Here is a 72,089-nt window from a genome sequence, read left to right on the forward strand (position 1 = left end):
TTGAACAATAATAGAACCTAAAAGCAAAATAATAAAAAGTTATTGGCCAAAATGTACTTTGAAAGCAGCGAATCATCCGTTCCTTTCAAAGCAGCTCAACCAAATAAACCATTAACTTTAATAAAAATGTTTAGTAATAATAGTTAGTACTATGTGATAGCTAACATTAAATATGTAAAAACTAATCGATCCAGAATGATTAATTATTATATAAGAAAGTTGTATAATTTAGCTATTACCGTATACGTACAGGGGTGCAAAGGCTTAAGTTTTTAAATGTTGATTACAATTAATTTACACAAGATTATGGTTATTTTATTTTTTAAATAATTCTTTATGTATAATTAAATGCACCACAACCAAATTTATTTACAAATAATACGTTTATTAACACTGAGAAGATTTAAAACTTTTAAGGCGGTACTGACCAAAAATTTTATTTTCAAACTTTGGAACAGGGTTGCTCATGAACTTCCAGGGCCGTAACCAGGGGGGGTGCCACACGGGCCGTGCCCTACCTGGAATTTGAAGTGCCCTACCTAGAATTTTTAGATGAAATTGAAATCTGAGGAAAGTGCCCTACCCAGATATTTTGGTGATCATTAAAGTTTTTCAGTTGTACGCATTTTTATTTTTATTTTTTCGTTAAAAAATTAGCAATTATTAATATAAACAAATAAAATTATAAAAAAAAATATAAACTAAAATTTTCAATATTTGACGAACCATCGCAACCATAGTCTATATATCTCTCTTCGTCATTACACCTGATATAAAAAGATATTTCTATCGTGTGAGTTAACCTACCCCACTCGAAAAGTTAAGATTATGAACTTGCAGTAAATCAAATACAAACAATAGCTGCACACCAAGACTTGGTTTCGCGCTCAGTGTCACCAAACGTTTTGTTTGGCCTTAGTCTCGTCTCGGTCTCACAATAATTTCCCCAAAAACACGAGAGTTCGTCTCGGGCTCATAGTTTTTTCCTAACTACGAGAGTTCGTCTCGGGCTCATAGTTTTTTCCTAACTACGAGAGATCGTCTCGGGATCATAGTTTTTTCTTAACTACGAGAGCTCGTCTCGGGATCATAGTTTTTTCTTAACTACGAGAGCTCGTCTCGGGATCATAGTTTTTTCCTAACTACGAGAGTTCGTCTCGGGCTCATAGTTTTTTCCTAACTACGAGAGATCGTCTCGGGATCATAGTTTTTTCTTAACTACGAGAGCTCGTCTCGGGATCATAGTTTTTTCTTAACAACGAGAGCTCGTCTCGGGATCATAGTTTTTTCCTAACTACGAGAGCTCGTCTCGGGATCATAGTTTTTTCTTAACTACGAGAGCTCGTCTCGGGATCATAGTTTTTTCTTAACTACGAGAGCTCGTCTCGGGCTCATAGTTTTTTCCTAACTACGAGAGATCGTCTCGGGATCGTAGTTTTTTCTTAACTACGAGAGCTCGTCTCGGGATCATAGTTTTTTCCTAACAACGAGAGCTCATTAATTTTTTTAAACACGAGAGCTCGTCTCGAACTCATTAATTTTTTTAAGCACGAGAGCTCGTCTCGGTTTCATATTATTTTTCTTCCAAACACAAGAGCTCGTCTCGGTTTCATATTATTTTTCTTCCAAACACAAGAGCTCGTCTCGAACTCATTCCTCTCCATAAACATTGGTGCTTTGTATCGGGCTCATACGTATTTCCTTATTTTACCCAAAAATTGTTACACTTTTACCCCAAAAATGTTCCAATTTACCGAAACTTTAAGAAATTTTCCTAAATGTGGTCCAAATTACCCATTTCGTGATTTTCAAATTTAAAAAAAATTTCGTGGCTAGGACCCTGTGAAACCGAGAAAATCCCATGCTTTTTTAAATGGAGATTTTTTAGTTTTAAGTGATCAAAAACATTTTCGGTTGCCATGGCAAATCGAATGGGTAGTGCAGTGTCTCCTTTTGGGAAATTTCATATCTCATATAGGTCTGCATTACGGCCGACTTTGAAGAAAATCGGAAATAAACACCTCGGGTACTCTCCTTTGTTAGTGTAAGACAAGCCCGTTCAGCTTTGGTTACAGTCTCTGATTGACTGCCCATCGCACATTGGATGACAGATTAAAACATTACAATTTTCATCAATAGGCCTTTTCATAAATTATTTCTACGTGCTTTCACTGTTTTTTCTACGTCACCCACCACCAATTTCGCTCAAACTTAACAAAAGGTTGGCTGTACGTTTTGCATTTTCCGGTAAAAATTTCCCCAAACATTTTACGCGGAGCTCGGGCACGGCCAACTTAGATCCACTGCTACTCGCACTAGAAGGCCCCCCAGCTTTATTTTCCTCCCATGTTAACGACCGTATGAGGAAAAGCCGATTTACGCGGGAAAATTCCGCTTGGCGCGCTAGGAACCGGGACAACCCTTCTAATGTTATCCTACGGGGAAAATTTTTCGAAACAGTCCCACTTTTAGGAACCTTTTTCCTTATCTTTGCAATATTGTTCAACGCTGAGATTTTAATATGATTTGAAGTAAGGTTTTAGATTTATTTTAAGACTATGTTTGTAATTTTCCGATCTTTGGTTCGCGTACAATCTTCTTTTAAAATCGACCAAAATTTTAAGGCGAGGAATTGACTCCGTATCGAAAATAAGCCTCGGCGTCATCTTGCGCGGCGCGAGATTAAAAAATGTAAAGCTAAGAACACAAAATAAAATATCTCAGATTATCTGATAATACAACTTGGGTTCTATTTTTTACTTAAGTTAATATTTTATTACTTAAATTTTAACGTTTTATTATTATTAAACGGTTCAAAACATTATTTCAAATGGTTAAAGTTTGCTGTCTCTGATACAACCTAAGCTAATACAGTGTTTTGTATTAATTTGTGATTGTAACAATCAACAACACACTGAGAAATTGGATAAAACCATTATGAATCGCTTAGTTCCTCCTCTTCTGGACCATTTGATACACAATATTTCTCAAAATTTTGAAAAAGTTAAACACCTACAATACAAACCAGTTAGTCGAAAAGTTTTGAAACTTTAAATTTTATCTAAAACAATTTTATATTTAACGTGAAATTTGTTACAATAAATTAGATTCAATTTGTAAAACTATGAAATTTAATATAAGACAAGTTTTTAAAATTTAATACAGTTTGAATTTATGTTTAGATTTCAATCAGGCGCGCAAGATGACGCCGAGGCTTATTTTCGATACGGAGTCAATTCCTCGCCTTAAAATTTTGGTCGATTTTAAAAGAAGATTGTACGCGAACCAAAGATCGGAAAATTACAAACATAGTCTTAAAATAAAGCTAAAACCTTACTTCAAATCATATTAAAATCTCAGCGTTGAACAATATTGCAAAGATAAGGGAAAAGGTTCCTAAAAGTGGGACTGTTTCGAAAAATTTTCCCCGTAGGATAACATTAGAAGGGTTGTCCCGGTTCCTAGCGCGCCAAGCGGAATTTTCCCGCGTAAATCGGCTTTTCCTCATACGGTCGTTAACATGGGAGGAAAATAAAGCTGGGGGGCCTTCTAGTGCGAGTAGCAGTGGATCTAAGTTGGCCGTGGCTCGGGCTAGGCTCAGTGACTTCGGAATTCAAACTGATTTTAATTTATTTTTGATACTAATTGAGTGAATTATTATTGCAATATTTATATCAACTCTGTGAAAGTATTGTTCATATATTTATTAGCTAATATTTTATGATAAACAACAATCTTTACCCGATTCACTACTGTGGCTGTCAATGAAATGTTAAGCCTTAGTTCACAAGACTATAAACATAACTGTTAAACATCACCGAAACCGTGCAAATTTTTTTGTTATTTTAAATATTTAAATCCCCTCCTATTATGACTAGTGAAGTAAACGAAATACTTTTCTTCTTTAAACATTTGATATAACAAATTTATTAAAATGACTGGGATTAATTTTAATCCGCCGTGTTTTGTAAATACTTACACTCGGCAGCAGACGACATACCAAGCTCAAGAATCGAGCGAGGGTAAAAACAAGGAGTAATATATATAACGTTGATCTAAAACAGTTTTCCTTCCCCGTAACGAACATTTTATGGAAAGGTCTATTTAAAAATATACATTGCGGAGCGCCTCGCTCGTTCATACTACGCCACTAAAAACAGGGCCCTACTAGTGCCCTACTCAAATTTTAAGGCTGGTTACGGCGCTGTGAACTTCCCAGCCGATAAGTAAAGCCGTCATGTTAAAATTTTTTCAATAAAGCAAAGCCTTCGGTAGCATTTTACCTACTGTCGAGTAAACCATGCAATGTATTGCGATTATGAAGTGTTTTATATTTTAAGTTGACAGTAATAACAAACCCGTTAAGCTATCCCTAGCCTCCCTAATACTGAATCTTGGGCATGAAAATCGCTTAAAATTTAAAAGTGGAAAAAAAAGCTTACGTTTTTGATAGCCTTAATAGTGCTTTCAAAGTCTATGGAGAAGCATGTTGGCTCCTTATAAAGATTCCACTGTCGTGGAATCTTAATACTTACATTACATAAGTGTTTGTTACTGGTAGGTATCTGTGGAGTGACGTAGAATTGACGTCATACGCCAATAGATAAAACAAGTCTTTAAAATAAATAATAAAGCGCTGGTCGTACGCTTCGGCACGCGCTCACTGTTAATAGAAATGGTATATTTAATTTAATACGCGGAGTTTAGGAAACAGATACACTTATTGTGAAAAGTAGTTATACACTTACGATGGGTTTTCATTCTGGAGATTCACCAAAGATTGCTGAGAGTTCGTGCGTTAGCCGGGGAAAAATTTGAAACTTAAATATTTTTCTTAATTCTTGTTTAAAGGCCGAGAACAGAGATTGAATTTTCTCGTGTGCGAATTTAGACCCCCACAAAATTGAGTGACAGCGTCGACAGCTTGACCGACGGCTCGGACTGTTTTTGAATAGAATATATAAGAGATAACTGAGTGCGTATACCGCTTTATGAGTCCCTTTGGGGGTTAAACAGACCCCCCCGACAGCCCCCATTTGCGAACATTTTCGGCAGGTCCATAGGTCAACTACGGATAGCTGGGGGGCACCCCATTTGCGAACATTTTAGGTCAATAGGTCAGCTGATTTATCTGACACGATGTTATGTAAACAGCTATAAAACCGAGTAACTTACCTAAGGGTCAATAGGTCACTCATCAACTTGTCAAAACCTATCCGTCATGTCCGCCCTACGGCACCTGTCTTTTCGTGGTGTTATGGGTCGAGCCTTGATGTTGCCGCCGGCAAACACTTTCCATTATTTTCAAACACTTTCGCTGTCTTACGGCCCTAAGTGGTAAAGGGTAGCTTTCCCGTAAAATAGCCACAGCCGGTGTCCTCGCTAAAAGTGATGTGAAAAAAGAGCCGAGTGTATACAAATTATAAGGTTTTATTTATATATTTGGGGTGGGAAAGCAGCCCCCCATTGGTATACCGATAGCCCCCCATTTGCGTACATTTTCGGTAGGTCAATAGGTCAAATGATTTATCGATAGTTGGAGGATCTCCCCTTTAGCGTCCCTATTCGGTAGGGGTGGTGGAATCATCTGACATGAAGTTATGCAAACAGCCAGTAGCTATAAACCCGAGTAATTGGCCTAATTACCTATAGGTCAATAGGTCCCTCATTATTTCTCAACCACTTGTCAAAAACCTATCCGTCTTAGGGAATTTCCCCCTACGGCATCTGTCAAACACTTTTCTCCACGTGCGAGAGGTGTTATGTAATAAATCCAAATAGTTCAATAGGTCGAGCCTTTTGTGTTTTCGCCGACAAACACTTTCCCCGTGTAACATTATTTTCAAACACTTTCACGATGCGCAAAGCTATCCGTCTTACGGAATATCGGCCCTAAGGGGTAAAGGGTAGCTAGTGAATGGCCCTTACCTCCGCGCGTAAAATAGACACAGCGGGTGTCCCCTCTCGCTAGCTAAAAGTGTCGTTTTGGAAAAAAAAAGAGCCGAGTGTATGATAAAAACGGTTTATTTTTCTACGACATTCTATGGTTTGTAGAGACCATGGCGAATAAATTGAAAAAGTGACCCCCAACGTTTTACATCAGGTGGGGATTCTTCGCGCTAAAATGGTTATAACAAACGATTGTTCCCACCAAAAATGTTTTTTTTGCGCGTAGAATTTTATGGATGTGTGGGGGCCCCCATAAACTAGGCGGAATAGAACCTCTTAACTATTTCAGTTTAAACTAGGAGGGATTCTCATAGGTTTTTCTTTTACAACCAAATGCCCCTACGTACGGGGGTGCCAAAGTGTTTACGGAGGTCCTTTTGGTATAAAAACCCCGGGACTTGGTCCCTAAGTCATCACAACTCTGTTCTTTTTTTGTATCCAACCACGTCCACTAGAAATCCATCTCCGCTGTTCTCGGATGAGGACGTAGCCATGTAAGTTTTTATCAATTTTTATATTTTTAGCTTGGTGATCTATTCCAAAATTAAATGGTAACCCTGTATGCGTAACAATTTCACTATGCAAGATACTCGAGAATGGTAAAATAGTCTATATTTAAATTTAAAGTGCGAAAACTATATTTGTATAGTCGAAATGTATTTTAACGTATTAAAAGCAGAATTCATCTTTCTGACAAGAGTCTTCTCCATCATACATACACCATCTAATCTGGAATCTATGTTTAACAATTGGATGAATTCGTGTTTACGAAAGGTTCTTTTTAAACGTAACTTAGTACATTAATTGAGTATTTTGAAATATTTTAATATCGGCATTTTTTTTGATGTATTAAAAGTAGAATTAAGATGTTTTTATAGTATTTTCTATGTATTTGCATATCTGAACTTGCGGTTCAATTTTGGGTACATGGACCACTTACACGCTAATGATATTAAAATGAAGTTTAAAAATATTTCCATTTGAACGAGTCCCTCTTTTTATATCCGCAAAGTGCTGAACGATTCTATCTTATGGATTAAATAGTTCTAACAATCAAATCTATTAGTACAATTACAACATTTGAGAAAGACCTTTTCCCATTGTGAAAGTGGAATCCAAAATAAGAATCACTTCAATTTAAAACGCACTTTAAATTTAAGTATAGACTATTTTACCATTCTCGAGTAACTCTTTTTTTTCTTTAAAAGCTGAAGAAATATTAGAAACGACATCAGTTATTTTTTTAAAGCTAGCTTAGAAATCACATTATTTTTATATATAATTATTTAGTTGTAATGTTAATTCTTAATTACTGGTAGCCTTCACTAGAAACTATTATAAGAATTATATATGAATTTATAACCAAGCGTGTATTTACCACTAGTGAATGCAATATCGGTCGAAGAATTGAAGAAAGACGGAATCACGTCATTATTAAGAACTGGTGACTACTTCTGTATATATCGTGACGGTTCAGTTTTTCATTTTCCAACTGTCGGAGGGCTAGCATGGTACTGTGACGGATACTCAATCTGTTTGAAGTACCGTAAAGCTGTTTATTTCCAATCTAAAAGAATTCTAAGTATAAGAATTCCACCAGGTGTATTAAAAGCGTTACCCCGCATATATTTGTGTTTAAATTGTGATATGTTAGGGACTAAGAGAGCAGCCAATTTGTCATATTGCGAAGTAACTGGTGGATGTTGTGTATTTCCAAAAATTAAAAAATAATAATAATAGTATGTGTGTTTTCTATTATTTTTCCACCTATATTTGCGTATTGAAAGCTATTTTAACGTATTGAACGTAGAGTCAGGGGTTTTTATAGTATTTTACTACCTATATTTACATTTTGGAAAGCTATTTAAACGTATTGAACGTAAAGAGTATTTTGCAATATTTATGGTAATAAAAGGTAATTATTGTAGAAAATAAAAGATATTTTAATTAAAACATTTCGGTGATCTATTCCAAAATTAAATGGTAACACCGTATGCGTAACAATTTCAATATGCAAGATACTCGAGAATGGTAAAATAGTCTATATTTAAATTAAAAATGCGAAAACTATATTTGTAGTGTTCAATTTAAAAGAAAATTACTTCAGTTTTTAAATAAGATTTTTTTTGTATCTACCCTATATCATTTACATATCATTTTTTTATTCTAATTTAACCATCACTTTAAAAACTTTGCAAGTTTGAATAGCTGTGTAGAGTACTATTAACAGAGATAAATATTTCTGGGTTCAGTTAATGTGATGATTCGAGTGAAAAATTTGCATATGTTAAAGTTATTGGATTGAAGGAAACTTCAGTGTTTTCAGGGTGATAATTAAGGGAAGTTGCCTTACAATATAGTTGAAAATTATCTTTTTAAGTCTGTGTTCACCCATTGAATATGTTAGGAAGTGAAAAAATTTCATTTAGCAAGCTTTTCTTAAATTTTGGTATCCACCCTGTATCATTTAAAAGCTCAAGCATTGTTTTTATCAAGTTAATTTTAAACATATCTTAAAACAAGCTTCCCTAAGTCTGACTAGCTTTGTAAGGTAATAATAAAATAGCTAAATATTTTTTGGGTTTTATAATTGTGCTTCTTAGTGAAAATTTGGCATATTTTACAGTATTAGGTTGGCTAATTATTTTTTTCACCTGCTACCATTCTCAACGGGTGAACATAGAATAACAAAGATAATTTTCCACTATATTTAAAGCCAACTTTCCTTACATTTCACTATGAAAATGCAGCGACCAATTTTAGTAATATATTAATGTTAGTTAATTCAGAAGCCCAATTTAATTTTTACTCTGTAATAATGTTTTCTTTCCCACGTTAGTCAGAATTTGACCTTGTCGTTTCCAAGAAAGCTTACGGGCTGGGGTAATTTTGGGCCACCTGATGGGGATGCTGGTCGTCACCATCAGGGGGACCCGTGAGAAGTTATTCTTAGCCCTGACTGTTCTCATTGAAGTGACCGCGCCGCGCTTCAGACGGTCACTATGTGAGGGGGGTTGAAAAAGGTGACATTGTGGCCAGAGGTAGCCTAAATTCCCCCTTCGTTATTTTATCTCTCTCCGTACATCCATCTTCGGGATTAGCGAGTCCCGCTACTATACGAACAATTCACCGTGAACTCCCTAAAACCCTTTCTCTTTTTCCCACAGTTTATTTTACAACAAGTCCGAATTGAGGGTTGCCAATTATCTTATTCGGAGTATTTCTCCTTTTTGTGTTATATTTTGAGGTGTCCCGCTCGTGGGAAAAGAAAAATTAAATAAACGGGAATACGCTTTTCTGGCGATTGGTTGGGTCCGGCCAGGACTTATGGTCCGGCTCCTCTGATTGGAGCGAATGTGCGCGCCTCGTGAGCCACGTGACTTTGGCCACGAACAAAACCAGGGTGTTCGCGCCCTTTTGGTCAGAACTCGCTAACCCCGAAGCTTACGCGGGAGGGAGGATCAAACTCACCATTGTAGGCTTGGTCGCTGGGTCTCCTTTAGGCTAGGAGGGCGACGCAAGGTTTTGAGTATAAAACCCCCTAGATTTTGAGGGTCCGTCCGTTTGCAAGGACTGCGGGATCAAATTTTGTCAAGTAGTTAAATGGTAGTGATGTTTAAGTGTGAGAAATTTAGTTTATTCGCATAATTTGGTTGTTGCACGTTTCCCTTTCCTGGTTTATATTTATTATGATTGTTTTTTTTGTTGGTGTCAAGTTCAGTTGATCCGTGGCTTGCGGTATTTGAGTAGGAATCTTTTGTTTGTGTTATGTGGTCATTTGTGAACCATTCGTGTATTAATATTTATGTAATATTCGGGTTTATCTGTTTGCCCTGTGCATGTATAGTACTGGGGATCCGACATACTTAGCTCATTGTACATCTAATCGCGACAAACGTTACGCAAAGCGAGTGGCTCTTAGAGAAGAAATCGAAAAACGACAGTTAGTAAACGGTGGTAACATGAGTCCCCCGGCGGTTAATTTGGGCCTCGGTGGAGGCGCGAGTGGTAGCGATCCCACAAACAATAATGCGGGGGTTGCGTCCCAACCTACCACCCCTACGCGAACGTCAGTCGTTCAAAATTTACGACAGAGCTTCCAATCAACTCCGGTCCCAGTGTCCGTGCCCCAGGATGTGTTGTCTAATATTTTAAGCCGTCTCGATGATTTAACGGCAAAGGTTAATGGACAGGGTCCACCCGTCCCCTGTCAGCCGGTACCGCCCCCGGGGGTTGCGAGTGGTATTGTTCCCCTGCCCCAGCTATTTCACGCCCCACCTCCCGCTAAACACGAGTCTCACCGGTCAGGAAAAAGTACGTTACGTATTAAGGAACATGAAAAGCACTATCAAAGTGCTCATAATGACAAACAGATACAATAACCTACGCGATCTTTTAGACGACGCGTCCCGAATCGAGGTAGAGAGTAAGAAAATCGCGGATACTAGGCGTGATAACTACCAGCCGCGTACCTTCCCTCCCCGATATTCTTCTTACAACTCTCATATGCCGCCGGCTTACAATCAGTTTAACAATTCTACTAGAGACGGTCGGCCAATCTGTTTTAAGTGTGGTCAGGCGGGACATATTGAACGGGTTTGTCAAAATCAACGATCTCCTGACAACCGTAGCATTCGGTGTTACCATTGTAATCGCGACGGCCATCGCCAGAGAGAGTGCCCCGACCGAGGCCGAAGCGTAGGAGCGGGTAGGGTTAATCGCCGTGGGGGTGCTTCGGGAGTAAATCAAAATGCAGGTGGTTCGGCCGGTAACGCAGCGTCGGCTCAGGGAAACCTGCCAGCGGGGGGATCCAGCGGAGGATCTGCCCCCGCAAACTATCGTCAATAAACGCTGTTTCGTCTAGCCCTGGTCGAGACTTAGGAATTTTTGGGAAGCCGTGTTCCCGGGGGCTAGACTTTCTTGAGATTTATATAGGGAACACACCAGTTACTGCATTAATCGATCCGGGGTCATCCCATACTTTAATAAATTCTAAATATAAAACTAATTTGGAATTCGATGATTTCAAAACAATAGATAAGTTAGTAATCTTAGTACAGCCGGACTCCTCACTTTTGGCTGCGGAAGGTTCGGTAAAAGTTCCATTTGGCCTGCCCGGTAGGACAGTTTTGTTTGAGGCTCTCTACGTCGAAAATATCATTTTTCCTTGTATTTTAGGACGCGATTTATTGGCGGAGACCGGTTTAATTGTTGATTTTGGCCGAAGCGTTGGTCGCTGGCCCCATGAAGTTAAGGATTTTAGTTTTGTAACGAAAACCGGCTCTGGGAAACGATGTTTTAGTTTAGGTTGGAATGATGTTGACGTGGAGGGTATCAAGCAGGTCTACGTTAATTATGACTAGTCTCGAAAAGCCGAGCAGGGACAGATTAGAATCTCTTGGTTTTAGTTTTGGGGATGTTTTTTCTTTGAAACCAGGTAGAACCAATTGTATAGAGCACTACATAGATATGGGGGATAGTATCCCGTCGTCGTGTTCCCTACATCGTTATTCGCCAGCGAAACGCGCGGCCATGGATACAATAATAAACGAAATGTTAGACTTAGATCTAATCGAGCCTTGTTATAGCCCCTGGTCTTCTCCCGCAATTTTAGTTAAAAAGAGCGATGGCTCCGATAGATTGTGCATCGATTATCAAATGGTAAACAAAAAGACGAGACAAGATGCCCACCCTTTGGCCCGTATCGATGACATTCTCGACTCGCTCCATAGGCCAAAATATATAACAACTCCCGACATGCGATCCGGCTATTGGCAGGTACCCCTCCACGAGTGTTCTAGAGATGTCGCGGCGTTCGCCACGCATCGGGGTTTGTTTAGGCCAAAGTTGTTGATGTTTGGATTGACCAGCACCCCAGCAACTTTCCAAAGGATGGTCAATTACTTACTAGGAGACCTGCAGGACGAGGGGTTGCGCGCGTATCTTGATGATATCATTGTGGCCTCAGCGGATTTTGATACTCATTTAGCCACTTTGGAAAAAGTTTTCCGCAAACTTCGTGAGCCTGGTCTGACTATCAAGGCCTCAAAGACTCAGTTCTGTAAGGCCTCGACAAAGATTTTAGGACATATTGTGTCGGAGAACGGAGTAGAGGTTGACCCGGATAAGACCAGCGCGATGAGAGAATTTCCAATCCCACATAATGTAAGAAGCCTCCGTAGATTTATAGGTACCGCGAGTTATTACAGACGATTGGTCCCAAATTTCGCCAAAATAGCTGCCCCATTAACTTCTCTTCTTTATAAAGATACCCCATTTCATTGGTCATCTATTCAAACCGAAGCGTTTAATTCTCTTAAAGAAAAACTATGTTTAGCCCCCATTTTAGCTACCCCCAACTATAATTACCCCTTTCTTTTATAAACCGACGCTAGTAACGTAGGTGTAGGATGTGTTTTACAACAGCATATTGAGGGAAAGAAATTTGTAATACAGTACGCGAGTAGAGCCTTAAGTAGAGCGGAGCAAAATTATACCACCACCGAAAAAGAGTGCTTAGCAGTGGTGTGGGCGTGTGAGAAATTCCGTCCATATATTGAGGGGTCTGAGGTTAATATCTACACGGATCATAGCGCACTCTTGTGGCTGCGCCGCGCCCCTGACCCCACTGGAAAATTCGCGAGATGGAACGCTAAGTTACAAATCTTCAACCCAATTTTCCATCATCTTCCGGAAAAGGAGAACGTCGTGGCGGATGCTCTCTCTCGGTCTCCCACACTCGACAACGCTGTAGAAGAGGGCCACTTCAATGCCCTCTCCAATTTTGCACTATCCCCCGCCGAATCCGTTGGTACCCCTTGTGCTACCGATGGCCTGCCGGGGATAGACATGGCCGAAATCAGAGACGCCCAGTCGCGGGATGTAAATATAGGCAGATTAATTAGGCACCTGGTGGACAATGTACATTTGGATGCTTGAATAAGGTGGACCAATGGGTGGAGAGAACTAAGGTCAAATGTGATATTCGGGATGGGGTGGTTTATCGCGATATTGGAGGGTCCCAATTTAAAATCTTAGTGCCCCCCTTGTTAACAACAAAAGTCATTGAGATAAATCACGATGTTCGTTCTATGGGACACTTCGGACATAAAAAGACCTTAGTCCGTGTGCGTAAGAACTATACTTGGGAGGGGATGACGTTAGACGTCTTAAAGTATTGTCGTTCTTGCGAAATCTGTCAAAAGTACAAAAGTTCCAACCAGGCTCCCGGTGGGTTAATGAAAAGCGCTTCAATAGGGGGCCCCTGGGAAGTTTTGGGGATGGATTTGAAAGGTCCTTACCCCCGCAGCAAAAAGGGTTTTACGTACGTCCTAGCGGTTACTGATTACCTAACCAAGTGGGTCGAATTGTTTCCCCTACGAAGAGCGATCGCAAAGACTATTTCGGAGAAATTAGTAGACGAAGTATTCTCCCGCTTTGGTCTCCCCTCTTGTATTGTTAGTGACAATGGCAAGCAATTCGCGTCAAACGTTATGCGTGAAGTTTCTACGGTGTTAGTCGTCAAACAGCGTTTCACTTCTGTGTATTCCCCGCGGGGTAACATCACCGAACGAATTAATAAAGATTTAGGACGTTTGATAGCTTCGTATGTAGGCGGAAATCATAATCATTGGGACGTGGGCCTGTCACAATACGCGATGGCCATGAGAACCAAACTGCAAGATTCTACCGGGTACAGTCCCGCGTATCTCATGTTCGGTAGAGAAATTAGAACTGTGGCCGACATTAGAGAATTAGTTGAGTATGGCCACGTAGGATCGATTAATGCAGTAACTGGTGTGTTCCCTATATAAATCTCAAGAAAGTCTAGCCCCCGGGAACACGGCTTCCCAAAAATTCCTAAGTCTCGACCAGGGCTAGACGAAACAGCGTTTATTGACGATAGTTTGCGGGGGCAGATCCTCCACTGGATCCCCCCGCTGGCAGGTTTCCCTGAGCCGACGCTGCGTTACCGGCCGAACCACCTGCATTTTGATTTACTCCCGAAGCACCCCCACGGCGATTAACCCTACCCGCTCCTACGCTTCGGCCTCGGTCGGGGCACTCTCTCTGGCGATGGCCGTCGCGATTACAATGGTAACACCGAATGCTACGGTTGTCAGGAGATCGTTGATTTTGACAAACCCGTTCAATATGTCCCGCCTGACCACACTTAAAACAGATTGGCCGACCGTCTCTAGTAGAATTGTTAAACTGATTGTAAGCCGGCGGCATATGAGAGTTGTAAGAAGAATATCGGGGAGGGAAGGTACGCGGCTGGTAGTTATCACGCCTAGTATCCGCGATTTTCTTACTCTCTACCTCGATTCGGGACGCGTCGTCTAAAAGATCGCGTAGGTTATTGTATCTGTTTGTCATTATGAGCACTTTGATAGTGCTTTTCATGTTCCTTAATACGTAACGTACTTTTTCCTGACCGGTGAGACTCGTGTTTAGCGGGAGGTGGGGCGTGAAATAGCTGGGGCAGGAGAACAATACCACTCGCAACCCCCGGGGGCGGTACCGGCTGACAGGGGACGGGTGGACCCTGTTCATTAACCTTTGCCGTTAAATCATCGAGACGGCTTAAAATATTAGACAACACATCCTGGGGCACGGACACTGGGGCCGGAGTTGATTTGGAAGCTCTGTCGTAAATTTTGAACGACCGACGTTCGCGTAGGGGTGGTAGGTTGGGACGCAACCCCCGCATTATTGTTTGTGGGATCGCTACCACTCGCGCCTCCACCGAGGCCCAAATTAACCGCCGGGGGACTCATGTTACCACCGTTTACTAACTGTCGTTTTTCGATTTCTTCTCTAAGAGCCACTCGCTTTGCGTAACGTTTGTCGCGATTAGATGTACAATGAGCTAAGTATGTCGGATCCCCAGTACTATACATGCACAGGGCAAACAGATAAACCCGAATATTACATAAATATTAATACACGAATGGTTCACAAATGACCACATAACACAAACAAAAGATCCCTACTCAAATACCGCAAGCCACGGATCAACTGAACTTGACACCAACAAAAAAAACCATCATAATAAATATAAACCAGGAAATGGAAACGTGCAACAACCAAATTATGCGAATAAACAAAATTTCTCACACTTAAACATCACTACCATCTCACTACTTGACAAAATTTGACCCCGCAGTCCTTGCAAACGGACGGACCCTCAAAATCTAGGGGGTTTTATACTCAAAACCTTGCGTCGCCCTCCTAGCCTAAAGGAGACCCAGCGACCAAGCCTACAATGGTGAGTTTGATCCTCCCTCCCGCGTAACCTCGGGGTTAGCGAGTTCTGACCAAAAGGGCGCGAACACCCTGGTTTTGTTCGTGGCCAAAGTCACGTGGCTCACGAGGCGCGCACATTCGCTCCAATCAGAGGAGCCGGACCATAAGTCCTGGCCGGACCCAACCAATCGCCAGAAAAGCGTATTCACGTTTATTTAATTTTTCTTTTCCCACGAGCGGGACACCTCAAAGGGTCAGCCATCGAGACGCCAGGCATGTATCACACTTCACTTAAAACTATTTTTAAAAATATAACACAAAAAGGAGAAATACTCCGAATAAGATAATTGGCAACCCTCAATTCGGACTTGTTGGAAAATAAACTGTGGGAAAAAGAGAAAGGGTTTTAGGGGGTTCGCGGTGAATTGTTCGTATAGTAGCGGGACTCGCTAATCCCGAAGATGGATGTACGGAGAGAGATAAAATAACGAAGGGGGAATTTAGGCTACCTCTGGCCACAAGATCACCTTTTTCAACCCCCCTCACATAGTGACCGTCTGAAGCGCGGCGCGGTCACTTCAATGAGAACAGTCAGGGCTAAGAATAACTTCTCACGGGTCCCCCTGATGGTGACGACCAGCATCCCCATCAGGTGGCCCAAAATTACCCCAGCCCGTAAGCTTTCTTGGAAACGACAAGGTCAAATTCTGACTAACGTGGGAAAAAAACATTATTACAGAGTAAAAATTAAATTGGGCTTCTGAATTAACTAACATCAATATATTACTAAAATTGGTCGCTACATTTTCATAGTGAAATGTAAGGAAAGTTGGCTTTAAATATAGTGGAAAATTATCTTTGTTATTCTATGTTCACCCTTTGAGAATGGTAGCAGGTGAAAAAAATAATTAGCCAACCTAATACTGTAATTACCTTTCATTACCATATATATTGCAAAATACTCTTTACGTTCAATACGTTTAAATAGCTTTCCAAAATGTAAATATAGGTAGTAAAATACTATAAAAACCCCTGACTCTACGTTCAATACGTTAAAATAGCTTTCAATACGCAAATATAGGTGGAAAAATAATAGAAAACACACATACTATTATTATTATTTTTTAATTTTTGGAAATACACAACATCCACCAGTTACTTCGCAATATGACAAATTGGCTGCTTTCTTAGTCCCTAACATATCACAATTTAAACACAAATATATGCGGGGTAACGCTTTTAATACACCTGGTGGAATTCTTATACTTAGAATTCTTTTAGATTGGAAATAAACAGCTTTACGGTACTTCAAACAGATTGAGTATCCGTCACAGTACCATGCTAGCCCTCCGACAGTTGGAAAATGAAAAACTGAACCGTCACGATATATACAGAAGTAGTCACCAGTTCTTAATAATGACGTGATTCCGTCTTTCTTCAATTCTTCGACCGATATTGCATTCACTAGTGGTAAATACACGCTTGGTTATAAATTCATATATAATTCTTATAATGGTTTCTAGTGAAGGCTACCAGTAATTAAGAATTAAAATTACAACTAAATAATTATATATAAAAATAATGTGATTTCTAAGCTAGCTTTAAAAAAATAACTGATGTCGTTTCTAATATTTCTTCAGCTTTTAAAGAAAAAAAAGAGTTACTCGAGAATGGTAAAATAGTCTATACTTAAATTTAAAGTGCGTTTTAAATTGAAGTGATTCTTATTTTGGATTCCACTTTCACAATGGGAAAAGTGTCTTTCTCAAATGTTGTAATTGTACTAATAGATTTGATTGTTAGAACTATTTAATCCATAAGATAGAATCGTTCAGCACTTTGCGGATATAAAAAGAGGGACTCGTTCAAATGGAAATATTTTTAAACTTTATTTTAATATCATTAGCGTGTAAGTGGTCCATGTACCCAAAATTGAACCGCAAGTTCAGATATGCAAATACATAGAAAATACTATAAAAACATCTTAACTCTACTTTTAATACATGTTAAACATAGATTCCAGATTAGATGGTGTATGTATGATGGGTAAGACTCTTGTCAGAAAGATGAATTCTGCTTTTAATACGTTAAAATACATTTCAACTATACAAATATAGTTTTCGCACTTTAAATTTAAATATAGACTATATTACCATTCTCGAGTATCTTGCATATTGAAATTGTTACGCATACAGGGTTACCATTTAATTTTGGAATAAATCACCAAGCTAAAAATATAAAAATTGATAAAAACTTACATGGCTACGTCCTCATCCGAGAACAGCGGAGATGGATTTCTAGTGGACGTGGTTGGATACAAAAAAAAGAACAGAGTTGTGTTGTCTTAGGGACCAAGTCCCTGGGTTTTTATACCAAAAGGACCTCCATAAACACTTTGGCACCCCCATACGTAGGGGCATTTGGTTGTAAAAGAAAAACCTATGAGAATCCTACCTAGTTTAAACTGAAATTGTTAAGAGGTTCTATTCCCCCTAGTTTATGGGGGCCCCCACACATCCATAAAATTCTACGCGCAAAAAAAAATTTTTTGGTGGGAATAATCGTTTGTTATAACCATTTTAGCGCGAAGAATCCCCACCTGATGTAAAACGTTGGGGGTCACTTTTTCAATTTATTCGCCATGGTCTCTACAAACCATAGAATGTCGTAGAAAAATAAACCGTTTTTATAATACACTCGGCTCTTTTTTTTTCCAAAACGACACTTTTAGCAAGCGAGAGGGGACACCCGCTGTGTCTATTTTACGCGCGGAGGTAAGGGCCATTCACTAGCTACCCTTTACCCCTTAGGGCCGATATTCCGTAAGACGGATAGCTTTGCGCATCGTGAAAGTGTTTGAAAATAATGTTACACGGGGAAAGTGTTTGTCGGCGAAAACACAAAAGGCTCGACCTATTGAACTATTTGGATTTATTACTTAACACCACTCGCACGTGGAGAAAAGTGTTTGACAGATGCCGTAGGGGGACATTCCCTAAGACGGATAGGTTTTTGACAAGTGGTTGAGAAATAATGAGGGACCTATTGACCTATAGGTAAATAGGCCAATTACTCGGGTTTATAGCTACTGGCTGTTTGCATAACATCATGTCAGATGATTCCACCACCCCTACCGAATAGGGACGCTAAAGGGGAGATCCTCCAACTATCGATAAATCATTTGACCTATTGACCTACCGAAAATGTACGCAAATGGGGGGCTATCGGTATACCAATGGGGGGGCTGCTTGCCCACCCCAAATATATAAATAAAACCTTATAATTTGTATACACTCGGCCCTTTTTTCACACCACTTTTAGCGAGGACACCGGCTGTGGCTATTTTACGGGCAAGCTACCCTTTACCCCCCTTTGAAAATAATGGAAAGTGTTTGCCGGCGGCAACATCAAAGGCTCGACCCATAACACCACGAAAAGACAGGTTCCGTAGGGCGGACATGACGGATAGGTTTTGACAAGTTGATGAGGGACCTATTGACCCTAAGGTAAGTTACTCGGTTTTATAGCTGTTTACATAACATCGTGTCAGATAAATTAGCTGACCTATTGACCTAAAATGTTCGCAAATGGGATGCCCCCCAGCTATCCGTAGTTGACCTATGGACCTGCCGAAAATGTTCGCAAATGGGGGGCTGTCGGGGGGGGGACTGCTTACCCCCAAGGGGGTCTGTTTCACCCCCAAAGGGACTCACAAATCGGTATACGCACTCAGTTATCTCTTATATACAATGAGCATCAAAAAAAGAGGTAAGCTACAATACATGGAATTGTCCAGGCGGTCATTCAAGTTGTCAGAGATGTCAATCAGTTGTCACTCGTAAAAAAAATAAGTACAGGATAAGAGGGGTGGATATTCGCTCTGGGGGCCTATTCTGTAAATATTCAAAATCCAATTTTCGATCGAAAATTAGATTTCGAACTTCGAGATCTCGACGAATGGTATTCGGTAAAGATTTCGAATAAGCATAAATCAATGCAAATTGTCGAAGTCGATCTCGACATGGTATAGGGTATCGAGATCGAATTCCCATTCGATTTCTTACAGAATCGCCCCCCAGGTCTCGATCTTTAACAAAATACCTGCACTTATACAAAAATGTCAAATTAAATAATTAAGGTGGATTGTAGTCCATTCTACCGAGCAGTCTCATTGGACCGAAAAACGCATATTTTTCGGTTTTCACATAAGTCATGATTTTATCGAACATTTAAGTCCATAATCGTACAATAACATATTGATTGTTCAGAAACGCTCATTTTCGATAAAATTAATCTTGTGTTAATATAGTTTGTTTATTAAGTTAATGTACAAGATGATTGGAAATTGGTTCAAGTTTTAACTTAATATTCAAAATATATATAATACTAAATGTCATAAAAAATGACAATGTAACTATTGGCTGGAAAAAGAAAAAGATATTTTTGGTCGAATGCAAATCGGTTAAATAGTAGTATATTTACTCATAGTATGCCACTGTACCTTTATTCCATTCAAAAATCTTCACTAACGGTTTGTTTCACCACGAACCAGTAAAAAGGTGGACTACTTTCGATTTTATCCTTTTTATTCATCCTAGTAATTTTGAAAGTCACTTTATTGACTACTAACATATGTATTTAAACCAATGGAAAACCTCTAAATTGAGAAGGAATTTTTTTGTATCGGTATATTAGTCAGCCCAATGTAGCTGAAATGAAATTTATAAACTCGCTCGGTTTGTGCGGATGAAGTTAAATAATTAGTAGTTTTGAAAAGAAATGGTTGGGGAAAATGACCAATACGGTTCGGTTCAGTGGTCGCTTTCCGGAAATAGAACAAGTCGTCGAAGTGGGATATTCCACTAGGGGTATTAAAACCCGTAACAAGTCTAGAAGAGCTGGGCCTAGGCTCAAAAGAATCCGAAACCAGCCTTGTAGATGCCTCAGAAAAGTTCAGTTCTGAATTTAAACTATTTTTTCCCAATAAACCTGCTTCTTTTATTTGACAATGCAAATTTATTTTAGAACCCGAGTCACTTAAAACTTCATTAAATGCATATTAATTGAACTACCAGCACTTGAGAGTATATTGTAGTTCATTTTAGCTTTCTAAAATAATGGCCGTCGGTTTATCAAACGTAGAGCTAATTGCGCGACGGCATAATTGGCATTTGAGATTCGATGACGTCAAATATGACGTAAAATATTACGTAGGGTACCGAGGACGCAATATCCGTGAAACAAACCGTTAGTGTAGAAATAGAGCTAGTGGCATACTTATGAGTAATTATGTTACATATTATAGTGGTAATAGTAGTAGGTGTTTAATATGAATATAATCGTTTATTTTTTTTAATGAAAAGCATGTGTATGGAAATTATTTAATTGAAATAATTAGTGTTAATCCACCTTCAATTAAACCCGCCATTTTTTTAAAAACCCGTTGTGTAAATGATTTATCCATTCTGATGGTTATTTTGTGCCTTGTTGGTCAATAAGGTTTTAGAAAATGTTGGCTCTTGTGAACAGGCCTTCACTAATGAAGAATCTTCTTCATTAGCTTATTTTCGCTAAAGGACAGGAAAGTCAAACCACTTTTAAAATATAAAGTTGAATCTGAACGTAAAATTGACTATTATCAACGGTATATAATATTTTTTAGTGATAAGTACTAATGTCATTATCTTGAAAAATGTACCTTCAATTTACATTCTACTATATAACTATAACTATAACTATTAGAACGCAAAAATACGGTTTATGAATAAGATAATTGCCCTACGAAGTTAAATTCTACATTTTACATCATTAGAAAGTGTACACTCTAAAAAAAATGGTTTTTAAATGGTATATTAAGGGCCTAAAATACATATAAAAAACACTCTTAAGGGTTTTTTCTTGTCCCAAATTTAAAACTTGAAAAGGTGTATAAACGGTGTTATATTACATCATAAATAGAGTTTTTTTACACCCCGTAGGGTGTAGCTCCCTTAAAGCAGCAGTTTGAAACCCTGAAGGGAGTATTGTAGAACCCTTAAGAAGTTAAGACAGTAGTTAAGTACCTTAAACGGAGCAGGGCCGTCTTTACAAAGTTGAAGGCCCCTGGGCAAAGCTATGGGCTAGACCCCTAATAACGCCACCCAAGTTTCTAACCTCCTGTGCGAAGTCCATCGTCGCTCTAATCTTCAACTATCGGTTCAAATAGTTTCACTTGTCCTACTAAAGGTTACTAGAGAAGAAGCTTATTCTGAATTCAAAAAATACTAATAACCAAAAGTCTTTATACGTTTTAGATTTACCCTGGTTATAGACGTGACTAAATATGAAGTTTAGGACTTTCGAGCAATATTAAAATTTATTTTACAATTTAAAAAATGGGGCACTCCAGAATCTTGGGGCCCTAAGGCAGTGCCCTTTTTGCCCAATGGGAAAGACGGCACTGAAACGGAGTAGTTTAACACTTTCAAGGGAGTAGTGTTACACACTGAAGAGAGTCGTTTAGTACTCTAAACGTATTAGTCATGTACCCTAAAGGGGAAAGCTAAGAACGGTGTAAAAAGGAACCAAAATGGAGGACAAAAGCACCCCTAAAAGAAAACAATTCTATTTTAGGGGTAGAATAACAACCTTTTTAAACCTGTTAAGGTGATAAATATGAGACAAGAAAAACCCTTAAGGTTTGAAAATAAACCTTTTTTTTTAAGAGTGTAATACCGATGCTTTGATGCGATGTGTACATCGGCGGCTTGGCGCAAAAATCATGTCCTTTGGTAAAAAAACTGGCTTGAGTCTGCGAAAGTACATGTTTCATTTAATAGCCTAGATAGAAACACTTTGAAAGTTACATATTTGGAAATTTGAGGCAAAGAAATGCGTTTGGAGTAGTATTAATTTCTAACTGGCCAATAACATGAGGTAAACACCTAACTGGTACTCGGTAGCTGAGGTATAGTTCTTCGTCAGTGTTAAAGTCTCTTTCACCTCACTAATGAAATTAACGAAATTCTTTTCCTAGATGGAGATTAAAAACGTCCTGCAAATTGTGACTATCGCTATTGGGTTATTTTGGACACAAGTCGGGGCACACGTGATCGAAACGAAGAACGGAGCGCTGAGGGGTCGAAGAACCCAAGCGCCTAACGGGAAAGACGTCGTGGAATTCCTCGGAGTGCCGTTCGCGAAACCGCCGTTGGGAGAGCTCCGTTTCAAATTTCCGATGCCGGTTGAACCCTGGCACGGTACTAAAGACGCGGTGACACTTCCAAACTCTTGCATTCAAAGGACTGATCCGATTTTCGAACGGATTACTTCGCGATATTTCGAATCACTCAAACGAAATACCAAAATTAGCGAAGACTGTCTTTACTTAAATATGTGGATACCGGATGGAGGAAATAAGACGTCATCCACCCAAATTCCAGTCATGCTTTTTATTCACGGAGGAGCCTTCATCTTTGGAACCGGCTCCTCGGTTGGATACGACGGTGGTGTCTTGGCCACGGAGGAAAACCTTATAGTGGTCACCGTCAATTACCGGCTAGCCTCACTCGGGTTCCTCTCGTTGGACGACAAAGAAGTTCCCGGAAACGCTGGTCTACTAGATCAGCAGATGGCCATGCGATGGGTCAGCGAGAACGTGGCCAGTTTCGGCGGAGATCCGAAGAGGGTGACCATCTACGGCCAGAGTGCGGGGGCAGCTGCGGTTAACTATCACTTACTGATGCCATCTAGTTGGGATTACTTTCAAGGTACGGCTATCCGACTAATAATAATAACAGTAATAATAATCATAATCATCATCATCTAGGCCAAGGATGTTCAACACGCAGCCGACCGTGTTTTAAATTGTGTCCCGCAAATGTAATCGATAATTAGAGCAAGTGTCGGCGTTGAAATGAAAACCAGATACTAAAGCTACATTTTGACCCAAAAGGCGGGACATACGAGTACCCCTCGCGTTGATTGGTTTGTTTGTAAATTTCACAATAACTTAATTTATAGTAATTTTTAACAATATATTTGATATGGGATGTATATTCTAAGTTAAAGTCCACTAAGAATAGTATAATTAAGTTGTCTTATTGTAATACTCTGCAATGGTTCGTCGACGACGTTATGTTTTCGCTATTTTGAACTTTAGCTCCCTTTGCCATTAATAGATGGCAGCACTCTCTCCAGTAAAGTCGTTTTTCGAAGAATCGGGAAAGATTCATTGCCATTTCTAAGAACAAGGGCCTTAACATAATATAGGTGGCAATGATAGAGCCGACAGTTGCTTTAAGGGGGAAGACTTCTGTGGCCATTGTCTACTTTCGCGCTCTTTCAAGCTGAACTCTTTTAATTTTGTATTTTATGTATAAAATTAATATTTAAGTGTAGAACAGCCTCTTGTTTAGTGCCTAAAATAAGTTTTTTAAATTTTAAATTTTAAAGTAATTAAGTTATTACGTTTTAATTCGAACCCCCGGAGCTAAACAAGTTGGGCAAGTGCCCAAACTACCCTTTAGTTAGAACCTTATATCTCGTTAACTATTAATATTAGAATTATCAAAATTATTTTAAGCACTAGAGGAAGGTTCAGCCTAATAAGAAAAATATAATTCAATTATGTAATTGTTAAACCAAACGTTCAGCTTGAACGAAAAAGAGGCTTTTACTGTATTCTTCCCCCTTAAAAGCACTTTCAACTTTCAAATCTTTGGAGTAATTGTATAATGTTCTTCGAGCATCAACTGTTTAATAGATTCATACGTACTAGAGGATTGATTTTTGAGGTATAAGCACAAGTGAGTTATAGCAGTATGACACTTTTTGGTGTTCATTCAATGCCATCTCTATTTAGTAGATCTTGAATCTTCTTTTCTAATGACTTGTTTTTCCTAATAAGTGCTAAAGTCGTCTTTTTTCTATCTGAAAATTACCGTTTTCCTCAACACTTTACCATTTCAGGGGCAATACTACAAAGTGGATCCATCAACAACTACTGGGGCTTGGCCGATAAGAAGACGAACAACCAAAGGAGCTGGAAGGTGGCGGAATTTTTGGGTTGCAAGAAGGAAACGGTCCGCGAGACTGTTTCGTGTCTGCAAAGCGTCGAAGCGGAAGAAATCATAGAAAACGAACCGGTTGATGGACACGACTTTATAATCTACAAACCGGTGGTAGACGGGATTTACTTGAAAGACGACCCTTTAGAACTCTACAAACAAGGAAAAGTGAAACCCTGTAATCTAATAAGTGGCACCGTCAGTGAAGACGCTTCCGCGTTCCTAGGGCTGGTCATACCGAAACATATTGAATTTATCTCGATGCGGGAGCCCAAACCTTCTTACGAAGCCATCGGGGAGTTACTCGGCAACGGAGACAACCTTCGAGGACACCCTGTTTTGATTAAAATGGCGGAATACGTATACACTGGTCTCGAAGAGAGTAATGATCCCAAGTCCATCTTCAAGACGTTGACCGGAATTCTGGGTGACTTCTACTACGTTTGTCGAATGAAAGAACTGTTGGAAGCTTATTTAAAACTGCCCAAAGAGAACAAAGCTAACCTCTACACGTACCTATTCAATTACAAGCCATCGTGGCTAAAGAACCCTAACTGGATGGGCGTTGCTCACGGCACTGATCTGCCAATTACCTTCGGACACGCACTAAACACTATCCGGAATCAGTTTCACAATGGTCACTTTTTGCCCAAAGAAGTTACTTTCACCAAGAGGATCCTGCGTTACTTCGCCAATTTTGCCAGGACAGGGTTAGTTACAAATTGCATTAACCAAAAACAAATGTCAAAAGTAAACTGATAAATCTAACTGCGGGTAGAACATGGTACACATCCAGGGTTTGCAAAGTGGCTGCAGCCTGCGAAGGTTCTTGTTTAATTTTCTTAGGCTTAGACGGTTTCTTCTCGCGTAAGAGACATATTTTATACTTCTGCCGCCAGTAATTATCTATTTCTTACAGCAACCCGAGTCTGTCGCCGTCTGGAAAGATGGAGGACATTCAATGGCCAGAGTATAGCGCTAACCACGAAGAATACCTCATACTAGCGCCAAACATCACTTCAGCTGGGACCAAATACAGAAGCAAAAGTTGCAAGTTTCACAATAAATTGTTACCCCAGCTGGTCAAACTGGAACTAACTGAAAAGTAACAAAAAAGTCACCCCAAAATAGCTGTCGCGTAAAATATCCAATTGAATTTGTTAATGTGTTCTGTCCAAATCGTCGGAACGATCACTGAAGATACTAACTAATTTCATTAATTACTAATTCACTCGGTCTGACTGTACTTACAATGTTAGTTATATTCGATAGTGCGGTAGCGATAATTAAAATTTGGCTTGTCAAAGAATTTTAAGTTTTTTTAAACCATAACTTTACTGTCAAAACTCAATTTTGTACTACCCAAAATGACTTTCAGAATGCAAATTTTAGGTAGTTTTGAATTTTAGAACTACCCACTAAAATAGGTCCTGTTCATTACAATAAGTCAAAATTAGTTCTGACACAAAAATGTTATTTCAGGTTGGTGCAATTGAAAGTCGTTACATATAACAAAAAAGTTCATAGCTTGTCACGTTCAATCGAAAATCTGATGACGTGTTTTTCGTCATGCAGTTGAAAAGGACGTAATTTACGTCATATCCAGTAAAAGGGTTTCATTGAAGAAATTGTTATTATGGCCTAATTATGAGTTACATAAATAAATATTTTTCAAAATGGTGACGACGCAAGCTCCCTATGTGCCAATTTTCAGCTTATTACTCAAATTGTCGGATTGAAAGCGTAAATTTCCCGAACATTATTTCTACTGATTTTTGCTAAACACGTTTGGACACGTCGCCCTATTTTGAGGGTGTTTCTCCGAATTTCTGTTAAGCAACTCAATGCTTAAACTTCGGGAGAACTCCTATCGTAAAATTCTGCATTGCAGATTTGGCAAAGTGTGAAATGGCGATTTTGAATTAATTAACTGCCCCCACAATTATTTCATCAAACTTTTTATACTCCTTTTAAGTTTTTCTAGAGACACTATAAGAGTAAGAACCACACCTCATTTAATAGTTTCCGTTACGTAGATATCGAGTTACATGTGCAATAAAAGGCGAACCAAAAGTTACGAAAATATTTTTCTTCATCTCGAAAAAAAATGGGAAACATACTTTTATCGTCCGCTCCACAGCTATCGCTTAGTTTAACGTTTTTGAAAAAAAATTGGATTTCATCCAAGGAAACCTGCCCCATAACCCCTCCAGTAGTGACCTCATTACAAACCATCAAATTAATACAACCAACCGCAGAACCCCCGTGCTGACCTCCACCATCCACAATATTGACCCCTTCACCGGAACCCAGAGGACAACGGGGAAAAGTGTCAGCGACCACATTATCCTTCCCCTTACGATCGCATGGTAAAAACTCCTGTAAACGAAGCGCCCATCTCATCAGCCGGCTCTTCTTGTCCTTCAACCGAAGGAGCCAACACAAGCCCTGATGATCGGAGATTACTGTAAATTCCCTCCCCTCCAAGTAATGACGACATTTCTCCCCCGTAAAGACCACCGCCAAATTATCCTGGTCGGGCGTACTATAATTCAGCTCAGCCCCCTGTAACAACCGACTGAAGTAACCCAAAGGCACCTCCACTCCGTCCTGAATCTGTGACAACATCCCCCCAATGCCTTGATCACTAGCATCCGTAGTCACAAAAAAATTCCCCTCAGAATTGGAGGTTCGCAACATGACAGCTTCCACAATCTGCGTTTTTAAACTAAGAAAAGCCTCCACATGCTCCCTCTCCCACTTCCAACGCCGTTTCTTTCCCTTTAACTTATTCAAAGGACCCGTCAGTGTCGCAAATCGAGGAATGAAACGAGAATCCCACCCGCACATACCGAGAAACCTCTGAACCTGACTCAACTTGTAGGCCTGGGAAACTCCTTGATAGCCTCAATCTAATTAACCTTATACCCAAGTAAGACAGTTTCCGACTGGGCAAAACTAAATTTGTCCAAGACGTAGCTGAGAAAAAACATAACGTAATGCTTCCATATGCTCCTCCCAAGTTTGTGAGGCTATACCGATATCTTTCAGATATACCTCAACCCCATACCTACGAGCGTACCTCAGGACCTTATTCATTAACCCCTTACCCCTGGAACGTCCCCGGAGCCCCCGTGAGACCAAACGGCATTGCTAAAAATTCAAACTTCCCTTCCCTAGTCACAAAAGCTGTCTTCTCAACGTCCTCAGGAGCCATCCCCACCTGCCAAAACCCCGAACGCAGATCAAGACGAGATATATGTTTAGGCTTCCCTATCTGGTCAATAATTTCATCAATTCTAGGCATCGGCTGAATATCCGCCACCGTCAATTTATTCAAGGCGATATAATTGACACAGAACCGCTTCTCCCCATTCTTCTTGTTCTGTAACACCACCAGAGAGGACCAAGGACTACTCGAAGGTCTAATCAACCCCTGCCTCAATAAATCCGTTACATGAGCGTCTATGATTTCATTGTCCTTCCGACTCCGTGGATAAGGCTGACCTGAAACTGGAACTGCCCCCGGCCTCAACCTAATATCATGACGAATCTCCCTCGTCCTCCCAGGTCTTTCCGAAAATAGAGACGAAAATTCCTTACATAAAGCACCCAACTCCGCCATCTGCTCCAAAACCACAGACCCTATGTCCAACGACTCGAGACTCTCACTATTCTCCGTCCCCTCCGGACAGACCCCGAGCCCGACTTCCGATACAATCCCAACAACGGAACAGAACCATTAGCTCAGCACATTATTCGCACAGTCAATCGTCGCCCGTAATTCGTCAATAAAATCTATCCCCAGAATAACGTCGAAGCGAAGGCCCTCTATCACACGGAAATTCACCGGCCTGATGCCAATATCTCCCCCCAGGTCAACTGCAATAGAAATTCGCCCCACCGAGGACATCGTAGGACCCATCGCCTGAGATACCTGACCCTGCTCACGGACCACCATCCCAGAAATACCTATCCTCTCCAAAAACCATAGGAAATTGCATAGACGTCAGCCCCTGGATCCAGAAACCCAAACCCCGTCTCATTAGAGATCCTAATTTCCAGACCCCTCAACCGACCGCCAGTATCCATGCAAGGAATTCAAATAAACACCTGCTGGACCGTCCACCCCCGACGAAGTCTTCCCCGATCCACTAGAAGACTCCCTTACAAGTTTCCCGACCCCGCGGATTCAGTGTTTACGCTAGAACTGATATTCCCCACCGGAGCCGAGCCAGCCCTATTCCTTGAACAATCCCTTCTAAAATGCCCCAAAGAGCTACACCAGTAACAAGCCTGATGATTCTGAGTGGTCCCCGTTCCATACCGAAAAGTCTGGCCCCCATTCCGATTACCGACCAACAACTGAGATGGATCATCCAGAGGAACCCTTCCCCTTATTTCATTCTCCAACCCCAGATTCCTAACCACGGTGTCAAACTCCTTAATAGACCCACAGGGCGCCCGGGAAAAACAGACCCGAACCCTCCGATCGACCCTGGACAACAGAAGACCCAGAAGCTCAGATTCAGGCAACGGATTCCCCAAAAGATAATTCAAAGCAACCACCCGTCGACGAAAAGCAGGAATGCTCTCCCCCTCCGATTGGAAAACTCCCCAAAGATCAGCCCTCAGGGCACTGTCCCTATCGGGAGAGATAAAACGATCCCGAAATTCCCGAGTAAATATATCCCAGGTCATCGCCCCCGCCAGCTGCGTTTTAATGTCGCGAAACCACAAGCCGGCTTCATCCCGCAATGCCTGTGATAACAGGAGTACCACCGCCTGAGGACCAATCCCATGAAACAAAACATAACCGTCTAAATCTCCCAAGAAAGCCCTAGGATCCTCCATAGGAATACCCGAAAAAGATGGGAAAGACATGGAAACCCCAGACCCCCTAATAGTTCCCGCCTCAACCCCCCCCCAGCAGGCACAGACGGCACTGAGTAAAGACCGGGAGCACCAGAATAGAAAAATTGGTTGCCAGCTGAAGCCTGAGCCCCCGGGGAGGAGGACGGAAGAAATGCGTTTTGCCTATTAAGCTCCGGCTGAGGAACCCTACTGGACAACCCTTGCACCAAATCATTCAGCACCTTGTAAATTCCGATATTTTATCCCTAGATATTCAGTTTAATTCTCAAAATAGTTTAAAATATTAGGTTTTATTTAATACAAAATTACTTACATTTGAATAATTTCGCAAAAAGATATCCTCAAAAGTCGCAAATGGATATTTAGATCATGACTTTCATTACTAAGAACGTATTAAAAATATTCGTTACATCTACGACTCATAATATATCCATGAACTAAATATACAATTAGAGTAGACTAGAACAGGCAATGCTACCCGAAAAGCTAAAAATTCCCTTTCTTCCCGTGCAAAGAACACATTTCCCTCCCTTTTTCCGTTTTCACTCTTAAATTGCATTATTCCCTTTTAGCGTTTAGGAAGGTTGAAAAATACCGGAAAAGGGAAAAATTTCCCGCATGGGGAAGTACAAGTTAGCAGACGCTAGATCATATTCGCTACCTCGGAAGATCGTGACGCCGCAGCGCCACCTATACTCGTTTCCGTCACGAATATCGGCATTGTCAAGGTTAAAATATATACGCACAGAACTGATGTTCTCAAGACTATCTCTTTACGACGAATGAAAATAAAATTCAACTATACGAATAATGTTAATAGTTTAAATTGATGTAATAACAAAAAATCGTCTTACGCGGAAACTTTCGAAAACATTTACTTATTGTTCCTAATCTTTCCATAATAATTTTTTCGAGGAGCTGGAATTGCATTTGAAGGAAATTACCTTGTTCCAAATGAATGTAAGATTAAATATAAAGGTTCTGTTGATCGTGATAAATCACTCTTCTTTCATTTCGAGATTGTTATCAGGCAACATTGCAACCTCAACGAAAATGTAAGTTTTTGTTATATTCTTAAAACACTTACACTCTTCAGTTTGCAATTGGGAGTTAGACTTACAAAATTAAGAACTACAATTTTTGTTCAGTTGGGATGTTTTGGCCTGCTGGACTGAAATGTAGCTACAAGTTAACTGCAATTAATTTTAGTCTAAAATCAGTCTAAAACATAAAGACTGATAATAACAGCTAGATTTGCTACAATTGCAGTTTACTGACTGCAACTACATAGAATATGTAATATGACTGTAGTGTGGTTGGAGAAACGATCTCTTTAATATAAAGATGCAAGTGGACTGTATTAGTAAGCCTACAACTGTAGACTTAATATTAGCTGTAATAGGGGAATCGGGAAGCAACTCGTCCAAGTCGGTTCACTTAAGCCAGGGTCACACTAACCAGGTTAGGTCGGTTTGAATGCCAGTTTTGGCCGCCGACGATAATTCTTGGTTCACACGTGCGAAATCGGTTCACCCCGGTTCACTTATAGCCAAGGCTTAATGTCATTATGACCAGAATTTTTAAAATAATAATGTATCCCAAAACAATTAGTTAATCCAAATAAAAAAAAACATTCCGTTTTAAGTATCATGTCCAAATACTCCTTTTCTTTCCGGTGATTTTATAAATGAAAAGGAGCTTGTGTAGAAAATGTTACCTTTTACGTCATAGCCTGTCAAGTTATATCTTACCTAGAGCGCCTAGCGTTTTCTTAAGAAGCGTGTTTTTAATTTCTGACTTTTTCGTATTTTTCGACTGCTTAGCCTTCGCCACTCATAGTTCTGTTTAGTAATTAATTTTCGTTTTTTAACTCTGGTTTAACGTTTATAATGCTAGAATTGAATATTTTAAGGGAAGTAGGTTTTAAACAGTTTTTAGGGAATCAACGGTGTTGTAACTCTTAAGCCTTGGGAAAGTAAGTCTTTTTTTAAGATATGGTTCAAGTTGTTAAACGTATTGACTGAATTTTTTTTAGCTCGTAAAACATGGTCTATATCCTATGACCAATCAAATTAATGGATCTATTTTACAGAAATAAAAAGTTATTACTGATAGTACTGAAGGAAAAAAATCTAGAACACTTTCAAACTTCCAATACTCCTAATAAAAGTCCAGAAAAATTAAAATTTCGAGATGGTACGAAGATCATTTATAAATTTTGATAGTAATACGCTACAGAATTCAAATTAAGCCAGAGATAAATTGAAAGGAGCTCTACAAAAACTCGAGACACCAATGACCCTAGGAAACAGCCCACCATTTATACACGTAAAAGACTTTTTATCTCAATGACCAAAAAGAATCATCCGAGGTTTCCCCTAAAGAACCCAGATACTAACGAAACATAACGTATGAACGAAATCATGATTTTAATTTGGACTAATGAACTAAAAAACGCCTTTTCGAAGCTAGCGATGATTCGAGTAGAATTATCTGTTAACTAAATTAATTTACATTTCTTTTGTAAATTATTAAAAATAAACCGGTTTTGTCACAGTTTTGTTTAGTTAGTGTATGTAAAGGGGGGGCCCCCAAATTAAAGAATTAAGTAGCCTACCCATAGTAATATCCTGGCGCCGCCACTGTATAACAGTACTCCTCTCCCGACATAACAGACCAGCTTTCCATTTTTTCAGCATAATTCGCCCACTTCTCCGTATCAGAAAAATCCCAAAAAAAAACTCGCGGTGTAACAGTCGGACAAATATTTTTAATCCGCGGAGTCTTCATACGCATTGACCTTGGAAGCGTGACAGTACACTCTAAGAAATAGGGTGTTTAAAAGGTGTTAAGAAAGTGTTACACCTCGTTCACACTGTTTTCACACTTCCAAAATCGAGTTACTTTTTAAAGGTTTAAAAATAGTGTGACTTAACACTAGAATAATGTTTAAATAAGATAAACATTCCAAGAAATTGCGATTCGTTTCACCAAAGATAATTCTTCACTCGTACCCTAGATTCGAATACTGAGAGCTTTCCCATTGACGGTTTTGTTACGAAGCGTTTACCCTTTTCCGGCACGTGACCTCAGAAAAATCGGGCTCCATCGGTTGCGGTAAGGCGCAAGTCATGGAGCGAATTTTTTCTGAGTTCCAACGGGAAGTGGGTAAACGCGCGAGAGAGTGATTTCGAATATAGGGTACGAGTTTAAATTATCTTTGGTTTCACACCGTTCTAACACCATTTACACTCAATTTGATGAGTCGAACCCAGATTCAACACCTTAACCAAACAATTAAACCCGTTTTAAGCACTCTCCACAGTTTGTGAAACAAGATATCCAATAACATGTAAACGGACTTTTAATCAGTTATGAAGCATCTTTTAAGCGTTAAATCACACCTTTAAAAGTGTTAATTCACCCTTTATTAAGAGTTAAATCACAGCTTTATAAGTATTAATAAGCCCTTTTGTCAGAGTTAAATAGCACTTTTAAAAGTGTTAATACGCCCTTTTTAAGAGTAAAATCACACCTTTAAAAGTGTTAATACGCCCTTTATTAAGAGTTAAATCACACTTTTAAAATGTTAATACGCCTTTTTAAGAGTTAAATAACACCTTTAAAGGTCTTAATATGCCCTATTGTTAGAGTTAAATAACACGATTAAATCTACAACGCCTGGGCCAATTAAATGATCCATAACCCCAAATTTTACATCGCGCAAAGCGTATCAACATCCGAATATATCAGAGCTGGTCCGAGACGATCAGCCATTACGCCTTAAGTAATATCTTCATCTTAAGAAAAATGCGATGATGGTATTTTTTGTTCTTAAGTTATCAATAATCAGATATTTTATCTCTCCGTCATTCTGTTTTTTAGCAGATAAGAATACTTTTTGTCGCGCTTGGTTTTCGGTATAAAACGGCCGGGCATTATAATAGGTCTTTGTCGCAGTTAAAACCAGTCGGTCAAGACCGTAATATTACCTCTCCTCGGAGGGGTTTTGGTCTCCTCACTACACTATAGCTACGCTAAACCAAAACTGTTAAAACGGCGATAATTCAGTTTTTTAAAAAAAGATGAACAAAACAGCCCAGAAATTTTACCAACACCCCCCACGATAAATTTACGAGATTTTAATCCCGTTGCTACTACATCGAAAATTTATTTGGTCCAAATTGTGAATTCTGTTTGCAAGGGTGATAAGAAGAAAACACAAAATAGTTAACAATTCTTCACTATCGACGTAAATAGAGCAGCGACATAATAGCTCAACATTAAAGTAACAGTCGGTAAGGCGTCCGGGTGCTAACAAAGTGACCCGGGTTCGATTCCTACTTAAACGTAAAATAAATAATTTTACACATTTCACAATTAATAAATATCTAAAATAAAATATACTATGAATATAAACAAGCGTCGGTGGCTCATTGGTAGAGCACTCATCTGCCATGCAGAAGGGTCCGGGCTCAAAACCCGTCCGATGCGATCGCAAATTGATAATAGGACGTATACCGTGAACATTTGGTGGACACCCTGCCTTATGGACGTTGAGACGTTTATCGTAACCCTTAGCATACGGTTCGTCCGAAAAGTCAATAGATAGAACACAAACGAAACACAGACATCACAAAAACACAACACGTCATAAGTGCACAATACACATCCACATTAGAATCGCAACATCTCGAAAAATACTACCAAATCACAACTGTCATGACAGTGAACGTTGACGAACAAAACACCAAAAAGCCCCAAACGCCAATATTATCCGTTAACGCTCACCATCACGGCAGTTTTGCCACAATTTAGAATCAAAGAAACTGCGTACGCAGTGATTACGCATTACGCTGGGCCCCGAAACTTTGAACGCGTTCGCAGGACACACACACAGACACGGTGATTGTATAACCCCTCCTAGGTTACATAGTACCCTCGGAGAGGTAATTACGTCTTAGGTGTAGCCGGTTCGTTGTTGCGTTGCTTTAGTTATACTTAACGTTTTTTGTAAATTGTCTCTATAATTTTACCGTTGCGCCCGGTTTGCCGTGCTGTAAACTTAAACACTCTTTCAATGGTTTTTTTAACTTATAAAAGGTTTTATTGAACACTTGAAAAATGACAATGGGGGGTAAGAGAAGTAGAAAGTTACTTTTAGTTTCGTTTTCGAGCGGAAATTTCGGATCTCACGCAGGACCTTGACATTGGGTACCAATTGTTGACTCCCCTACTAGGTTAGGAGTTCTCTACGGTAAGGACAATATTCTACATTTAGTTTTAACCTCCGATCTGTCCCTAGCCTTTGACCCTTTGGTTGAGTGATCCGCAGCCCTGGGCAAAAGTGTTGTTCTTTTTCAAGTTCAGCGACCTGGGTCCCATTCTATTTTTGTCCCTCGGCCTAATTTCTTCAAAGGAGATTACGAGTCGTTTGGCGCCTTCCTTGCCTCCGTTGATTGGTCACTGGTTTTGGGTTCTGATAACTTGTCCGAATCCTGGTCAGCCTTTCTTGAGGTTCTCAATATTGGTATTACCAGTTTTGTTCCGTTACGTAGACCTCCCTCAAAGCCCAAGCCTAACTATCGAACGACTCGTAGCGGAGAGTTTAAAAACGAAGCCTGGAAACGATTACTCAAGGCTAAGAAACGTTTGGCCCCTCCGTGTGTTTTGGATACCCTTCAGTACCGCGCTGCTCGTAATGCTTTCACTTCCCAAATTAGAAATTTACGTCAAAAATATGAATCTAGCCTAACTTCCCTAATTCGCGACAACCCTAAAACTTTCTGCTCACATGTCAATCAGTTTACCGTTTCTAGGGTGCCTAATAGGGGTGTGCAAGCACTCGTTTTAATCGAGTACTCGAATCGAGTTCGAGTTTGAGTACTCGGCTCGAAACTCGATAAGCCTTGCCGCGAAACTCGTCGAGCTTTCGAGTTCAAAGTTTGCCAAGGTCAAACTCGGTCAAAACTTGTTAGGTAATTTTAAGAGTTTTTTGTTATTGAGTTTTAGTGTTATCGAGTATAAATGACATCACAATTCCTATTGTCAATTGGCTCCTTTAAAAATGACGCCATTTTTTTCTGCCCACGTTATTGGTCCATGTGACGTATGTTTCACGTGTAGCCTTTAAACAGCTTAAAGTTTTAGTTTCAGCAAAATACAAAGACTTTTTAGACATTAACAGTGAGGCATAGAGCAGCTTACAAGTGTAGTAATTAGTTAGTCATGGAGGAATCTGGCGATGATACAATATGACAATTTAAGTAAATAAAATTTAAATTGTTTAAATTTTGAAGTTCATTTAATTAGAAAATGTTTAAGACTCTTTATTATTTCAAAACTCGTTAAGCACTCGAAGCTTTGAAAAAGAGTAATTTTAAAACTCGTTAACTCGCTAGGTTTTTCAAGCTCGAACTCGAACTCGGTGAGAAATTTTTTTGAAACTCGAACTCGACTCGGTGCGAAAAAAACGAGACTCGCACATCACTGGTGCCTATCTCTGAGCTACAAAAACACGATGGTTCTGTAACTCCTACGTTATCTGAGGCTGCTTCGGTTCTCAACGATTTCTTTGCTTCCACGGTCCCTTCTAGCGGATATTCCGTTGCCCCGCAGTCTTTGTTCGCCTCGTTGAACCCCAGCGTGTCAGTCGACACCAATGATACTCTTACAAAATGTTCGTGCGAGCCTGCCGATATTGTCTTTTTATTGGGTAAACTTAAGACTTCTAAATCTCCTGGGCCCGATGGTGTCCACCCCTTTATGCTGCAACTAATCGCTACCTGAGAGGAAGGTACGTGACTTTTGGAAAATATTTGAAGAATACTTACGTGTTTAGTTACTGACTTCATGTCATGTATAATATTTATATTATTTTAATTAATGTTTTTAAATATTTATTCACTATTACATTATTATTGTCATTATTCTGAATAGAAAACAGAAACAGGTCTGGTTGTTTCTAAAGAAGACTTTGTCTCAGGTTGTGCAATATTGTTAATTTATTTTCCTTCAGTTGATGGTAATTTTTCTTCAACAATAATATTTATTACTTAGACAATTAATTTATCGCATTTTTTAATGAAAACCAGTTAAAATGAGTAATATATTACATGCAGCCAAAGCTAAAAAATTGCATACTTTATCCTCAAGACTGCAGGCTCAAGTTTCATTTCTGACAAAGATCCCTGTCATTGTTTCATATTTATTTTTAACTTAATTAGTTAAACAACCTTTAACGTAAAATTTACATTACATTAACTTGTAAATATAATTTATAAGGAAAAACAGTATGTCAATTTATAATTGTAACCTCCAACTCGGTCTAAAGACGCAAGGGCGTATCCAGGATTTTATTTCACTATTTTCATCAGCATATCGGGGGGGGGGGGGGGGTTTGAAACCCTAACCCCCCCTTAAATACGCCCTTGTAAAGACGCCATTTTATTTTTAAAGCCCCAAAGCCACCCGGTGACTACCTCCGGTACTACCTTTTTTTGTTTATTTTTTTACAAAATACGTCATAATACTAAGAACCAATGGAAAGCACCCGTGGTTTTTGAACTGTCACAGAATGATCTAGCATCAAAATACCATGGGTTAAACGAGAAATGGAATACGTCCCCCGAAGGGTTTTATTACGAACCTCTGCTATTATCAGCAGTAAATAATTTTTTAGAGATTAGTGACTTGAAAATGTAATATAATAGTATTAAACCTTTTAATTGTATTAAGTTGAAAATCATGATAAATTAAATATGTTCACTCAATAACCCATATTAACTTTTTATCCTATTTGCATATATTAACTAGGGTATTATAACATTTTCAACTGAAAATAATTTTAACTGTTAACTTAATTAGTTTTTAAATCAAATCTAGTAATTCATGCTTAGAATAATTTTTTTATTTTCAGTAAAATGGTACATAAACAATGGCAAACAGGTTATGATTAAAGTTATTCACATAAAAAAATTGTTTAAATATTTATTAAAATTTGTAAGCTTGTTTTCTTGAACACGAATAGGTGTAATACTTTAACTTAAAGGGTATCAAATAATGACTTAAGCGGAGTTAAATAATAGCTTTAAGGGTGTTAAAAAATAACTTAAAGGGTGTTAAAAATAACTTTATGGGTGTTTAATTAAAACCTTACAGGTGTAATTTCGTAATTTAAAGAGTATCAAAAACCGACCCATTAGGGTTTAATTTAACCCAATAAATGGTGACCTAAAAGATGATTTCTTACACTATTTAAGTGGCTTAAATTACACGTAAAGGGTGTAACATTATCGCTTTAGGAGTGTATTCGTATCTTCAAAAAGATTTCCTATCTGTGACTCTTGAACTTTCCTTTAAAGGTGTTTTCCAACAGCCGTTTTTTTAAGAATGTTTCAAATATCATTCTTTAGTGACTAACTAAAACAATTAGCACATAAAAATGCGACATATTAATAAGTAAATATCACTATTTAGTTAAATTCTACATTTTACATAATAAAAAGAGTAATAGAAATGGTTTGATGCTTGGCAAGTAAATCGTACCCTTTGGAAACTGCCTCATCCAAATATCATAGATACACTATACGCACTAGATAGTTTTAAAAGGTGTTATTATTATTTTGAAATTTGAGCTGCGTTAATGAAGTTAAAAGTCCCTTTCACCTCACTTATGAAATTAACGAAATGTTTTCCTAGATGGAGATTAAAAACGTTATGGAAATTGTGGTTCTTATGATTGGCTTATTTTGGACACAAGTTGGGGCATACGTGATCGAAACGAAGAACGGAGCGCTGAGGGGTCGAAGAACCCAAGCGCCAAACGGGAAAGACGTCGTGGAATTCCTCGGAGTGCCCTTCGCGAAACCGCCGTTGGGAGAGCTCCGTTTCCAATTCCCGATGCCGGTCGAGTCTTGGAACGGTACTAAGGACGCTGTGTCATTTCCAAACTCTTGCGTCCAAAGGACTGATCCGATTTTCAAGTGGATTACTACGCGATATTTTGAACCGTTTAAACTAAATACAAAAATTAGCGAAGACTGTCTTTACTTAAATATGTGGATACCGGATGAAGGAAATAAGACGTCATCCACCCAAATTCCAGTCGTACTTTTTATTCACGGAGGAGCCTTCATCTTTGGAACCGGCTCCTCGGTTGGATACGACGGTGGTGTCTTGGCGACGGAGGAAAACCTTATAGTGGTCACCGTCAATTACCGGCTAACCTCACTCGGGTTCCTCTCGTTGGACGACAAAGAAGTTCCTGGAAACGCTGGTCTACTAGATCAGCAGATGGCCATGCGATGGGTCAGCGAGAACGTGGCCAGTTTCGGCGGAAATCCGAAGAGGGTGACCATCTATGGTCAGAGTGCTGGGGCCGCTGCGATTAACTATCACCTACTGATGCCATCTAGTTGGGATTACTTTCAAGGTATGGCTATCCGACTAATAATAATAATAATAATCATCATCATAATCTAGGCTAATACCCGAAGTACCACCATCAAGCGACTTTTAATACCATTAATTCCGGTGTTCGGGTTACAATGTGTAGGAGGGTGGTGGCAAGCCCTTCATACAACGCGAACCAACAGCTCCCTACACTCACTTTTACTATTAACCTCAACAAGTTTTTCATATTCCTCAGTCTTCCCTGCCTTGGTGGGTCTGTTTTAGTGTTTACCAATCTAACATTTGCAATTTCAGGGGCAATACTACAAAGTGGATCTATAAACAACTACTGGGGCTTGGCCGATAAGAAGACGAACGACCAAAAGAGCTGGAAGGTTGCGGAATTTTTGGGTTGCAAGAAGGAAACAGTTCGCGAGACTGTTTCGTGTCTGCAGAGCGTCGAAGCGCAAGAGCTCCTGCGCAGCGAGCAAATGGTTGGAGGCGATGGTATAATCTCCAGACCAGTGGTTGACGGAATTTACTTGAAAGACGACCCTTTAGAACTCTACAAACAAGGAAAAGTGAAACCCTGTAATCTAATAAGTGGCACCGTCGGTGAAGACGCTTCCGCGTTCCTAGGGTTGCTCATACCGAAACATATTGAATTTATCTCGACGCGGGAGCCCAAACCTTCTTACGAAGCCATCAGGGATTTACTCGGCAACGGAGACAACCTTCGAGGACACCCTGTTTTTATTAAAATGGCCGAATACGTATATACCGGTCTCGAAGAGACTAAAGATCCCAAGTCCATCTTCAAGACGTTGACCGCAATTCTGGGTGACTACTTCTACGTTTGTCGAATGAAAGAACTTTTGGAAGCATATTTTAAACTGCCCCAAGACAAGCAAGCCAAGCTCTACACGTACCTTCTCAGCTACAAGCTATCCTGGCTACGGAACCCTGATTGGATGGGCGTTGCTCACGGCACTGATCTTCCAATTACCTTCGGACACGCACTAAACACTATCCGGAATCAGTTTCACAATGGTCACGTTTTGCCCCAAGAAGTGACTTTCACCAAGAGGATCCTGCGTTACTTAGCCAATTTTGCCAGGACAGGGTTAGTTACAAATCGCATTAACCAAAAACAAATGTCATTAAGCAACTGACTAACTGCGGGTAGAAGTGTATGATATATCTCCTAGGAGCAGAGCCGTAACTAGGGCCGGGAAAGCGGGGCACTTGCCCAGGGTGCAAAGTTATGAGGGGCGCAAAACCAGGAATTTAAAATTATAGTTTACTTAAATTTTCTAAAGTTTCATTGAAGATTGTTAAAGGCCTATGTTTTCTTCTGCCTGTCCCCCTTTAAATTAGGGCAACACGTTCAGCGGTTCGCCTACCACCAGTGTATTTGTGCTGCACTAAGTTAATTTAAAGGGGGACAGGCAGAAAAAAACCTAGGCCTTTAAGACTAAAAATACAATACACCAGTGGATGCTCAATTAATTTAGTTGACTGGCCAAATTCTACTTATGCATAAGGTATTTTTTGCTTGAAAAGTTAATTTTCTTCAGAAACTTTTGAAAAAATTTTGATGGTCTTTTATTCATCCCGGGGGACGCTGTTTTCTGAAAAGTCATCGATTATTATCACAAATTTGCCAATGAGAAAGTTGTAGAGCGTCGTCGATAAAAAAAAGGTCGACCAATTTTTCACCGAAAAACACGACTTGAAAAATTGAGAAGTTAGGTTATCCAAAATAAACTTTCAATTCGTTCGATTACGCACTTTTACTAAGAATGACTAAATCATTATTTCAAACTCCTTTTTTCGGAAGTCACTTAGCTATTTATTTTACAAAAAATATTGGTATTTTTATTAGTTTTATGTTTTTTTTTCTTAAAACAACGTGGTTGAAAAGTAAGTTCATGAAATAATTTAAGAAAATGCCAATTATATTTATTTTGATTGAACTTTGGATAATCGCTTATTAAAATTTTTACAGCCTGTTACAACAATGGTTCAATTATATCCCATCGGCTGGCACACAGGTTTGAGCTCGAACGATCATTTTATCAAACACACGTTTGATCAATTTCGCGATTACTTCACGGCAAACATTTATAATTTGTTGACGAAGTTCCTCTTGACTTTGAACCTGAGTTGCGTAAACCATTTATTTGGTAAATCCCCAAAGGAAAAAATCCAGCAGTGTAAGATCTGTGGACCTTGATCGCAAATGCACGGCACATTTTCTGCCAGTCCAACGTTGACGGAACTCGTGTTTTAGGATGTTGGTCACGTCTCTGTGATAATGATCTTGTTGAACCAAAGTCTTCGCCGTTGAGTTAAAAGAAGGTCGTCGATTTCTTCTATAAGTTGTTTCATTTTCAAGAGATGGGTCTTTCAATCATCAAACAAATCATCTATAGCAGGACGAAAACCCTCACAGGGGATTTCCACACCATCACCCAATGCAGTTCGAACACTTCATTGTTTCGGTTGGACTCGTGAGAAATCGCCTCAGTGTTTTTACCTCGAAACCTCAACTGTCAAAACTACTTGCTTTTTTTACAGAACTGACTCGCAGAAGAAATCGACGACCTTCCTTTGGTTCAACGGCGAAGACTTTGGTTTCAACAAGATGCAGTCCCCCCTCATTTTCACAGAGACGTGACCAACTTCCTAAACCACAAGTCCTCTCAACGTTGGATCGGTAGAAACGGTGCGATATATTTTTCTCCTTTGTTTTGAGAAAAATTAAACCACAAATCCAATAAAAATACATTTTTTTTTGTAAAATAAATAGCTAAGTTATTTAAAGAATGATTTAGTCATTCTTAGTAAGGGTTTAATCAAGGATACTATATGTTAGAAGGATATGAGGTGAGGGACGAAAAATGGCAGCGCCGTCGCCCGTCGGTGGTTCATGCGTGATAGAGAATCCGTCTTTAGATTCCGTCAAGGACAAAACATGGAGGAAGCACCGCCAAAATTTGTCCTTGAGGGAATAGAAACAAGACGGCCCACGTTTAGAGGCTCTCTTAATATCGACGGCGCTGCCGGCGTTTTTTAAACACGGGCTGGCCGGAGGGCTACCTATCCTTCTAACATATAGGATCCTTGGTGTAATCGAAAAGAATTGAAAGTGTATTTTGGCTTGCCTAAATGGTCAATTTTTCAAGTCGTGTTTTTCAGTGAAACATTGGTCTGTTTTCATCGAACTAACGATATTCGTACGTTTTCGATGACGCTCTACAACTTTATCATTGATAAATATTTCTAGCACCTAGTGGTAAAAAATAAAATTTGTAAAATTGTGAAAATATTTTAAAAAATCGATGGATTTTCAGAAAACAATGTCCCCTTACATGAATAACAAACCATAAGAAATTCATTGTTCTAGCGATTATAGTTTGGAAAAAAAAAACATTTAGAGCAAAAAAACCACTGCTGTATAATTACAATACAAACACATTCCAATAAAACGCTTTTAGAAAGCAATAGATTTTTGACAAAATTTCACTGGTAGGTTGAATCTCTTACAAAGATTATGTGGATAAAATTTTTGGTTGCAGTTTTGACTGCTACAACACGCAGATGATACCAATAGGCTAGCTATTTAATGGAAATTTCATGCAAAATTTAAAAATATGGCTCTTTAAATAAGAAATTTGGGTTTCTCACCAAAAATCATTCATCATTGAATCGTGAATCTTTTACTGTATACTTCTTAGGTAGGATACGCTACTACGTTTCCATTTAGAAATTTCAGAAAATTGATTTTAACGATTTTGACAAAATATTTTAAGAATAAAATCATACGTAAGTTAGGTGAAAAACAGCGTATTTTTAACAAGGAATCTATCTCTTTTTATAAAATATTTTCCAAAAATGTAGGAAAGGTTTACCCTTTAGCAAAAGTTATTGCTTTACAAAACAAGTTTTTTACTAATTGTATGTGCGGGCTATCTTGTACAGGTATTACTGAATTAAAACCATGGAAACCACTGTTGTACAATAAAAATTCGTTTATTAAAAATAAATAAAAGCTACGCTACGGCCGTTTCGACGCCGAGTCTAGCGTCGTCGTCAGGCGATTACATACTAAATATCGCCTGACGACGACGCTAGACTCGGCGTCGAAACGTCCGTAGCGTAGCTTTTATTTATTTTTATAAAAGAATTTTTATTGTTCAACAGTTGTTTCCATGGTTTTAATTAAGGTTTTTTACATTTTAATTATTTTTTTCTAAGGTCATTTAATTTAAAATAATTCTCAAGTGTTACTAATTTAAATATGATATGTCCGCTTATTTTTGTGACGAACCCTTCACCATCACACTTATCCGTTTTTAGCACATTTCTTGAAGGTGATATGAATTTGGTAACTGCCTTAAAAAGTAGAATGCCTGGCGAAACCACAGATTTTAAATTTACTCTTTGTGTCAGATGCGGGTTTAATTTCAAGAAATTGACTATTGAACAACAAAAACAATCACGTGTGGTAAATCTAATCCGCTTTGGGCGATTTTCATATCATCTCCAAATGCAATTTCAACTGAACGATGTGCTTCCCCCCGCGATAGGTTATCTGTTATTTCGCCGGATAAAACGTTGATTTTTTCAAAATCAGATTTTTTATCGATCTACAGATGATAGCTGGCGGGTTCAAAGTAATCTGAATTAAAATCGAAAAATAGAAACCTATCCGCTTCCTTCATTCAAATTTGCCATCAGTTTTTATCCGAGATATCAGATCAGAAATTTTCTTGAATTTCAAAAAGTCCCTTTAAGCTAAAACGTCTTTGAGTATTGTAGTTTTTAAAGTAAAAGCAGATTAGTTAACATATTCAGAAAGTGCTAACAGATTTTAACTTATCAAATAAGATAATGGGGGAGTGAACGTGCTTTCTCTATTATATTATCTGTATGAAATAAGAGTATGTGAAGCAGATACAAATTTTCCTTATAAGTTAGTAATGGGAACTACTACAGTAAATTCCTTTACAACTTTCAGCACTGTCTTCAGCGGCGGCGATCGGAAAAAAAATTATCGAAAAATGTATACGCTTAAGCAAGAAAATGTACAGCTCTAAATTTTTATTACTATATATATTTTTTTTTAAAGTGTTCTTTCTGATATCTCATCCATCAATGAATATATTGATAATAAAAGTTAAGACGATATCTTTAGAAAAATATCTGTATACATGGCTAGATAATTAAGCCTTTCTTGGCCACATACTTTAGGTAAAATAGGGTGCACGACTCGGCGATTTTCACTTTGGACGAATATATCACAATAAATTTTACGGTTATATCATCTTAATGCTACTCGCATCTGCAATCTCAAAATAACTTCTGTAAAAAGACTGAATTCGGGCCCAAATAAAGGCAATGAGGTTATAAATATTTCCCTGCTCAATTTTATTTCAGTGGGGGCTCTGCCCTCGTTTGTTTTTCCCTGGGAGGGGAGGGGGGGGGGGCTCGAGCTCCAGAGCCCCCACGGGATCACCGTCACTAACTGTCTTACCTTCTTGGGGGTTTCTGGTAAGGATTGTGCTACTTCGGGATTTAACTCGCCAAATAAGCGATTTCCTTCTTCCTCATAGGCTGAGAGGGCAGAATTACTCAATCTTCTTGCTGAACGAAGTTGTGGACGGGTTGGATGACATTTCTTTGACTAACTACAGATGGCTATGTTCCAACATGATCAACCTCAAGCTTTTCTGAAGCATCTTAACACCGAGGAAGGATTTAGCTCTAAATTCCAGAGACCGATCTCCGATAGAGGTTTTTCTGTGGGGATTCACATAGCGAGTATAACAGCCTTGAAGATATACATCAGCGAAAAGTTGATTTCTTCCTTCATTTTGAGACGCATCTGATCGTGCTCAGATCTAGGGTTTCTAATTATTATCTAAATAAGGCAAACTGATGACTATATCTCATATCAGATATATTTCCGATAAACAACCTGATTACTCTGGCTACTTGTACCCTTTTTTATCTGACCCGCGGCTATCGGTTTTTTTTATTTGGTTTCGGTAACCGACGAGACCATAGATAAAGTAAGAAGTTTTTTTTCTCAGATAAGCGCGTAGATATCGGTCTTCATGCTGTCTACCTTTAGACATCTAGTTAAATGTTTCTTATCCTTTAAAATTTTTGTGTGCCAACAAAAATTGGCTTAGTTCCACCAAGCCAATATAAAGATACACTAAAATAGTATATCCGCAGTTATCGTGGATACAATTTAAAAAGCATATCAACCCGTGAAAATCATTTAGGTTCGTCAGATCCGCGTACTGCCATTAGAGTAACAAAATATGTAATCCGCTAAAGGTATCGGATTAAAAATAATACAGTTAATCTTCGAAAGCAACAGATAAAAGGTCACCGTTAGAAGCCCCACTTAGATCGGAAAGTGTTATTAAACCTCACACGCAGCCTTCAAACTTTTTTAGTTAAATAAAGAGTAACCTTTGGTTTGAAAATAGCGAATTGTGATAAAATAAACATTACGAAGACACACAATGCATTTTCAGCAATTATACACATTAACTTGTTTTTATTCATGCACTCATATCTTAGCGAAAAATGCCCTTTTTCTACCCTATCAACTTTGTTGTTTTTGATAAATAAAGATTAAAACGGCTGCTATGTAATGGTTGAAATCGTGAAAATCTTTTATTTTTACTAAAAATTTACTTAACCATAATGTTTTCCCAATTCTAAATAAAATTAATTTTGAGAATAGAGCAACAAAAATAGCAATTTCAGACCCCATGACTTATTTGCTCTACTTATTTATTATTGATATCTATATTCATTAAAAGTTACATAATTGCGTAATTTTTGATTTTAGCCCAGGGCGCCAAATAAGCTAGCTACGGCTCTGCCTAGAAGAGAAGATTCTATCTCCCTTTCTTGCTATTGTTATTCGCAAAACAATAATAAAAAATCATTAACATTTAAAACTAGTACAGACTATGGAAGTTTGCACATGTACGCTTTACATTTTTGTGGGATAGATGGATATTTCTCTTGTGAGAGACATATTAAATTCTTCATCAACCAGTAATTATCTATTTCTTACAGTAACCCGAGTCTGTCGCCGTCTGGAAAGATGGAGGACATTCAATGGCCAGAGTATACGGCGAGGAACGAAGAATACCTCCTACTAGCGCCCAACATCACTTCAGTTGGAACCAATTACAGAAGCAAAAGTTGCAAGTTTCACAATAAATTGTTGCCCCAGCTGGTCAAACTGGAACTAGCCGAAAAGTAACAAAAAAGTTCATATCTCCTAAATAATTTTTGTGTAGAATATCCAATTGTGTTAATGTGTTCTGTCCAAATCGTCGGAAAAAAGGATATAATTTATATCAGAATAAAATGAACAGAGAACTTCAATTCATTTTAAATAGTTGCTGTTATTTACAATTAACCTTAAATTTCGTATAATTTGTTCACAAAAGAAATATATTATCGTTATTAATGGTACGAAAGATTTTAAATAAATTTTGATATTATATTAATAATTTAATAATGTTCCATCGCAAACGCAAGACACATTCATTACAATAAACCAAAACCCGTTCTGACATCAAAATGTTATTTCATCTGGATGCAATTGAGTCTTTACTTTCATTATAGCATAAGTAGCAATAATTAGCTAGTATAACCCAACACACCGTCTTAAGTCAAAGTCATCTAGCGACATTTAATGCCCTTACATTGTTAGTTCAGATGGCCGTGCTGCACTGCGTAGGACGGTGGTGCCACGCGAACCAACAAACAAGTTTTAATGGAAACAGAAAAACTCGGGGAAACCCCCTTTGAACCATTGGAGCGATAACTTGGAAACTCAATGCAGAAGAGTTGTTGCCATAAGCTCGGATCAAACTCGGCTCCTCTTACTGCGAGCTGAAAGATGTTAAGTTTTGTATATCAGCATCGAGTTAAGCGAATGAAATGGTCAGGTTTCAATAAATATAAAGACTGTTTATTAATAGAACGACTTAATTAATTAAAAATAGATGACACTGTAAAGAGAAACTCCATTGAGTGTACTGAATAAACACTTACACGGAGTTAAAAAATTAAATGAGATTATTAACGTTATTTAATTTCATAAAAAATAAAGAGGAAAACTCTGGCTTTGAATGTAGCATCGCTCGAACAGATATGATTTTACGATTATCCCTCTCGACAACTCCGTTTTCCTGGGCCGTCTTTGGCATTACTATAAGATGACTGAGGCCCTCCCGCGCTGTCATTCGATGAAATTCTTCATTGAGCATTCTGTGCCACTATCGGGTGAGCAGTTCTCGAACTGCGTGCTCGTAGTTTCTGCACAAGGCCAGGAAATCTTTGAAAGGTTCGACGACTTCTGAGTGTGTACTCAAATTTCCGTGACCTCTTGTTAGGATTAAGATGTAACAGCTTGACTTCGGAGAATGGAATTTACGGAGAGGAAATGTGGGGTAAGTATAGGTGTGGCAACATACAACCCTTGAACTTAACACAATATGGAAATAAAGCGGAAATGTTTCGAAGTTTTAACAAGAAATATCGTCTGAAGGTTATTCAAGATCATGATCTTGTAGATCATAATTGATTTGTATTGGATTAATATCATAAATAATCGTAAGTTCAATAACTCATTATAAATTTAATGGTAATAAATACGAATTCAAGAATGATATCAAAACTATTCGTTCACTTTTTGCAGCGTTCCTTTGTTGGCATCAAGTATTGCTATATCACCTACACAAGGAAAAAGTTGGTTTCGGTTAAGTGTTATATGCAATCGATTGAAATAGTTCAGAACAATTATTTCAAGGAATTCGGGGAATTATGTCTCTTAGGAATTTGGGGAACTTCGTCTCGATCCCATGAATTAAGGGAATTTCAACCCTTAGAAATTCGGTGATTTCCGTCTCACGGGAATTCGGGGAACTTCGTCTCGTAGGAATTTGGGGAACTTCTACTCGTACTTCGACTTTGGGGAACTTAGTCTCGTAGGACTTTAGGGAAATTCGTCTCGTAGGAATTTGGGGAACTTCTACTCGTACTTCGACTTTGGGGAACTTAGTCTCGTAGGACTTTAGGGAAATTCGTCTCGTAGGAATTTGGGGAACTTCTACTCGTACTTCGACTTTGGGGAACTTAGTCTCGTAGGACTTTAGGGAAATTCGTCTCGTAGGAATTTGGGGAACTTCTACTCGTACTTCGACTTTGGGGAACTTAGTCTCGTAGGACTTTAGGGAAAGATATTCAAGCAAGTAAAGGGCTTACCAATGGGAGGACCACTATCCCCCCTTCTAGCAAACATGTACATGCAGGATTTGGAAAAGAAGTTTTTAATTGATCAAAACAACCAAGTCCTGTTTTGGTACAGATTCGTTGATGACATCTTGACATCTCTCATAAACAAATCACCAAATGAAATGCTAAATATATTAAATACGTACGACAATAATATCCAATTCACATTAGAAGAACAAGATAAACAAACCATAAATTTTCTAGACATTAAAATTACTAATTTTAATAATACTTTAAAAACCCAACTATACCAAAAACCAACACACTCTGGACGATTTCTAAACTTCCGCTCATTTCAACCATTCAAAATAAAAAGCAATATAGCCACCAGTATGCATGTTGGTATTAACAAATACAGTTCCAATAATTCTAACGATAAAGACACCATAGACTCCCAATTAAAAATTAGTGGTTATCCTAATCAACTAATAAATAAATCACGATTTTATTCTAACTTACATACTTGTAAACAATTAAAAACTAAAGAAAACCATGTATACCTAAAACTTCCGTATGTCGATAAAAATAACAATGCGCTCGAACGTAAACTTAAAAAGTTAAATATTAATGTTGTATACCAAAAAGGAAATACCCTCAAAAAATTATTTAAAAATCCAACTAAAAATGTAATTAATAAACAAAACCAAAAATATAACCCAGATGGCGTGATTTACCAGATTCCTTGTGGCGCATGTACAGATAAATACGTTGGAGAGACAAACTCGCATTAAAGAACATCAACGCGCAGTGAAAAACCTCGACCCTCACAATAGCCTATCTTACCATACATTAAAAGCCGGTCGTATTATTAACTTTACAGATAAAAAAATACTCCACACTGAAAAACATCATTTCAAACGTAAATTTACAGAAAAAATCCTGATACAAAAATTCGGAAACTTAAATTTAGATAAAGAGGGCGAAATTTCCCCGATATGGGATATCGAAAATTGTCTCATTGTCCCTCCAACTACATTTACCTAAATAAAAAATAATAATATAACCTCTCTTGTAATAAATTGTAGAAATATGACGTCATTATACCTAATGTAAAAAATCTATAAATAAGCATGTTTTCGACTAAATCTTCACACTTGACAAAGGATCTTGTAAGACCCGAAACGTAGTGTCGGACGTTGATTCAAACATCACGTTTTAAAATGTTTGTTTTTAATTTTCATTTTGTTAAATAAATTTTAATTAAATCCAAATCGCCTCATGAGTTTTCCGTAATTAATACAAATACCTCCATTATTACTACACCATGACAAAAATCAGTAACTCTATTAGAGATTTCAATATTCTTATCAACAACTGACGGATTGAGTCGCGATATTTCCTTACGTAAATTTAAAGAAAAAGCACGTTGATTGTCAAATTAAATTTATATAACCCGGGTTAAAATGCCCAGTGTTTCTTAATTAAATTTAATTTTGACAATCCAGGAGCTTCTTCATTTAAAGCGCATAGTTATCTGTTATTGTTTTTCACAGAACGCTTTAGCATTTTCAATATAGTTTCTGAACAGGACTTGGCCGAGACGCTTGTAATTGGATAAGAATCGGTGTATTTACGATGATGGTTTGGTGTAAAAGTTCATAATGGATTATAGTAGAAATAACCGCTTCACCTAAATGCCCGACTTAGCTGGGCTTTATAGTTGTTTCGTAGATTCAACGAAGTCCCAGTTAATTATGCCATTTATAAGAAAAATCACGCGTGGTTCTTCTTTTAAAGAACTGAATTATCTTAATACCATAGACCTGAAAAATGTTTAGGTTAAATATACCTGTTTTAAAAAGGGACGTGGCTCCGTGAAGACCTACATTATAACGCAAGGTAGCCCGTACTCTCGAGCAACAACCGCTCCTGAAAAACCAGATTGCAATTTACGAACATTTCGTAACAAATTTCGAAAGAATAATAACGGTAAACCGTTCGGGGATACTTGACAGAGTTTGATGTGAATTACCTTTTCACTCTCGACGGGTATCACAATGAAACAAAAACCTAAAGTTTTAGTTATTAATGTGGCATGATACCCTCTCGACCTCAAACTACTCTACAAACCTTACTAGAACAACGGGCCAATTCCAGGGGACTTTCCCCACCTACCGAAGCAGCCAGTTCACATCTGGATTTGCTACTTTATGCTACCAATATACAATTTTTAAATAGATATTGGAACCGGACAAGATAATCTTTTGAGCAATGGCGTAGTCAGAATTTTGGATTGATAGATTATTAAGTAAAACAGGCATTAAAAAATTGGTTTATACAAGGACGCATCTTTGTTCCCCTTGCTGATTCAATGCAAAATTTCTATAAAATAATTTAATTTAGTTGTTCAATTCCACTGACTTCAGATGTGAAACATGACACTATTGATCATTTATAAATGGGTGCACCTCAACTACCTAAAACTATTTACAATGTAAAATCAACATACGGAATTTCACGTACAGATAGTGTCTGGACACGAAGAAAATTGCAAAGTTTTATTTAATTATCTGAAACAGTTTTCAAAATATGGCTATTTAAATTTTTCAAAAAATATCCAAAATCACATAACTTGTATATTTTTTAATCCTCATAGCAGCTGTTCTAATTAAGCTACAGAGTAATGAGGGGTGTTATTTTACTCAGTTGTGTATGCCCTTTCCACCATGTGTACATTACTTAAAAATTATTTTTTTTCAAAATTAAAATGTTTTGAAATTTGTGGTTTTTTAAAAGTGTAAGGGCCTTCTGAAATATTTTACTGCCAATGGCCAAAATAAGGCCAATTTACCCCTTCAACGTTTTGGTCGTTTCAAAACTAAACATTGAAGGCTTAATGAAGCCAAAATTAACCCCAATTTTTCAACCATTCCTATATCCGTGACAGAGAGATACAATGTTACCATGAGAGATTAGTCCACCCAGTTCCGTGACGACGCCAGAGAGCATTGGAAAGTAAGGACTCCACCCGATGTTAGTGCTGTAGGCTATCAGAATTTCACCGCCCTAAAGACACATTTTCATTTGATAAAAAAAAAGTCTACTTTTTTGTAGAAATGAGACAATGCACCTGAATTTTCGCGGCTTCTTCCAAATTATTCGCAACTCTGACACGCGCTTTAACGAACCCCTGACTGACCGGGGTTCCTCTCATGACCAACCCTCCTTCGTCCATTTCAAATGTGGCTATATAATCATCAGCGTTTACCTGGAAAAGTATTCAGGGAAATTTAAAACTAATTCAACAATTTGTAAGAAAATTTTCAAAATGATATTGCTTCTTTGAAGCTTACCGGTTTGGGTAGACCTGTAGTCATTTCTGGAAATCTGTACGAATCTACCACAGGATGCAATTTCTTCCTTCTTAAAGCTCTGCAACAGAAAGTTCTCTCAAATTTAAACCCTTCCATTGATAAAAGCTTACCCTATAGGCTGCTAATGCCCCGGTTATTTGTGCCGATTTACCCCCTTACACGTCGTATCTAAACTATAGAGCCGTGTTGTACTTAGCAAAATAGAGAAAAAGTAGAGTACGAACAGGCAATAATTTAATTTCCAATTGGAACCAGTATTTTACGACTATCGCTACTCATTTCCCACTGTCCCTATCTGGTGGGTTGATGGGGTCACTGGAGCCTTTGGGGGGCTCCATACCCAGCGTTCTGGGTCGTTGGGCTCGGAGTGCTGGGTCATTGGAACCTCAGGGGTGTTCCATACTCGGCATTCTATACCCTACTGGGGAAGGTAGTTTGCGGTGGAAGAATAAGTCACTCTGGTCCTCAGCTGTGCGAGGGTGGGTTTCGGGCAGCCCATGGTGTCGCCTTTTGTTGGGCCACGATGAGGGCGTTTGTTTGCTGTATGTGAGGCAGTCACGATGGCTGTCTCATTGGCCGAACGTTGTTTCGCAAAGCGCACTTTTGTCCCGGCCTGATTAGTCTCGTAGGCCGCTGTAGTGTTTTAGGCGGAGCAGTGGGGTACAAATACCTAGACTTATGTCACTACTCATTGATCTTTCAATGCTGTTAGCTATAAGCAACTAACACAAGGAGGGTGCAGTTAGTTAAAGGGCTATTCCACGAAAATTTGCGTTTTCCGTTTCTATTTAAAGGGCTTTACAACGATGGAAAAGCCGGTTGCAATCGACAAAGGTCTAGCCAATGGAAAATATATCGTATAACTCTTTTGTCAATTTGTTTTGAATTGTTCTTTCTTTAAAGTTTTTACGCTTATCCAACTTGTTAAAAATAGAAATATAAAACGTTGCTTTACGTCACAAGACTGTGCTTTGGTAGAACTATCTTAGCACGCGCTATTTGCATGAGCGTTAGAAAATATGGAGCTCCTCGTGATTCAAGCGTGCGCTCGTAGTGTTGGAAAAGGTAAATATAGTTAGTGTCGTAAGAGCGTTCATTAGAACAAGAAAGCCATATGTTACTTTATAGAAATAACTATTACGCATTCCTTGTGGGTTTGTGTTTGATGATAGTTAGTATAAAATGTTGGTGCGCGATTTATATTTATTTCTACGATGGTAAATCACCCGTTGCTGTAAATATCACAACAATTATTTATTTGGAGGTCTTCCAGGTATTAGGCCGAGCAGGAATCCATACCTATACTTGGAATGCTTATCCTGCCGTATCGCGTATGGTAGAATCACTCTGACGGCTTTGACCCCGCCTACAAGATAAAAAATCCCCTCTGCACGCGCTCCCCTCTAACGTAGTTGTTTGTTAAGGTAACATAGTGACGTCAAAAAAAACCGTCAGCCACATCGAGACGAAAATCTGCCGCGATAAACATTTCAAGTAAAAGTATGGATTCCTGGGCCGAGTCTTTCCGCGACTATTTTGGTCATCTTCCTCAACAAATCTTCATCGACCGAATTGGTTTTACACCAATCAACCTCTTCCAAAAACGGTATTACAATTATGTATGGTCATTTAAGTTAAAACACGTAATACTGTTAGCAAGTAGCCAAGCCGATAACGAAGCGGAAGACTATCAAAAATTAGTTTGAGCTTCAAAGTAAAGTATACTTTTGTATTAGCTTGGGATATCTCGTGTGGAAGAGTCGATCTATCTCGTACAAGGTGAGGAAGTAGAGCAGGCTGCTATCCGGTAATCGGCCTTCAGACACCATTTTATCCGCCAATATGCTAAACTCCTTCCGAAAGTGGTCTATTATTTTAATGTAGATCGACTGGAAAATAAAATTCAATTTATTTAATTACTTTTGAAAATTATGCATAAGCCATTTATAGAGGATAAATGTAAACTGCAGTGTATAATAAAACACGAATTGGATCTGGCTGCTAAATACATGCACTATAACACTAATAATGAGTTCTGATTTCATTGATCAGGCGCAACATGACAATTTTTCATTTGAAACATATTTCAATTGTCATAATTTTCTTAATTATTTTATAATGGTTAATTTTTTTAACAAAATTATAGATTTATTTTATTTTAAAACGATGTTGAAATACATGTTCCCTTTAATTTAGAACTTTCCGAAAAGATGCGCTTCTGTTGAACCAAGTATTGTTATTTTAAGGTCACTTTTTCTAGCGTTCGTTAATTGTAATTTAACTAAATGATTGGTTATTTAAAACGATTTAAATCAATTTATACCTAAAATTAATAAATTGCCTTTACAAATGTAGTTATCGAAGTGCACTTTATTTCCTATCACACACCTTTGACACTTCCGGCGTCCAACTGTAGCCCGACTGTAAGGAACCACAATCCTTAACAACAGCAGAGATAAGTGAGTGTGTATACCGATAAGGGGGCACCTGCGGGCGGGGGAAAGGGGCCCCTATAGGGGCCCCCTTTTGCGGCAATATTCGGCGGGGTCAAAAGGTTAGCTGATTTACGATGTTAGGTCAATAGGTTATCTGCCCCTATGGACACGATGCAAACAGCCGTTAAATAAGGGTGAAACGGGCCCCTATAGGGCCCCCATTTTGCGTACATTTTCGGCGGGGTCAAAAGGTTTGCTGATTTACGATGTTAGGTCAATAGGTTATCTGCCCCTATGGACACGATGCAAACAGCCGTTAAATAGGTGTGAAACGGACCCCCTATAGGGGCCCCCATTTTGCGTACATTTTCGGCAGGTCAATAGGGCAATAGCTGGAGGCACCCCATTTTAGGGTCAATAGATGATTTACGGGGTTGATTTACGATGTTAGGTCAATAGGTTATCTGCCCCTATGGTGGTGACACGATGTTATGCAAACAGCCGGCCAGTCATAGTTAATAGCTGGAGGCACCCCCATTTTAGGTCAAAAGGTTAGCTGATTTACGATGTTATAGCCCATAAAACCCAGGTGCTAACCCATTTTAGGTCAATAGGTTATCTGCCCCTATGGCGGTGAAACGATGTTATGCAAACAGCCTACCCGTCATAGTGAATGTCGAGTTGGTTGGTTTTCGCCGACAAACACTTTCGGGCCCCTAAGGGTAGCGTAAAATAGCGGGCGGTCATCGGTAAAAGTGTTTTGGAAAAAAAGAGCAGAGTGTATACAAATTATACGGTTTTATTTATATATTTTTCGAGTAGAGGCTGTATAATACGATTTACATTGAAAATACGTCTTTGGAAATGTATTTTATTTATATCATGGTAATTACGTCGATCTTCGTAGGGTATATACCAAAGTTCACTCAAAGGGTTGAAACGAACCATCTGAAATTAGCGTTTTTACGAGCATTTTCATTAAATGTTCTACCTCGAGGCGTTTGATGGTAAGAGTTACGATTACGTTGTCGCCGGGTCCCTCGGGGGTGGTTGTGGTTCCGCCGGAGATGTATTTTTCGGATGGCGGGATATCTTGGCCCTTCAAAGCGGCGGGTGACGGACAGTTGGGATAAAATTTGTCGTGTTCCGTTTGGGGTACGTCGCCGGATTCCCAACTGCCTAACTGTCCGTGGCAGAGGTAACATTCGACTATGCCGTCCGAGTCTACGGCGAAAAGTCCTGCGTGGGCCAAGTCTTCCTTGTTCACGTGTACGTTGTCCCATTGCTTGAACGTTTCTAGCCGACCGGTTACGGTGGTGAGATCCTCGTGACTAGCCATCCCGATTCTATTTGAGCTACGGAATAATATTTCTGGGTCTAAACCCCAAAATGACGTAATCTATAAAAATGACGTAATCTATAAAAATGACGTAATCTATAAAAATGACGTAATCTATAAAAATGACGTAATCTATAAAAATGACTCACTAAAGATGACGTAATCTACACCATGAAACGTAAAGATTACGTAGATGCGTTGTGGTTTTCATAAGCCAGCCGCTATGGGAAAGAGGAAGATGTCTCCGCTTAGAGTACCGAAGAAATGCTGGATATGCGCGGAAATATACCGGTCCGTGAGAGGTTTCAAACAACATTTAATGACACATTTATCGTGTAATACAATGAAAGAAGATTCGGATCTGGCGTGTGATTGTGATGCGAGTGAATCGCTCCATTACACGGAGGCCGAGGAAATGTCAGATGATAAAATTATCGATTATCTTAACGAACTTATTGTGGCATGTAAAAAGCGCGGTGCCACAATGGAATCAACCGAACCAACTACATCTAACCTGCCAGCCGAATTAAAAATGCCGACTGAAAAGGAAATGGCTGCTCTGATTTATTTTCAAGAATATTGTAAAACTAATCAAAGTCATAATATTAAAACCGCTGTAAAGAAAATGTGAATAAACGTTTTTATATTGAATACATTGTTATTCTTAAAGGTGACCGTATAAAGTAATTTTTACATGGATAAATTGACACTTAATATTTTTAAAATACGTTTATAATATTTTTCCAACGTGGGCGAATGAATGGACACAATGAACTATTAATTACGTAATCTAAAAAATGACGCGCTGACATGATGTTATGCAAACAGCCAGTAGCTATAAATAAATCCAAATAGTTTAATGGGTCGAGCCTTTTGTGTTTTCGCCGACAAACACTTTCCCTCGTGTAACATTATTTTCAAACACTTTCACGATGCGCAAAGCTACCCGTCTTACGGAATATCGGCCCTAGGGGGGTAAAGGGTAGCTAGAGAATGGCCCTTACCCTCAGCGCGTAAAATAGACACAGCGGGTGTCCCCTCTCGCTAGCTAAAAGTGTCGTTTTGGTAAAAAAGAGCCGAGTGTATTATAAAAACGGTTTATTATTCTACGACATTCTATGATTTGTAGAGACCATGGCGAATAAATTGAAAAAGTGGCCCCCAACTTTTTACATCAGGTGTGGATTCTTAGCGCTAAAATCGTTATAACAAACGAGTGGTCCCACCAAAAATGTTTTTTTGGCGCGTAGAATTTTATGGAGGCCCATAAACTAGTAGCGGGAATAGAACCTCTTAACTATTTCAGTTTAAACTACGAGGGATTCTCATAGATTGTTGTTTTTACATCCCAAATGGCCCCTACATAGGGGGGTGCCCCCTCAAAGTGTGTATTTGGGGGTCCTTTTGGGTATAAAAACCCAGGGATTGGGTCCCTAAGACATCACAACTCTGGTCTTTTTTGTATCCAACCAAGTCCACTAGAAATCCATCTCCGCTGTTCTCGGATGAGGACGTAGCCATGTAAGTTTTTATCAATTTTTATATTTTTAGCTTGGTGATCTATTCCAAAATTAAATGGTAACCCTGTATGCGTAACAATTTCAATATGCATTATACTCGAGAATGGTAAAATAGTCTATATTTAAAGATAAAGTGCGAAAACTATATTTGTATAGTCGAAATGTATTTTAACGTATTAAAAGCAGAATTCACCTTTCTGACAAGAGTCTTACCCATCATACATACACCATCTAATCTGGAATCTATGTTTAACAATTGGATGAATTCATGTTTACGAAAGGTTCTTTTTAAACGTAACTTAGTATTAAAAGTAGAGTTAAGATGCTTTTATAGTATTTTCGATGTATTTGCATATCTGAACTGGCGGTTCAATTTTGGGTACACGGACCACTTACACGCTAATGATATTAAAATGAAGTTTAAAAATATTTCCATTTAAACGAGTCCCTCTTTTTATATCCGCAAAGTACTGAACGATTCTATCTTATGGATTTAAATAGTTCTAACAATAGTACAATTACAACATTTGAGAAAGACACTTTTCCCATTGTGAAAGTGGAATCCAAAATAAGAATCACTGTAAATTTAAATATAGACTATTTTACCCTTCTCGAGTAACTCTTTTTTTCTTTAAAAGCTGAAGAAATATTAGAAACGACATCAGTGATCAATTAATTGTTTCCGAGTATGACAGACGATTTTTGATATTAAAGAGTCATTTCTCAAAAGTAAGATTGTTTTAGGTTATTTTTTTAAAGCTACCTTAGAAATCACATTATTTTTATATATAATTATTTAGTTGTAATGTTAATTCTTAATTACTGGTAGCCTTCCCTAGAAACTATTATACGAAATATATATGAATTTATAACCAAGCGTGTATTTACCACTAGTGAATGCAATATCAGTCGAAGAATTGAAGAAAGACGGAATCACGTCATTATTAAGAACTGGTGACTACTTCTGTATATATTGTGACGGTTCAGTTTTTCATGTTCCAACTGTCGGAGGGCTAGCATGGTACTGTGACGGATACTCAATCTGTTTGAAGTACCGTAAAGCTGTTTATTTCCAATCTAAAAGAATTCTAAGTATAAGAATTCCACCAGGTGTATTAAAAGCGTTACCACACATATATTTGTGTTTAAATTGTGATATGTTAGGGACTAAGAGAGCAGCCAATTTGTCATATTGCGAAGTAACTGGTGGATGTTGTGTATTTCCAAAAATTAAAAAATAATAATAGTATGTTTGTTTTCTATTATTTTTCCACCTATATTTGGCGTATTGAAAGCTATTTTAACGTATTGAACGTAGAGTCAGGGGTTTTTATAGTATTTTACTACCTATATTTACATTTTGGAAAGCTATTTAAACGTATTGAACGTAAAGAGTATTTTTGCAATATTTATAAAGGGTAATTATTGTAGAAAATAAAAGATATTTTAATTAAAACATTTCGGTGATCTATTCCAAAATTAAATGGCACCCCTGTATGCGTAACAATTTCAATATGCAAGATACTCGAGAATGGTAAAATAGTCAATATTTAAAGTTAAAATGCGAAAACTACATTTGTAGTGTTCAATTTAAAAGAAAATTACTTCAGCTTTTAAATAAGATTTTTTTTTGTATCTACCCTATATCATTTACATATTATTTTTTTTATTCTAATTTAACAATCACTTTAAAAACTTAGCACGTCTGAATAGCTGTGTAGAGTACTATTAACAGAGATAAATATTTCTGGGTTCAGTTAATGTGATGATTCGAGCGAAAAATTTGCATATGTTAAAGTTATTGGATTGAAGGAAACTTCAGTGTTTTCAGAGTGATAATTAAGGGAAGTTGCATTACAATATAGTTGAAAATTATCTTTTTAAGTCTGTGTCCACCCATTGATTATGTTAGGAAGTGAAAAAATTTCATTTAGCAAGCTTTTCTGAAATTTCGGTATCCACCCTGTATCATTTAAAAGCTCAACCATTGTTTTTATCAAGTTAATTTTAAACTTATCTTAAAACAAGCTTCCCTAAGTCTGACTAGCTTTGTATGGGTAATAATAAAATAGCTAAATATTTTTTGGGTTTAATAATTGTGCTTCTTAGTGAAAATTTTGCATATATTACAGTATTAGGTTGGGTAATTATTTTTTTCACCTGCTACCATTCTCAACGGGTGAACATAGAATAACAAAGATAATTTTCCACTATATTTAAAGCCAACTTTCCTTACATTTCACTATGAAAACACTGAAGCTTCTTTCAATGCGATAACTTTATTACATGCAATTTGTTCCACCCCAGAATTACATTTATTGAATCGAAAAAAATATGTAACCCCCCTTAGAATTAACCAACACAGGTATTCAGAAGAGATGGTGTTCAATTCAAAAACGGACGGGAAGACTACAACAGCCTAGGAGCCATCGCGAATTATATAAAAGAACAAGGGTTAAAGTTTTTTTTGGAAAGGTTTAGTAAAGGCCAAAGTTTTATCGGATTTCATAGGAGTTAACGTCAAGAACGTCGAGGATTTTGACTGTCCTAAATTATCTACCATTCTTTGTATAAGTGCTCCTAAACATTGTCATTTTCACCGTGACCCTAATAATTTCGCCGTTGTGAAATCTCACAAAATCGCTGTGTGGTACCGAAAAATCGTGTGTAAGAAAATATAAGTCGTTTTAAGATTATTTTTGCTACTTTTTCATCACATTGGTTTTACGTTATGTCTGTTTTCTAAAATTACGTTTCTTAAATAGCGTAACGTATTAAAGTTGAATAAAGAGTTTTTCATTTAATTTTAATTTTAGTGTTTTTATAATATCTTTCTGACTACATGTGTATTGTTTAATTTCTTTCATTTTTAAAAATGTAATTACTTGATTTAAATAAAGCGTGAAAATTATTAGTTTCGAAATGATATTTACAAATCTTATCCAATCTAAAGTCCATCGTTCGGGTATTAGTAAGTATTTCATACAAACTAACTTAATTAAGTATTTTTAGAAGTGAAGAGAAAACACATTGTGAAAAACCAAATGAAAAGAGACTTTAAACGGTTTTAAAAATCTTAATATATATATTTAAAAAATCCAACGTTTCGGCAGTGTAGCATATGAAAGTATTAAGTTTCAAAAAGTGCATTTAAATTGAAGTGAGGCCTATTTTGGGATTCCCCTTGTTCCTCCTTCTTTCATCTCAGCATGTTTCCCCTTTTATCATGTTTTCTCTCCAAAAAATAGCCAAAAATCTTAAATCAGTAGGTCTCGATCCTATTTATCACCCACCGCCCAAATTGTCAGCTTTATTATGTAATAACAAAGAACCAACAAGGCCCTCATTTATAAAATCTCCTGTGATTGTGGTGATTATTACATGGGGGGGGGGGGCAATGCCGTAGCCCATTTCTTCAAGGGCGTAAAAGCCCCAAAAATATAAACAACCCGTACAATAATTCTCCCCTTAACGAACACCTTCGTGTTTTTGGTGCCATAATGCAAGATGGGACTCAATAGACATACTAGCTCAACCCAAAATTACATAAAACTCATTTCAATGTACGCGAATCCATCGAAATTTAAAAAAATAAATCTGCGCAATGTTTAAACCGTGACGATGGTTCCCTTTAACGTAGCCCCGTTTTCTCCACTTTTTAAATGTTTTATGGACCTCACCCCCTCACACAGACAACAAACCAATTCCTCCTCTCGCAGAATCCACCCATTCAGACCATAGTAGCCTCGAGCGCGAACGAAGATATCGAGCCCATATAACACTTCGACGGGGGTCGACTCGCCTTTGAGAAAAAAAAACGCTCGCGGCTAAAGAACAGTGGCATCCACTATATGTATGCATAAATATTTTTTCGTCCCAAAGTTTTACCATCGTACTGTCAGACTTGTAAAAATCCCATGAAGAAGGAGGAACAGTTCCTCCGAAACGTTCGATTTTTTAAATAAATATATTGTGAATTTTAAAAACGGTTAAAGTCTCTTTTCACTAAGTATTTTATATAGTTGAATATCGGAATTGTATTTCGTTGCGTTAAAAGTAGAGTTTAGATGTATAGTCTTTTTAAGTAATACTCGTGATATAGGGTCAAGTACCAAGCATATTTAAGTACTACAATGATATTAAATTAAAGTTTAAAAATATTTCCATTCTACGTTACTTTAACAACGAATATTCTATGACGTCAAAACACTCAAATCCATGTTTCAAATTCAAATTAACCGCGCAAAACACTTAAATCTATGTTTTCATTTGATTTTTAAATTAACCGCGACGCGCCCCCAGACCGCGTCCCCCCGAGAAATCCGCGCCCCAGACCGCGCCCCCCAGGGGAAATCAGCGCACGCGCGCCGCCCCTGGCTACGGCGAGGTGGGGAGGGCTTCGTATATCAACATATTGTGTTCAGGCCAACTTGTTCACTATGTTATATTGTTTTACTAATTTACGCGCACTGTGATTTTCGCAACTTACCATTAATATATTAGCATCTCTGTATAATGTATATAAACAAGGTATTTAACAATGCGTCGGTTAACGCCATGCAGTTACATTAACATCGCTGCAAAATATCGCGTTAATCATTCAATCAATCAGCTAAAGCACATATCGTGATGACTACATGTAAGTCGTTCCGGCTTCGTAGGTATGTCTCTTAAATAAATAACTAAATAAATAAATAAATCTAACCGTCATAAGAACATTTGTACCTACACATATTGCACTTTCATTACTTGAAACTTCAGATTAGTTAGATTGTATCGCTAATTAATCCACTGAATATTTTAGTATCCCGTTTTTGTGAATAATTCCAAACCGAGTTAGTTTTGTTTGAAGTTACGAGCAGACCTGTTTCAATAAAGTTTTAAAACGGAATTTATTTTTCCTGAGTGGCAGAGAAAAGATTCGTTCATACCAAAAAAAAGGTAACGTCGTCCATCGTAAGTTAATGCGAACTTGTCGTATTGTCGAAAACGTATACCGTTAAATTGTTAAAGCTCTCGTGGAGGTTTACGATAATAATATGTAATGACTAACGTAGCTAAACGATAATAGTAAGTTATGACTAACGTAGTTTATTGATAATAGTAAGTAATGACTAAACGCAAAATTTAACCATGGTTAATTTAAACTAGTAAATAGTAAGTAATATACTATAGAGACAGATACTTCATGGTTTAAAATACACTTTTATTAAAAAGAATATTGGGGAAGCTTTTTCGAGCCCACTCGTTCCTTTTCAACCCTGATAGAAATGGCTAAAAAATCCAAATACAAACAGATAGAGCGCGTAAAAAGTCATAACCTGAGCGGTGCGCGTAATCGGATAATACAGAAATATAAATTACTTGATCAAAAAATTTTACGAATAATTTTGAGAGCTTTATCTAGTGAATAAAAGTTAACCATCCCCGACCTCAAGGGTGGTATCGACTTAGATAGAAGACCCTATATGTTCGCGAATTCCGACAACGACCCTAATTTCAACCTATGTTTTTTATATTTTTTATTTCTTTCTTTTATTTTGTTTAATTATATATATTTAAAAATGAAGCTGAAACAAATTTTAAAATGACTTTGGTTTCCCATAAGACATGCTGAACACATATCAGTCGACTATAGCTATCTCAACAAGCTATACAGATGTTTCAACTCACACAGTTAACGTAACTTCAAGGCGGTGCGCGTGCGCTGATTTCCCCTGGGGGGCGCGGTCTGGGGCGCGGATTTCTCGGGGGGACGCGGTCTGGGGGCGCGTCGCGGTTAATTTAAAAATCAAATGAAAACATAGATTTAAGTGTTTTGCGCGGTTAATTTGAATTTGAAACATGGATTTGAGTGTTTTGACGTCATAGAATATTCGTTGTTAAAGTAACGTAGAATGGAAATATTTTTAAACTTTAATTTAATATCATTGTAGTACTTAAATATGCTTGGTACTTGACCCTATATCACGAGTATTACTTAAAAAGACTATACATCTAAACTCTACTTTTAACGCAACGAAATACAATTCCGATATTCAACTATATAAAATACTTAGTGAAAAGAGACTTTAACCGTTTTTAAAATTCACAATATATTTATTTAAAAAATCGAACGTTTCGGAGGAACTGTTCCTCCTTCTTCATGGGATTTTTACAAGTCTGACAGTACGATGGTAAAACTTTGGGACGAAAAAATATTTATGCATACATATAGTGGATGCCACTGTTCTTTAGCCGCGAGCGTTTTTTTTCTCAAAGGCGAGTCGACCCCCGTCGAAGTGTTATATGGGCTCGATATCTTCGTTCGCGCTCGAGGCTACTATGGTCTGAATGGGTGGATTCTGCGAGAGGAGGAATTGGTTTGTTGTCTGTGTGAGGGGGTGAGGTCCATAAAACATTTAAAAAGTGGAGAAAACGGGGCTACGTTAAAGGGAACCATCGTCACGGTTTAAACATTGCGCAGATTTATTTTTTTAAATTTCGATGGATTCGCGTACATTGAAATGAGTTTTATGTAATTTTGGGTTGAGCTAGTATGTCTATTGAGTCCCATCTTGCATTATGGCACCAAAAACACGAAGGTGTTCGTTAAGGGGAGAATTATTGTACGGGTTGTTTATATTTTTGGGGCTTTTACGCCCTTGAAGAAATGGGCTACGGCATTGCCCCCCCCCCCCCCATGTAATAATCACCACAATCACAGGAGATTTTATAAATGAGGGCCTTGTTGGTTCTTTGTTATTACATAATAAAGCTGACAATTTGGGCGGTGGGTGATAAATAGGATCGAGACCTACTGATTTAAGATTTTTGGCTATTTTTTGGAGAGAAAACATGATAAAAGGGGAAACATGCTGAGATGAAAGAAGGAGGAACAAGGGGAATCCCAAAATAGGCCTCACTTCAATTTAAATGCACTTTTTGAAACTTAATACTTTCATATGCTACACTGCCGAAACGTTGGATTTTTTAAATATATATATTAAGATTTTTAAAACCGTTTAAAGTCTCTTTTCATTTGGTTTTTCACAATGTGTTTTCTCTTCACTTCTAAAAATACTTAATTAAGTTAGTTTGTATGAAATACTTACTAATACCCGAACGATGGACTTTAGATTGGATAAGATTTGTAAATATCATTTCGAAACTAATAATTTTCACGCTTTATTTAAATCAAGTAATTACATTTTTAAAAATGAAAGAAATGAAACAATACACATGTAGTCAGAAAGATATTATAAAAACACTAAAATTAAAATTAAATGAAAAACTCTTTATTCAACTTTAATACGTTACGCTATTTAAGAAACGTAATTTTAGAAAACAGACATAACGTAAAACCAATGTGATGAAAAAGTAGCAAAAATAATCTTAAAACGACTTATATTTTCTTACACACGATTTTTCGGTACCACACAGCGATTTTGTGAGATTTCACAACGGCGAAATTATTAGGGTCACGGTGAAAATGACAATGTTTAGGAGCACTTATACAAAGAATGGTAGATAATTTAGGACAGTCAAAATCCTCGACGTTCTTGACGTTAACTCCTATGAAATCCGATAAAACTTTGGCCTTTACTAAACCTTTCCAAAAAAAACTTTAACCCTTGTTCTTTTATATAATTCGCGATGGCTCCTAGGCTGTTGTAGTCTTCCCGTCCGTTTTTGAATTGAACACCATCTCTTCTGAATACCTGTGTTGGTTAATTCTAAGGGGGGTTACATATTTTTTTCGATTCAATAAATGTAATTCTGGGGTGGAACAAATTGCATGTAATAAAGTTATCGCATTGAAAGAAGCTTCAGTGTTTTCATAGTGAAATGTAAGGAAAGTTGGCTTTAAATATAGTGGAAAATTATCTTTGTTATTCTATGTTCACCCGTTGAGAATGGTAGCAGGTGAAAAAAATAATTACCCAACCTAATACTGTAATATATGCAAAATTTTCACTAAGAAGCACAATTATTAAACCCAAAAAATATTTAGCTATTTTATTATTACCCATACAAAGCTAGTCAGACTTAGGGAAGCTTGTTTTAAGATAAGTTTAAAATTAACTTGATAAAAACAATGGTTGAGCTTTTAAATGATACAGGGTGGATACCGAAATTTCAGAAAAGCTTGCTAAATGAAATTTTTTCACTTCCTAACATAATCAATGGGTGGACACAGACTTAAAAAGATAATTTTCAACTATATTGTAATGCAACTTCCCTTAATTATCACTCTGAAAACACTGAAGTTTCCTTCAATCCAATAACTTTAACATATGCAAATTTTTCGCTCGAATCATCACATTAACTGAACCCAGAAATATTTATCTCTGTTAATAGTACTCTACACAGCTATTCAGACGTGCTAAGTTTTTAAAGTGATTGTTAAATTAGAATAAAAAAAATAATATGTAAATGATATAGGGTAGATACAAAAAAAAATCTTATTTAAAAGCTGAAGTAATTTTCTTTTAAATTGAACACTACAAATGTAGTTTTCGCATTTTAACTTTAAATATTGACTATTTTACCATTCTCGAGTATCTTGCATATTGAAATTGTTACGCATACAGGGGTGCCATTTAATTTTGGAATAGATCACCGAAATGTTTTAATTAAAATATCTTTTATTTTCTACAATAATTACCCTTTATAAATATTGCAAAAATACTCTTTACGTTCAATACGTTTAAATAGCTTTCCAAAATGTAAATATAGGTAGTAAAATACTATAAAAACCCCTGACTCTACGTTCAATACGTTAAAATAGCTTTCAATACGCCAAATATAGGTGGAAAAATAATAGAAAACAAACATACTATTATTATTTTTTAATTTTTGGAAATACACAACATCCACCAGTTACTTCGCAATATGACAAATTGGCTGCTCTCTTAGTCCCTAACATATCACAATTTAAACACAAATATATGTGTGGTAACGCTTTTAATACACCTGGTGGAATTCTTATACTTAGAATTCTTTTAGATTGGAAATAAACAGCTTTACGGTACTTCAAACAGATTGAGTATCCGTCACAGTACCATGCTAGCCCTCCGACAGTTGGAACATGAAAAACTGAACCGTCACAATATATACAGAAGTAGTCACCAGTTCTTAATAATGACGTGATTCCGTCTTTCTTCAATTCTTCGACTGATATTGCATTCACTAGTGGTAAATACACGCTTGGTTATAAATTCATATATATTTCGTATAATAGTTTCTAGGGAAGGCTACCAGTAATTAAGAATTAACATTACAACTAAATAATTATATATAAAAATAATGTGATTTCTAAGGTAGCTTTAAAAAAATAACCTAAAACAATCTTACTTTTGAGAAATGACTCTTTAATATCAAAAATCGTCTGTCATACTCGGAAACAATTAATTGATCACTGATGTCGTTTCTAATATTTCTTCAGCTTTTAAAGAAAAAAAGAGTTACTCGAGAAGGGTAAAATAGTCTATATTTAAATTTACAGTGATTCTTATTTTGGATTCCACTTTAACAATGGGAAAAGTGTCTTTCTCAAATGTTGTAATTGTACTATTGTTAGAACTATTTAAATCCATAAGATAGAATCGTTCAGTACTTTGCGGATATAAAAATAGGGACTCGTTTAAATGGAAATATTTTTAAACTTCATTTTAATATCATTAGCGTGTAAGTGGTCCGTGTACCCAAAATTGAACCGCCAGTTCAGATATGCAAATACATCGAAAATACTATAAAAGCATCTTAACTCTACTTTTAATACTAAGTTACGGGGTGGTTAGCACTTTCGCCTCGCAGCAAGAGGAGGCGGGTTCGAACCCAGCTTGTGGCACTGGGTGAAAACTACGGACTCGGCGAAGTAATTTTACCGTAAATTATACAATATATTTACAGTACGCTGCAGCTCCGTTCTACTATGTAACCCGCCTGTGAATCGTGGGCAGAAATGGAATTTACCAATCGGAAAGCAGTACATTTAAAAGAAGTACGCTTATGGTATTTTCTTAACTCGCAAACGTGTAGCCAGGTTCTTTGACTCTAGGTTTATGCCGTTTTCCTCGAATAAGCAATTCTCGAGTATAGCAATGGGTTTTGAAACCAAAGCATGACCTGCATTCGTATAAAATTTAAATTTGGGAAAATGATGGTATTCAAATGCTACGAATGTTTTCAGAGTGTAGTGTCCGCAACAGCCGAACCAGACACTGTCGTAGTCAAAAGAGACACAGACGGAACCTTGGCAGTTGAATCGGAACAGATTGGTCGGAAGGCGCTGATTTCCCCTGGGGGGCGCGGTCTGGGGCGCGGATTTCTCGGGGGGACGCGGTCTGGGGGCGCGTCGCGGTTAATTTAAAAATCAAATGAAAACATAGATTTAAGTGTTTTGCGCGGTTAATTTGAATTTGAAACATGGATTTGAGTGTTTTGACGTCATAGAATATTCGTTGTTAAAGTAACGTAGAATGGAAATATTTTTAAACTTTAATTTAATATCATTGTAGTACTTAAATATGCTTGGTACTTGACCCTATATCACGAGTATTACTTAAAAAGACTATACATCTAAACTCTACTTTTAACGCAACGAAATACAATTCCGATATTCAACTATATAAAATACTTAGTGAAAAGAGACTTTAACCGTTTTTAAAATTCACAATATATTTATTTAAAAAATCGAACGTTTCGGAGGAACTGTTCCTCCTTCTTCATGGGATTTTTACAAGTCTGACAGTACGATGGTAAAACTTTGGGACGAAAAAATATTTATGCATACATATAGTGGATGCCACTGTTCTTTAGCCGCGAGCGTTTTTTTTTCTCAAAGGCGAGTCGACCCCCGTCGAAGTGTTATATGGGCTCGATATCTTCGTTCGCGCTCGAGGCTACTATGGTCTGAATGGGTGGATTCTGCGAGAGGAGGAATTGGTTTGTTGTCTGTGTGAGGGGGTGAGGTCCATAAAACATTTAAAAAGTGGAGAAAACGGGGCTACGTTAAAGGGAACCATCGTCACGGTTTAAACATTGCGCAGATTTATTTTTTTAAATTTCGATGGATTCGCGTACATTGAAATGAGTTTTATGTAATTTTGGGTTGAGCTAGTATGTCTATTGAGTCCCATCTTGCATTATGGCACCAAAAACACGAAGGTGTTCGTTAAGGGGAGAATTATTGTACGGGTTGTTTATATTTTTGGGGCTTTTACGCCCTTGAAGAAATGGGCTACGGCATTGCCCCCCCCCCCATGTAATAATCACCACAATCACAGGAGATTTTATAAATGAGGGCCTTGTTGGTTCTTTGTTATTACATAATAAAGCTGACAATTTGGGCGGTGGGTGATAAATAGGATCGAGACCTACTGATTTAAGATTTTTGGCTATTTTTTGGAGAGAAAACATGATAAAAGGGGAAACATGCTGAGATGAAAGAAGGAGGAACAAGGGGAATCCCAAAATAGGCCTCACTTCAATTTAAATGCACTTTTTGAAACTTAATACTTTCATATGCTACACTGCCGAAACGTTGGATTTTTTAAATATATATATTAAGATTTTTAAAACCGTTTAAAGTCTCTTTTCATTTGGTTTTTCACAATGTGTTTTCTCTTCACTTCTAAAAATACTTAATTAAGTTAGTTTGTATGAAATACTTACTAATACCCGAACGATGGACTTTAGATTGGATAAGATTTGTAAATATCATTTCGAAACTAATAATTTTCACGCTTTATTTAAATCAAGTAATTACATTTTTAAAAATGAAAGAAATGAAACAATACACATGTAGTCAGAAAGATATTATAAAAACACTAAAATTAAAATTAAATGAAAAACTCTTTATTCAACTTTAATACGTTACGCTATTTAAGAAACGTAATTTTAGAAAACAGACATAACGTAAAACCAATGTGATGAAAAAGTAGCAAAAATAATCTTAAAACGACTTATATTTTCTTACACACGATTTTTCGGTACCACACAGCGATTTTGTGAGATTTCACAACGGCGAAATTATTAGGGTCACGGTGAAAATGACAATGTTTAGGAGCACTTATACAAAGAATGGTAGATAATTTAGGACAGTCAAAATCCTCGACGTTCTTGACGTTAACTCCTATGAAATCCGATAAAACTTTGGCCTTTACTAAACCTTTCCAAAAAAAACTTTAACCCTTGTTCTTTTATATAATTCGCGATGGCTCCTAGGCTGTTGTAGTCTTCCCGTCCGTTTTTGAATTGAACACCATCTCTTCTGAATACCTGTGTTGGTTAATTCTAAGGGGGGTTACATATTTTTTTCGATTCAATAAATGTAATTCTGGGGTGGAACAAATTGCATGTAATAAAGTTATCGCATTGAAAGAAGCTTCAGTGTTTTCATAGTGAAATGTAAGGAAAGTTGGCTTTAAATATAGTGGAAAATTATCTTTGTTATTCTATGTTCACCCGTTGAGAATGGTAGCAGGTGAAAAAAATAATTACCCAACCTAATACTGTAATATATGCAAAATTTTCACTAAGAAGCACAATTATTAAACCCAAAAAATATTTAGCTATTTTATTATTACCCATACAAAGCTAGTCAGACTTAGGGAAGCTTGTTTTAAGATAAGTTTAAAATTAACTTGATAAAAACAATGGTTGAGCTTTTAAATGATACAGGGTGGATACCGAAATTTCAGAAAAGCTTGCTAAATGAAATTTTTTCACTTCCTAACATAATCAATGGGTGGACACAGACTTAAAAAGATAATTTTCAACTATATTGTAATGCAACTTCCCTTAATTATCACTCTGAAAACACTGAAGTTTCCTTCAATCCAATAACTTTAACATATGCAAATTTTTCGCTCGAATCATCACATTAACTGAACCCAGAAATATTTATCTCTGTTAATAGTACTCTACACAGCTATTCAGACGTGCTAAGTTTTTAAAGTGATTGTTAAATTAGAATAAAAAAAATAATATGTAAATGATATAGGGTAGATACAAAAAAAAATCTTATTTAAAAGCTGAAGTAATTTTCTTTTAAATTGAACACTACAAATGTAGTTTTCGCATTTTAACTTTAAATATTGACTATTTTACCATTCTCGAGTATCTTGCATATTGAAATTGTTACGCATACAGGGGTGCCATTTAATTTTGGAATAGATCACCGAAATGTTTTAATTAAAATATCTTTTATTTTCTACAATAATTACCCTTTATAAATATTGCAAAAATACTCTTTACGTTCAATACGTTTAAATAGCTTTCCAAAATGTAAATATAGGTAGTAAAATACTATAAAAACCCCTGACTCTACGTTCAATACGTTAAAATAGCTTTCAATACGCCAAATATAGGTGGAAAAATAATAGAAAACAAACATACTATTATTATTTTTTAATTTTTGGAAATACACAACATCCACCAGTTACTTCGCAATATGACAAATTGGCTGCTCTCTTAGTCCCTAACATATCACAATTTAAACACAAATATATGTGTGGTAACGCTTTTAATACACCTGGTGGAATTCTTATACTTAGAATTCTTTTAGATTGGAAATAAACAGCTTTACGGTACTTCAAACAGATTGAGTATCCGTCACAGTACCATGCTAGCCCTCCGACAGTTGGAACATGAAAAACTGAACCGTCACAATATATACAGAAGTAGTCACCAGTTCTTAATAATGACGTGATTCCGTCTTTCTTCAATTCTTCGACTGATATTGCATTCACTAGTGGTAAATACACGCTTGGTTATAAATTCATATATATTTCGTATAATAGTTTCTAGGGAAGGCTACCAGTAATTAAGAATTAACATTACAACTAAATAATTATATATAAAAATAATGTGATTTCTAAGGTAGCTTTAAAAAAATAACCTAAAACAATCTTACTTTTGAGAAATGACTCTTTAATATCAAAAATCGTCTGTCATACTCGGAAACAATTAATTGATCACTGATGTCGTTTCTAATATTTCTTCAGCTTTTAAAGAAAAAAAGAGTTACTCGAGAAGGGTAAAATAGTCTATATTTAAATTTACAGTGATTCTTATTTTGGATTCCACTTTAACAATGGGAAAAGTGTCTTTCTCAAATGTTGTAATTGTACTATTGTTAGAACTATTTAAATCCATAAGATAGAATCGTTCAGTACTTTGCGGATATAAAAATAGGGACTCGTTTAAATGGAAATATTTTTAAACTTCATTTTAATATCATTAGCGTGTAAGTGGTCCGTGTACCCAAAATTGAACCGCCAGTTCAGATATGCAAATACATCGAAAATACTATAAAAGCATCTTAACTCTACTTTTAATACTAAGTTACGTTTAAAAAGAACCTTTCGTAAACATGAATTCATCCAATTGTTAAACATAGATTCCAGATTAGATGGTGTATGTATGATGGGTAAGACTCTTGTCAGAAAGGTGAATTCTGCTTTTAATACGTTAAAATACATTTCGACTATACAAATATAGTTTTCGCACTTTATCTTTAAATATAGACTATTTTACCATTCTCGAGTATAATGCATATTGAAATTGTTACGCATACAGGGTTACCATTTAATTTTGGAATAGATCACCAAGCTAAAAATATAAAAATTGATAAAAACTTACATGGCTACGTCCTCATCCGAGAACAGCGGAGATGGATTTCTAGTGGACTTGGTTGGATACAAAAAAGACCAGAGTTGTGATGTCTTAGGGACCCAATCCCTGGGTTTTTATACCCAAAAGGACCCCCAAATACACACTTTGAGGGGGCACCCCCCTATGTAGGGGCCATTTGGGATGTAAAAACAACAATCTATGAGAATCCCTCGTAGTTTAAACTGAAATAGTTAAGAGGTTCTATTCCCGCTACTAGTTTATGGGCCTCCATAAAATTCTACGCGCCAAAAAAACATTTTTGGTGGGACCACTCGTTTGTTATAACGATTTTAGCGCTAAGAATCCACACCTGATGTAAAAAGTTGGGGGCCACTTTTTCAATTTATTCGCCATGGTCTCTACAAATCATAGAATGTCGTAGAATAATAAACCGTTTTTATAATACACTCGGCTCTTTTTTACCAAAACGACACTTTTAGCTAGCGAGAGGGGACACCCGCTGTGTCTATTTTACGCGCTGAGGGTAAGGGCCATTCTCTAGCTACCCTTTACCCCCCTAGGGCCGATATTCCGTAAGACGGGTAGCTTTGCGCATCGTGAAAGTGTTTGAAAATAATGTTACACGAGGGAAAGTGTTTGTCGGCGAAAACACAAAAGGCTCGACCCATTAAACTATTTGGATTTATTTATAGCTACTGGCTGTTTGCATAACATCATGTCAGCGCGTCATTTTTTAGATTACGTAATTAATAGTTCATTGTGTCCATTCATTCGCCCACGTTGGAAAAATATTATAAACGTATTTTAAAAATATTAAGTGTCAATTTACCCATGTAAAAATTACTTTATACGGTCACCTTTAAAAATAACAATGTATTCAATATAAAAACGTTTATTCACATTTTCTTTACAGCGGTTTTAATATTATGACTTTGATTAGTTTTACAATATTCTTGAAAATAAATCAGAGCAGCCATTTCCTTTTCAGTCGGCATTTTTAATTCGGC

The 72,089-nt window shown here is 37.5% G+C and overlaps 4 protein-coding genes across 4 annotated transcripts; 3 read left to right on the forward strand and 1 right to left on the reverse strand.

The window, feature by feature from the left end:
- The first annotated feature begins 22,570 nt into the window (after positions 1 to 22,570).
- Positions 22,571 to 24,789, forward strand: LOC149953704 (cholinesterase-like). The gene is made up of 3 exons (XM_090169837.1): positions 22,571 to 22,946; positions 24,148 to 24,706; positions 24,777 to 24,789. The coding sequence occupies exons 1-3, from the start codon at positions 22,571 to 22,573 to the stop codon at positions 24,787 to 24,789; spliced, it is 948 nt and encodes a 315-aa protein (XP_090025963.1).
- A 1-nt stretch (position 24,790) lies between these two features.
- Positions 24,791 to 25,354, forward strand: LOC149953705 (acetylcholinesterase-like). Its single transcript, XM_090169169.1, has 2 exons — positions 24,791 to 24,955; positions 25,165 to 25,354. The coding sequence occupies exons 1-2, from the start codon at positions 24,804 to 24,806 to the stop codon at positions 25,352 to 25,354; spliced, it is 342 nt and encodes a 113-aa protein (XP_090025295.1). The 5' UTR covers positions 24,791 to 24,803.
- Positions 25,355 to 38,177: 12,823 nt separating this feature from the next.
- Positions 38,178 to 45,810, forward strand: LOC149953706 (acetylcholinesterase-like). Its single transcript, XM_090169838.1, has 3 exons — positions 38,178 to 38,553; positions 38,829 to 39,636; positions 45,621 to 45,810. The coding sequence occupies exons 1-3, from the start codon at positions 38,178 to 38,180 to the stop codon at positions 45,808 to 45,810; spliced, it is 1,374 nt and encodes a 457-aa protein (XP_090025964.1).
- Positions 45,811 to 47,182: 1,372 nt separating this feature from the next.
- Positions 47,183 to 53,610, reverse strand: LOC149953707 (uncharacterized). The gene is made up of 6 exons (XM_090170281.1): positions 53,555 to 53,610; positions 52,892 to 53,055; positions 51,146 to 51,224; positions 50,923 to 51,060; positions 50,756 to 50,858; positions 47,183 to 47,291 (listed from the first exon to the last, which is right to left on the reverse strand). The coding sequence occupies exons 2-6, from the start codon at positions 52,993 to 52,995 to the stop codon at positions 47,236 to 47,238; spliced, it is 480 nt and encodes a 159-aa protein (XP_090026407.1). The 5' UTR covers positions 52,996 to 53,055; positions 53,555 to 53,610; the 3' UTR covers positions 47,183 to 47,235.
- Positions 53,611 to 72,089: the final 18,479 nt, after the last annotated feature.

The sequence above is a fragment of the Leiobunum rupestre genome, chromosome 3 (assembly GCF_980474605.1).
Source record: "Leiobunum rupestre chromosome 3, qqLeiRupe1.1.hap1, whole genome shotgun sequence".
NCBI lineage: Eukaryota > Metazoa > Arthropoda > Arachnida > Opiliones > Sclerosomatidae > Leiobunum > Leiobunum rupestre.

What these genes read in the sequence shown, in the direction of transcription:
- LOC149953704 (XM_090169837.1), top strand. Translation starts at nt 22,571, where the DNA reads ATGTGGATACCGGATGGAGGAAATAAGACGTCATCCACCCAAATTCCA. An exon ending in TAGTTGGGATTACTTTCAAG is followed by an intron (nt 22,947 to 24,147) that starts GTACGGCTATCC and finishes TTACCATTTCAG; the next exon opens with GGGCAATACTACAAAGTGGA.
- LOC149953705 (XM_090169169.1), top strand. Translation starts at nt 24,804, where the DNA reads ATGGGCGTTGCTCACGGCACTGATCTGCCAATTACCTTCGGACACGCA. An exon ending in GCCAATTTTGCCAGGACAGG is followed by an intron (nt 24,956 to 25,164) that starts GTTAGTTACAAA and finishes TATTTCTTACAG; the next exon opens with CAACCCGAGTCTGTCGCCGT.
- LOC149953706 (XM_090169838.1), top strand. Translation starts at nt 38,178, where the DNA reads ATGTGGATACCGGATGAAGGAAATAAGACGTCATCCACCCAAATTCCA. An exon ending in TAGTTGGGATTACTTTCAAG is followed by an intron (nt 38,554 to 38,828) that starts GTATGGCTATCC and finishes TTGCAATTTCAG; the next exon opens with GGGCAATACTACAAAGTGGA. An exon ending in GCCAATTTTGCCAGGACAGG is followed by an intron (nt 39,637 to 45,620) that starts GTTAGTTACAAA and finishes TATTTCTTACAG; the next exon opens with TAACCCGAGTCTGTCGCCGT.
- LOC149953707 (XM_090170281.1), bottom strand. Translation starts at nt 52,995, where the DNA reads ATGGTGTCTGAAGGCCGATTACCGGATAGCAGCCTGCTCTACTTCCTC. An exon ending in TATCCCAAGCTAATACAAAA is followed by an intron (nt 51,225 to 52,891) that starts GTATACTTTACT and finishes TTTCTGTTGCAG; the next exon opens with AGCTTTAAGAAGGAAGAAAT. An exon ending in AAGAAGCCGCGAAAATTCAG is followed by an intron (nt 50,859 to 50,922) that starts GTGCATTGTCTC and finishes ATGTGTCTTTAG; the next exon opens with GGCGGTGAAATTCTGATAGC.